This window comes from Peromyscus leucopus, chromosome 1 (genome assembly GCF_004664715.2).
Source record: "Peromyscus leucopus breed LL Stock chromosome 1, UCI_PerLeu_2.1, whole genome shotgun sequence".
Taxonomy (NCBI): domain Eukaryota; kingdom Metazoa; phylum Chordata; class Mammalia; order Rodentia; family Cricetidae; genus Peromyscus; species Peromyscus leucopus.
In genome coordinates this window covers 61,051,738-61,120,842 of record NC_051063.1, presented here as the reverse complement: position 1 = coordinate 61,120,842, position 69,105 = coordinate 61,051,738, and the positions used below count along the sequence as shown (strand labels likewise).

General features: G+C 53.2%; 3 protein-coding genes across 14 annotated transcripts; 1 reads left to right on the top strand and 2 right to left on the bottom strand.

Moving 5' to 3' along the window:
• Nucleotides 1–22,709: 22,709 nt before the first annotated feature.
• Cdkn1c (cyclin dependent kinase inhibitor 1C) lies at nt 22,710–25,442 on the bottom strand. 9 transcript variants are annotated; one of them, XM_028870955.2, is made up of 4 exons: nt 25,250–25,442; nt 24,165–25,113; nt 23,481–23,619; nt 22,710–23,392 (listed from the first exon to the last, which is right to left on the bottom strand). In XM_028870955.2, exons 2-3 carry the CDS (start codon nt 25,102–25,104, stop codon nt 23,486–23,488), a joined length of 1,074 nt encoding a protein of 357 aa, XP_028726788.1. In that variant the 5' UTR covers nt 25,105–25,113; nt 25,250–25,442; the 3' UTR covers nt 22,710–23,392; nt 23,481–23,485. The 9 variants fall into 9 exon arrangements, with proteins under 9 accessions (XP_028726788.1, XP_028726816.1, XP_028726825.1 ...); XM_028870983.2 differs by having other exon boundaries at nt 24,165–25,075; XM_028870992.2 differs by having other exon boundaries at nt 24,165–25,072.
• A 13,864-nt stretch (nt 25,443–39,306) lies between these two features.
• On the top strand, nt 39,307–65,462 carry Slc22a18 (solute carrier family 22 member 18). 4 transcript variants are annotated; one of them, XM_037208825.1, is made up of 12 exons: nt 40,824–40,923; nt 41,525–41,548; nt 41,625–41,778; nt 44,992–45,089; nt 45,396–45,556; nt 45,902–46,034; nt 56,790–56,902; nt 57,754–57,861; nt 58,859–58,959; nt 63,099–63,200; nt 63,464–63,584; nt 65,215–65,462. In XM_037208825.1, the coding sequence occupies exons 3-12, from the start codon at nt 41,659–41,661 to the stop codon at nt 65,400–65,402; spliced, it is 1,245 nt and encodes a 414-aa protein (XP_037064720.1). In that variant the 5' UTR covers nt 40,824–40,923; nt 41,525–41,548; nt 41,625–41,658; the 3' UTR covers nt 65,403–65,462. The 4 variants fall into 4 exon arrangements, with proteins under 4 accessions (XP_028726839.1, XP_037064718.1, XP_037064720.1 ...); XM_028871006.2 differs by lacking the exon at nt 40,824–40,923 and adding an exon at nt 39,307–39,386 and having other exon boundaries at nt 41,525–41,778; XM_037208823.1 differs by having other exon boundaries at nt 40,801–40,875; nt 41,525–41,778.
• Nucleotides 65,463–67,688: 2,226 nt separating this feature from the next.
• Nucleotides 67,689–68,893, bottom strand: Phlda2 (pleckstrin homology like domain family A member 2). The gene is made up of 2 exons (XM_028872407.2): nt 68,178–68,893; nt 67,689–67,951 (listed from the first exon to the last, which is right to left on the bottom strand). The coding sequence occupies exon 1, from the start codon at nt 68,616–68,618 to the stop codon at nt 68,199–68,201; it is 420 nt and encodes a 139-aa protein (XP_028728240.1). The 5' UTR covers nt 68,619–68,893; the 3' UTR covers nt 67,689–67,951; nt 68,178–68,198.
• Between the last annotated feature and the right edge of the window lie 212 nt (nt 68,894–69,105).

Sequence of the window (69,105 nt, the reverse complement as noted above, 5' to 3'; positions counted from 1 at the left end):
GGTCTATGTGCACATGCAGGACACCCCAGAATGTCATTCTTCACGTGCGTGTCCACCTTGTCTCCCATTGACCTGAAACTGGCAGATTAAGCTAGGCTGGTGGGGCCCAAGCATCTACCTGTTTTCACCTCTCCACAAGCCTGGCCTAGCTTTAAAAAAAAAAAGGGGGGGTAGGGGTAAGGGGCCCTGGGGATTGAACTCATATCTTTATGCAAATGAAATCATCGCCCCAACCCTTCAATGTGGCTTTTGTTTGCATTTCTGGCGACTGGTGAAACCAAACAATGCTTTGTGTGTTTCTTAGCCATTTGTAGCTCATTTTTTCAAGCACTAGCCCACATTCTGCTGGTCTGTTTATTGAGTAGTTTGATGCTTTAATGTTTAGCTTCTTGAGTTCTTTATACACTCTAGATAGCAATCCCCTCAAACAGGAGGTTATTTAAACCTTGGTGGTCACATTGTGCCAGGGACTGCCCCACAAGGCAGGTGACCACTGTCCCCATTGCTATCAATGCCTGCTGACCATGCCTAGCCTAGCCATCTCACCCATGTTGAGCAGGCCTGAAGGCGCTCGTCCCTTCTGGAGAACATCTTAGTGTTCTTAGAGTGCCACTTCCTCGACCCCTGACCCCAGGCTGCTCTCTCAGCTCCTGGAGGCCTACCCAGAGGTGGCAGGGCCTCCTCTGGTGTGTGCACAGGCTGAAATGCAAGGCTTGAGTGGAGACAGCCTTCTCCAAGGTCCCATCGCTCTGGGCCCAGCTTCTTTCCTCCACCTCACAGCCAGCAAGCCCCAGGAATCCACCTGTCCCCGACCTTCTCTGCAATGCTGAGGTTACAAATGTGTGTCACTGTGCTAGCTCCCCTCCCCCAAACATGGGTTCCAGAGATAGAATTCACATCTTCATACAAACTAAGCCATCTCCCCAGCCCCACAAACTGGCCTTTATTTGCATTTCTCTGATGGCTGATAAAACTGAACAGTTCTTCATGTCTATTGACCCACAGGTAGGGCTGAGCCCATATATAATGTCCCAGCCACTCAGCTGCATCACTGAGGAAGGGACCATGCCCTTTGGTATACCTGTGGTTCAATGCCAGGCTGTGCCAGGAACTGCCCCATGTCCATACCCTCACTTCTCTGAACACCCTTGTCTAATCTCTGAGGAAATGAGTTGGTCTTACTACAGTGTCAATGAAATTTTCAGCTTCCACCTTGGCTAGGTTTGCCCTTCTACTAATCCTTACTCCCAGCTTCTTCTTAGTGGTCACCCTGGCCCTACCTGCATCTCTCACTGTCTCAGGATGGAATCTGAGGTTCGAGAGGCCTGCTCTGCTCATCCCAGGATGGATCGTGAGCCTTCTTTCTCTTGTTGGACCCTTGCTTGAGAAACCTCACCACCTCTAGACAGGGTCACACATGGTCCTCACCCAGAAACAGCACTCCCAAACACTCCCATTTGTCCACCTTGTGAAACTGAGGCCCACAGGCAGATTCACACTGCTCCCCAGTCCAGTGGAGGTCATGAAATCTGCTGGAGAGGCCTATAAGAGACACAGGCCACTGACATACATCCAGAGTCCTGAGGGCTTGCAGTCCTGGCCTGCATTCTGAGGCATCCCGGAGTACCTGGCAACTCTAGCTTGCTGGGCCTCCTTGGTGCTGAAGGCAGAAGACTCCCGCCCTTATGGCTATGGGTTCAGAGACTGATCAATCCATGCAGGTGGTTACCTAAGGTGTCTCCAGCACCTCAACTTCCTGGGCTTGGGCAGGTATTGGAACACCTGCCACCTGAGGAACCCATGAGGCCAGACTGGGCCAAGGAGTCGGCTAGCCTCTGCTGGAGGCCACGGTGCAACCGCGGGTACAGGCGCCCTCATGGGGGTCACGGGCCTCGGGGTGCCGGGTCCGGCCTGGGCCGCCGGGGGCCACGGTGGGGGCGCAGGCCGGGGTCGGGGGTCCGGCGAGCTTTAATACGCAGACAAAGCCTCATTTGCAGGTCAATGCCGCGGCACACTCGCCTCTCCCCTCGCCCGGCGCCCTTTGTCCGGCCGCGCCCGCTCCTCGCGCCAGATGGCCGCGGAAATGCTAATTTCGGGCGCCCTCCCGCCCCCCGCGTTTAATTGCGCCTCCGCAGATGGGCCGCGAGTGTGCCGGCCATGTAGATGAGCGCGGCCGGGCCGGGACGCGGGGCTAAGGAGCTGCGGGACTGCAGGAGTGGGGGAGGGATTGCGGGGGAGGGGGAGGGAAGGGAAAGGAGAAGGGTGGGGAAGTGAAGGGGAGAGGAGGGGGAGAGGAGAGTGGAGGAAGGTGGGAAGGGGGTGGGGGGAGGGGAGGGAATGAGAGGGAGGATGGGGGAGGGGCACCGCCCCACCCCCCAGCGCGCCGCCGGGCACGGGCGAGCACCCAGCGGGCCGGGCGCGGGAAGCGGGCTTTTCTCTTTTCATTTCTCCAAAATGGGATCTTAAGTGACTCTGAATGAAAACAAATTGGCCCGCTTTCTTCTCCAAACAGACTGCGCGCGGGGCGGTGGGGGAGGCGGGCGGTGGGGACACGGGACCCCCTGCCGGGCAAGCCCTCGGCCTGCGCCCTTCCGCCCAGGCCTGGCTGCTTTGGCCGCAGATGTGGGTCTCCCATAACTGGGACCTCTGAGGCCTCACCTTGCAATTGAGCAGAAATTCTCTGCTGCCGCCCCCACCCCTACCCGCCCAAACTGTTTTCCAAGCTGGTTGGGTCAAGTGGGGAAAGGGGAAAGGGATGTCAGCCTCACCTCCTGCAGCCTTACCAGGGTGGAGGACAGCAAGACTGTTGGTTGGGCTGTCTGGACAGAATACACTTATGGATGGGTAGGTAGGTATAGGGATGGATAGTGAGTGTGTGGGTGGATAGATGACTAGAGAGATAGATGAGTGGGTTGATGGATAGGTGATGGGTGGATGGATACATGGATGAATGCATGGAAGGATAGATTAATATTGAGTGAAATGGATGGATGGATGGATGGATGGATGACAGGTAAAAGGATGGATAGAGGAATGGTGGATGGATAGTGGGTGAGATGAATGATGGATGGATGTATGTATGGATGGATGGATGGATGGATGGATGGATGGGTAAGTAAGTGAAAGGGACTAGCAAGTCCTACTGTGGTGTGCCCATTTGCTAGTATGATGTCAAACCAGCGTCAGAGCCCCATACAACCATGGTCTTCCGGGGTGAGACAGCACCACGCCCTTTCTCTGGGACACGTCACTTAGTCCTTCAGTGGGCTGTGTTTTTGTCATCTGTTCAGGATGGATCCTAATTTATGGCACTGGCCCTCTCTGAAGTCAGCTGACAAGGAAGATCTGGCCCAACTGCTCCCAGCATTCAGTTTGTCTTCCAAGGCCTTACTCCTCTGGCCTGGCACCTGACAGGCTGGCATCTGACAGGCTGTGGCTCCTGTCCTCCAGTCCATCCTACTGCAACCCGGGCTGGCTAAATCCCATCCAGCCCCAACATACCCTGCCCCTGTGAAGCTCCTCTCCTCCCGCACTTCCTCCCTGGGGTCCTTTGAGCATCCTGAACCTGATGCTCTTCCCTGGACTGGGGTCAGGGACCTCATTCTTTGTCATATCTACCTCCTTTTGCTCCTGCCTTGAGGAGAATCCTGCCCACACCCCCAAGGACTCTGCTGACCCTCAGTATGCACCCTGCCAGTTCCTGCCAGCAGTGACACTAGGTGGGTAGGGGATGCACATCATAGGAAATGCACATCCAGGAAACATCATGGAAGTTTCCAAGGCCAGGGATGGAACTGGTCTCCTGTTAATGTGGAATTCACAGACCTCCTTTGGCTTGCTTTCCAGTCCCTACAGTCCCATCTTCCTTTTGGGGGCCTACTCAGTAAAGCCAGTCCCCATCTCTGCTGCAAGTCTTCAGTGAGTTTGGGATGGACAGCCTGGCCTGGACCTTGATGGACGCTCTGCTGTAGCTGCTTTGCATATGGCCTGGGGTGGCTTCTGGGGAATGTTATCTTCTTCATCACACTTTCACTTCTCCACAGAAGCTTCTAAAGCCTGCCACCCGGAAGCTGACCTTTCCTAACACACTTCCGAGTGGTGGGCATCTTCAATTTTAGTCATTATTTAGGTGTGCAGTGTTAGGTGTGAGTGGATGTGAGTACACATGTATATAAAGGCCTTTGGGGACCAGAGGTTGTTGTCGGGCAGTTCCCTCTATCACACTCCACCTGTCTTTTAAATATATTTACTTAAAATAAGAAAAAAAAAAAAGAAAAATTCAAAACTAGGGTACTGCCTTCTTAAGATTTTCAGAGCATTAGGAATCAGGTATTTTTTTGTTTGTTTGTTTGTTTGTTTGTTTGTTTTTGTTTTTGTTTTTTACTACATAGTAGTGTTACTACCACAAGGGACTTGAAATCTCCAACATAAACTCATGAGATGAACTAGTGGAAACCAGAGAGGAGGAGGAACAGAGGTGGGAACACAGAACAGTGAGCAGATGCTTTGGCTGTAAGTCTCCAATAAGGGATGCTGAGCCTAGACTGGAGGTGGATATCTGGTCAACCATCTTGGCTTCAAGGGGAGAGAAGAAAACTTATAAGACGGAGGGATACCACTGCAGCCTCCATAGCAAGTCTCTACTCATTCCCAGAAGGATGTGTCCCCAGACTTCAACATGGTCTCTTCAGGAGGGTTTGCTGTCTGTGGTGAGGTGACAATCCAGGAAAGTTTAGTGTCTATGATGGAGACAATCCAAGACTCCCAGCAACCATTGTGGGCATTGTTTTTTGAAGGATCCTTGCTACCACCTCTTAGGATTCAGGTCATTTAAATGGACAACACTAATTGTAGTACGGCTTTGGCATTTCTCTGATATCAAGGGAGTGGTTGTGCCATCTTCAAGGTTTTCAGTTGCATCAGCACAAGCTTGTTCCAGCAGAACCTCTTTCACACCAAGATGACATAGACTCATCCGTTTCCTTGGCAGTTACACTCTGCCTCCTCCTCCAAGTGAAAGTAGGTAATGGGGGTGTTGGGGCTAGCCTCTGGATCTACCTTAGGGCCTGAAACCCACCTGACTTTTTAGAGGCAAAGGCCTCACAGAATTTGGAGCTCACTGATTGGCTAGACTATCTTACCAATGAGCTCCATGTATCTGTCTGTCTCCACAGGTCCCAGGGCTGCAGGAACATCCCAGCAGCTCTGCTAAATCTTGTATTCTAACAGACCACTGTATTACTAATACAGCACACTGTATTAAGCTGCATTTAATATGTTCTATTTGTAACATGCTCGTGTTCTGAGCCTCTTAAACATCTCATTATGGTTAAATATTTCCAATTTGAACAATTGCAGAGACCATGGAGATACATACCTGGAATCCCAGCCTTTGGGAGGCTGAGGCAAGATGGTCTCAAGCTAGAGACCACCCTGGTCTACATAGTGAGTTCCAGGTCAGTTTGCACAATATAACAAGACCTTCCCTCAAAGAGAAAAAAGAACCCAGCATTGGAGAGGTAGAAGTAGAAAGATCAGGTGCTCCAAGCCAGCCTGGTCTTCCTGAGACACTGGCTCAAGCCAAAAAAGGGAAGTATGCAGGTAATTCACACCTCCCACAGCATAGCTCATCCTGCAGTAGAAAGCACACTTTAAACTTTGAATCTATATGATTCCACTTTTATTTTCAATACAGTATTGAAGAAGTTGCGCGAGGTACCCCACACATTATTATTTATAAAAGAGAAAGCTTTGTAGGGGAGGTGCACTCCTGGAATCCAACACTCAGAAGGTGAAGGCAGGAAGATCAAGGAGTTGGGCCAGCCTTGAGCACATGGCAAATTTGAGGTCAGCCTATGCTACATAAGACCCTGTCTCAAGAAAGCACACAAAAGGGGCTTTATCAATGATTTTGCTGGACTGCAGGCTAACATTCTAAGCACCCCTTGCATAGATCAGGTGAGCTTAAGATGGACTGGGATGTTCTCGGTTCCAGACTTAGTCACTCCATTTTTGGCTTATGTTGTTTTTCAACTTATAATGAGTTTATTGGGACATGACCCTGTCAAAAATCAACGAGCCATCTCTGTGTGTACATGCATGCATATTCTAATGCTTAACTAAATACAGGATTTTTACTTCAAAAGTGAATATAGTTTTTCTTAATATGAGTGTACAGATCCCCAGACATCCAGTACTGGGCTATGGCAGAGATAAGACTCTACTGAGGGAAACAGCATCTTTCTGTATTTGATTTTTTTTAAAGCAGGCACACAGTTCTACAGTCAGAGAAATATATTTTTATTTGGGGTATTTTAAATATATATAAGAAACATCGCTGACTCACCAGCTGCATGACCTGGGATTGTAGCAACAATGCTCTAAGCTGGCCCCTGGAGGATGGGGATGCCTGGGCCCCAGCACATGGGAGAGTCCAGTGGCAGGACCACCTTACAAGAGGGCCTCCTCAGAATGCCTTCCTGGGGTGCAGCAGTAACTAGACCCCATTGGACAAAGGCCAGAGCAGACCACTTCATGCCAAATTCCACTCAAGCTTGCTCTCAGTTCCAGCAAAATTCCAAAGTATATTGTTGTTATTGTTATTATTTTGCAATTACGTGACATTTTTTAAATGCCTGGAGTGTTTTTTCAGCCATTTTCATTAGCTCCTTCTCACTTGTGCTGAAGAGGCAGTTCAGCATTTGGCTTGCTACCAAGTAATCCGGCCAAAGTTCAGAGAGGTCAACCTACCCACCTGGGTCACACAGCAACAGTGTGGCTGGTGCAAGAACAGAAGGTATCAGGCCCAGCCAGGCCATCCTGTTGGACTAAGAGGTTATCTGACTTCTCAGCCCCTGCTGGGCTCTCCTTTGGATTTAAGAAAGTGCTAAAGGCCAGAGCAGAAGGAGAAAGAAAGGAAGGGGGAGGGAGGGAGAGAGGGAGTTGGGAAAGAGGGAAAGGAAAGGAGCCAGAGGCAGATTCAAGAGACTAAAGCAAAAAGGAAAGGATATCTGGGGGAGCACAGGACCTGGCAGGATGGCATTGAAGGACCCCAGTGGGGAGCCAGCCTGCTCTGTCAGCTCTTCCTCCCTCACCTCTGGGTCAGAGCCAGCTTCCAAGAAGTCTCAGTCCTCAGTGAGGGTGGGTACCCCATACACAGCCTGCTTCTAGACTCATCCTCTGGGCAGGGGAGGGCTGAGGAAACACCGGGGTCTCCAAATGCCTCTCAGAGCAGCAGGAAGCCCTGAGACCCGTGTGAGTCGGGAACCTCACCCCCAGCCTCAGCTCCCACTGTTCTGCAGAGGGACACACGGTGCGAATCCAAACTGAAAGCCTAAAGTCATGTGCTGAGTCAAGTCCCCTCCACAAAACAAACAAACAAACAAACAACACACTTCTGTTGAGCCCTAATCTCAAAAAGTGACTGTATCTGAAAATGGGGTCTTTTTTTAAAATGAGGTCTGTAGTGGCCCTGCTTCACTCTGACTGGAATCCTTGTGGGAAAGGGAGATGGGGTATAGCTGTGCAGAGGGAAATCACATACCGAAGGAAGATGCAGTCTACAAGCTAAGGACAAGAGGCCTTGGGAGGGGCCAGCTCCTCGGCTTCTTGCTCTTCCTCTCCGACTTCCCGCCTCCGGACATGGAGCAGGGGACTGGACGACTGTTGAAGCCCCTGGCTGTGGTGTTTCCTGTGAAGACCCAGCCTCCATCCCATCAGCCCTCAAAGGAGACGCCTGCCCGCACAAAGAGGCACCAGCCTTGGCCTCCAGACCTAAGATAACAGCCACTGCCTCCTACCCCGGCCCAGAGACCTTTTGTGCAATTTTGCTAACGAGGCTCTAGCCAATGCCCGTTAGAAGTCTCATACTAACACCTAAGGACACATCATGAGAGTGCTCTCCCCCATGCCATCCTCACAGATCAAGACAGTCCATGTACAGTCACTGTGTCTCTTAATCTCTAAATGCTAACCGAGTCCAGTCTGAGGGTTAGAGATCTGTCATCCTAAAGTAAGAGCTGAAAAACTAAGTCCCGCCTCGGCTGTGAGGTTTCCCCAGCTGTGAGCATAGGCCAGTCCTCTCCACCTGGAGTCATTTGATCAGCTGCTCATGTCCCAGTGACAGGGGGCCTCCCCTCCTATCTGGGTTTTCACTCACACATGTTCTATTAAGTTTTGCTTTATGCCCGAGTGGTCTCTGATGTGAACTGTTTGGGGGGCCTCTGCATGTTTCTTCATGTCCTCTGGCCCAAAGTCAGTCCCCAAGTTTCAGAAAACACCCTCCTCTATTGGATGAGGTGGGGAAGAAGAGGAAAGAAAACTACAACACAAAACAAAAGCACAAGAAACAAAAGGGAGAGAGAGCTGGCTGCCCCTTCTGCAGAATCTTCCTGCAGGAGACAATTCATTTGGAGTGAACTGTTTCCTTTGTGCGGGGATTCGGGGAACATGCTGGTGGGGTTGGTTATAGATGTAAAGCCTGGTCTTTTCCTTTGATTCAAATATTTAAATTCTCAAATATATATTCTGTGACAATTGAATGGCAGCTGACCTCACTTATTTTCATAGAAAAAATTCAGAAGGCATAGGCCGCAGTTAATCTAGGCCCCCGCCTGCTCGCAGGGGCACAGTTGGTCCCGGGTGGGGGGACATAATCCTTTTATTCAGACATTTGGCTTAAAAGAATAACAAGGGGGGAAAGCTGGGATGTAATTACATTGCATGGAAAGCAGAAAGATCTCTCTCTGTGTTTCTGTGTGTCTGTCTCTTTCTGTCTTTCTCTGTCTCTCTGTCTCTGTCTGTCTCAGTCTCTCCCCCCCTCCCCTCTCCTCTCTCCCTTCTCTCCTCTCTCCTCTCTCGATTGTTCAAGTCTCCTTTTCCATCCTCACAGATTTGGAGGCTCAGGGCCAGAGGCTATTTTCTTGGTAAAGGAATCATGACTGTTTTCCTCGCTATTGTATGCACTCTGCCACCCCCACTCCCCAGGATTTTCATAGTTGGGTAGGCTGTCACTCATTCACCAAATCACTCATTCCCTCCACTCCAGGCAAAGACTTATTGTGTGCCAGGCTAGCCAAGCCCAGGCTAGACGAGTTTAACCAGACCCTACCAACACAGATCCCTACTAAAAGCCCCCTTAGGCGTAAAAGAAAAGGACTCTAAGCTCGCAATAGGATAGCCCTGAAGCCCTCATAGATGCCATAAATCTTAAGAGGCCTCTGGAACACCTGAGTCTACAGTAAAGGGGGCCCCTTCCCTGGGCCAGCCAAGCAAGATTCTGGCACAGCCGGTGGCCAAATCCTACTCCCAGGGCCCGGGTCCCAGAGGACCCTGGCCCAGTCCATCAGCAGTCTGGGCCTTTAATGTTTAAAGATCTCTCCCCTCGTTTCAAAAACTCCCTGACACAGTTTTCTGTGATGCGTGGGCTGTCGGGACATCTGTCTTCTATACCTAATAAAGTCGCCGGGACTCAGAATGAACTCCGCGTGGCTTTGAATCCGGGCTCACATATGGTTGGTAATTAGCTGGCTATCTCTTGGCGTTAAATGATTTTTTTTTTTTCTCGCCCGGTTCGCATCCATAATAGACATGAACAGAGTTGCGATTGTTCGCTGTTGCGGGACGTTCTGCGCCTGAATGAGCGGGGGGCTGCTGCGTCGACGCGGATTTGACATATGGTTGCGCGGAGCCTAGAAGAATGGGCCCCTGTGTGTTCGACCCGGACGCGGCGGCGCTGGCCGTGCCAGCCCGGCGGAGACCCGGGTGCCCGACGGCGCAGGAGGAGCGGGGCGCCGCAGCTGCGGGCGCACCGTCCGGGCGCGGGGTCCTCGAAGTCCAGTCGGGCCAGGCGGCATATGGGGTGGGATGCTGCGAGTGCAGCAGGGCCGCTGTGGGGGGGGGCAGTTTGGGGAGAGTATGCATGCGAGCATGGGTGCATGGGTGGAGGTGGGTGGATGCATGGAGGCACTGGATGGATGGGTGGTGGGTAGGTAGAAGGATGGAAAGACAGACGAGTGGATGGATGGAAGGACCGGGGGTCCGCTGCAAGAATGGAAGGATGGATGGACGGATCCCGGGCTCCTGCACCGCCCCGGGCCGGCCGTGGCGCCCGTGCAGGCCTCGAGGCGCGGCGGGGGAGGCTCTACGGCTGCCGCAGCCCCATTGTGAGAAGCGCGAGACAATGAGCGGCCCGAGGAGGCACCTGCTCGCCTGAAAGGCCCATAAATCGCCGCCGGGTCCAGCTGCCTTCCCGCCCCTCCCCGAGGACCGGCGGGCTGAGCGCGGCCGCGGCCGGGAGGGGGAGGCTCGGTCGTCGGTCCCGGCAGAGAGACCGGGGCCACCGCCACCGTGGCGCGCGCCTGCCCTTGTGCCTCAGCGCAGCTGCCTGCACCCCCAACTGAGCCGCCGCGGCCTACCCTGGCTCTGCCCAGGGGTGGCCTTGGGCAGCAGCCGCCCCTCCTGCAGAGAGATTTCTGACCTACCAGAATTGGGGTGTGACTAGGCAGCTCAGAAACGAATCCTTGAGTTTTTGAACCCCAAGTTGTTACAGATTCTAACATCCACATTGTTGGGAGCTTAAAAAAGTATGGGTTCCCTTGTTTCCCCCCCCCCCCAGAACCTGGGAAAAACAAGCCTCTCTGCCCTCCAGATTTCTGCCCACCTCATTTGGCTAAACTAGGACCCAACCCCACTTACATTAGTCTAACGCTACTTATTCGGGCAGGAAACAGGCTGAAGCCTTGCCCTGCTGGTCTGGGTCCACTTCCAACCAACTTCCCGGTCGAGCGGGGAAGTGGAGCAGGCTCAGAATGAGTTCAAAGCTTCCGGGAAGTTTTCTGTGCAAACAGCACCAACTTCCCCTCACAGTAAGGAAAGCTGTGGTCCCCTCCAGGGACCCTGCTCAGGGGAGGGAGTTAGTTAGGGTTTTCTAACGCACACACCCCTCAGAGAAGCCTTGGGAGGGGGGAGGGCTTTGACCAGAGCTGAGGTGGACAGGAAGCGGCAATTGTCCCCTGGAAAGCCCTGGCATTCTAAGGCTTCCCCTGGGATCTCCTCGGTTCATGGGAGAGGCTTCTGAGCACGACAGCCCCAGGAAGGGCAGGAGTGAGGATAGAAAACCCTTTTTATTCTCTTTGGTTGGTTTCGGTTTGGGTTGGTTTTGCCTTTTTGAAGCAGGGTCTCACTCTGTAGCCTAGACTGGCCTGGAGCTCAGGGAAGTCCTCCTGCCTCCGCCTCTGGATACTGAGATTATCAGCATAAGCGCCCCCCCACGCCCCAACCCCACCCGTGAAACTGGATTTCACACTCTTCCAGGTTGACCTGGAACTCATTGTATAGACCAGGATGGCCTCCAACTCGACAATCTTCCTGCTTTAGCCTCCTAAATTCTGGGATTACAAGCATTAGCCACCATGCCTGCCTAAAAGAGCCACATTTAAATGGCATAAGGGACAAGAGGGACCAGACTTAGCAGAGGGAGGCTGTGGCCCCTGGCTGTATCCAAGGCCAGCCACCATCCTCCCTCAACAGAAGCACCCTTTCTGTTGGACACTCCATCTCTGTTCAACGAGAGCAGGACTTGGCAGCTCTCTCCCTCTGGACTCTTCAGGAGCTGGCACATACCTACCAGGACTTTCTTCCAGGAAAAGGCATGTGTTCAGTCCCCAGGTCCTTGCCAGCACCAGCCCTAAGCTGGCTGCCTGTGTGCACCCCACTGAATGGCACCCCAGACACATTCTGGAGCCTAGAGGAGTTGGCATAGCTGAGCAGGGCCCCAGCAGGCCTCTCGATGGGACGAGGCGTATGTGTAACAACTCCCTCACAGGTGTCTAAGATCGAAGGTGTGACTGTTTCTGACACCCTGGTGTCATCTCTACCCTTCCCTCATGCCCTAATAAAAGGCCGGCATTCCTCCCCCATCCTTGCCTCCCTCACATATTAGAAGAATTTTTTCCATTTCCTTTGATGTTTTTTATAAGTTGCATCTCATTTCCTGCTTGGGCACTTCTAACCTCCTGTGACTCCAACTCAGGACACTTGCTGTGGCTGCCTGGTGGCTGTGTCTCCTTGACACCCCACCCAGTGACTAGTTTAAGAGGGTTAAATCTTCTGTGGGCCGTGGTTATCCACCTTCCCCTCCTTTCTTCCAGTGACTCCCCGAGAGGGATGGTCTTGTCCACGATGAAGGCAGCCTGCTTGCTACAAGACCCTATCTATGCCTCCCCTCCGGTCTCCAACCACGTGAATATTCATTTTTCCAATGCTATTCCATTCAGAGGGCCACAGGCTGATCTGGGCGGAGGGGGCTGACATTCTCAGCACCCTAAGAGACCAGCTTGGGTGGTGCTCAAAGCCTTCAAGGGGTGGAGCCAGGCAGGGTGGTGGGGAGATTGATGCTCAAGCCTGGCTCCACCAAGCCTAGAACACAGCTAGAAAAGTGCAGGAAACCTCTCGGAATTAAGCAACTGAGAGAGAACAAGACAAATCATCCATGTGAGGCGATTCAACTTCCTCCGCTCTTTCTTTCCTGTTTCCTTCTTCTCTTCATTTAAAAAAATAAATAAAAATTTTTTAAAAAAGCTTTTTATTATATTTCTATTTAGTGGGCCGGGGGGGTGCACCAAGGCCTGCATTAGTGGAAGCCAGAGGAGAGCTTGGAGAAATCAGTTCTCTGCTTTTACCATGTGGGGCCCCAGGGGACTCGGGTGGTCAAGCTTGGCAACAAGTGCCTATATCCACAGAGCTCTCACTTCTTCCCCTCCCCCAGCCTCCTCCTCTTGTCTTCTTTTTCTGTTGGTGCTGGGGATAGAACCCAGGAACTTGCACGTGCTAAGCAAGCACTCTACCCCTGAGCATATCTCCACTTCCCTTCTCTTCCCCCACCCCAAATTATCCTCTTCACCCCTCTTCCTCCCTCATTTATGCACCGGGCTCTGGCCTTGAAGCAAAGCACCATCAAAACCAATCTGAGTATCTAAGGGCAGCTCCTGAACTGAATGATATAACCCAGGAATTCGAAAAAGCAAAGCCCAAATTCCCTGACCCTTTGGGGTACCATAAACCAAAAAACAAACAAACAAACAAAACGGTCTGTGAGAGCAATAACCATGAATAGGAAGACAGGATACAGACCTCTAGCCAGAGACCAGAAAATGGGCACTGCCTATTGTAACCTCTAGCCAAGCCCCTGCCCACCTCACCATGTATCACAGCTCCCCACACATAGGTACCTAATGGCCTCTAGACCATCAGGAGCATCCACTTCCTGTGAACTGTGACTTTCTTTTCTTTTTAAATGGTTCTGGGGTTTGAACCTAGGGCCTTGCACATGCTAGGTGAGTGCTCTACCACTGGGCTATTTCCCCAGCCACCCAGTGCACTGTGAGCAAACACCAGACACTCTGCTGTTTATGCAAAGCTGAAAGGTATTTTTCTGACACTTTAGAAGCTGCAAGTCCAGTACAAGGCACCTATAGTTTAGCAACTGTCATGAGCTTCCAAGATGGTGGCTGGCACAAGGGATATGAGGGTGTTTGGGGCTTCATGATGGAATCACCTCTCCTAAGCCTTGACACTCAACATTATTATGAAGGCCTCCTGGACTCTGAGGTACCTTCACACCCTGGGTGTTAACAGCTTCACCTCTCAGGTCTACATTCACTATGTCTTTAAGGCTAAGTCCTTGTCATCCAAACCTTGGACTTCAAGATTGAAGGTGAAATACTGGGGTCAAAAGATAAGCCATGAGGCCATCAACATGAAAGATGCCCAAAACCTAGGAAACAGGGTTGGGACTCTTTTCTACTTCGACAGGCCAAGGAGTATCTCCCAGGCCTCACACCAGACAAGGCTTGGGATGGGATTGACATCATATGAGCCTTGGCATCTGGACAGATGGGAGCCTTTTGGGGGACTAAGTGAAGACCAGAGAAGGTTGACTACACCTTGAGGTCATTGATGCTGGACTCTCGATCACATGCTCTTCATCAGAAAGGGACAACTGAGGCCCATAAAAGGAAACAGGCTTCTTGTCTACCTTCTTCATGATCATGAAGCCAGAGCTGATAGAAAGGCAAGGGGAGTCAGACCATGGCAAGAAGAGGAGGTACAGAACAAGAAGAGTCCAGCATGGCCACAGCCTCCTGCTGCCCAAAGCCAGGCTGGATCCACCACACCCAAGGTGAGCTGGACAGCTACAAGCCCAATTCACATAGATACTGACCAAGGAGCTTAGCAAGCCCTAAACACCCAGACACCATCTTAACCCAAGGCCCTGCTCACAGTCCCCATTACCATGGATGTGGCCCTGGGGCAGCTCCCTGGGACAATGGGTAGTTTCAAGGGAAAGAACAAAATGTTAATTTTTTTTCAAAATTATTTATTTGCTTATTTATTTATTTATTTATTTATTTATTTATTTATTTTTATTTATTTAGAGACAAGGCGTTGTGTAGCCCAGCCTGGCCTTGAACTCACAAAGATGACCTTGAATTCCTGATCCTCCTGCTTCCATCTCTCAGCCTTTGCCATCATGCTTAGCTCAGAAGAGATGATTTCTAACTACATACAAACCCTTATGGTCCCAAAGGACAGCTCATGGTGGCTGAGGACCCCAGTCTGGTTTTCAGCTGATGAGTTCCTCAGCTTGCCAGGGTCCTTCAACCATTAGTGTCCCCATGTGTCACTCTCTTTTTAGTTGCTATTGGTCACCAAAAATAGATCAGTGTCTCAGAAGCTCAACAGAGCAGGGGCATAGGGACCAGTCAGGGCTCAGGGGTGAGTACACATGGATGCCCTCTTCCAGTGGGGAACCACCCGTCAGGGAAGCAGGACACTGGACACATGGTGGTACTGAGTACAAAATTACCCAGCATCTCCTAAGACTTGGCTAGAGAGTAGCCAACCACAGGCCTTACAGAGAACAACCAGTGCTAGATGGGCGGCACTGATGATGGCTCCTGGATTGGCATCGCTAAGGAAGGCTCCTCCAAGTAGAGAAGATTCGCCTGTGGGACAAGGCCAGTTGGGGACACAAACCCGGTGGGTATCTGCAGGAAGCAGAGCCTGGGATCAGTTTACTGCACTGCAGAGAAAACAAAAAGGAAATGGAAACAGAAACTTAAGAAGAGTAAAATGTAACCTCTGTTGAAAGGCAGAGGGGCGTTCTCTGTTAGTTTGTTGTTACATTACTTATTACTGTCTCTGTTTGCAAAGTTCCCTAAGAATCTTTCAGGAAGCGTAAGCAACACTATTTCAAGTTGCTGAGTAAATTCAACATCAGACACAAAGTTAACAAAAAAAGACACATTAGTGCCCAGATGGTTTTGCAGCCTATCATGACAACCTGAGTTCCATGCCTGGGACCCACATCATGGAAGAAGAGACCTGACTCTCCCAAGTGTCCTCTGACCTCCACACATACACTGCTGCATGTGTGTTCCTACACACACAAATAAATAAATAAATAAATAAATAAATAAATAAATAAATAAATAAATAAATACAAGACCCAAGAGATTCAAGGCTCATTGGGTAAAGGCAACTGCCACTAAGCATGATGACCTGAATCCACATGGTAGAAGAAAAGGGCCAACTCTCACAAGTTGCCTCTGACTTCCACATGTGTGCACATACATACATACACACACAAAAAATAAATTTAATAAAATAAATAAATGCAAAAATCAAATTTAAAAACAAATTAGATGTGTGTGTGCAAATATACACAAGGGCTATATGATAGGGCACATACACACACCCAATGTATTATGTATACACATATACACACACAACCCAGGAACAAAGGCAGAAAGGGCTGCTAGTGGGTGTCTTGGCTAAGTGTTTTGGTGGTGCCGTCTCAGTGGCTCCAGGATACAGTGTCCTTGCTCCTGCCTACATGCACATTTTCTTGATGTGGCATGCAGAAAGCCATTTGGGCGTGTCAAACAAAAGATTTTTTTTCTTTTATGACAGAGGGTCTCATGTAACCCAGGCTGCCCTTAAACTTGCTATGCAGCAAAGGTAACTTTCAACTTCTGATCTTCCTGTCTCCAATTCTGAGAGCTGGGGTCCCAGGCCTGAATCATCACAGCCCGTTATGTGGTGCTAGGGATGGAATCCAGGGCTTCCTGTATGCCAGGCAAACGTACAACCGACTGAGCAGCATCCCCAGCCCCAGGAAGTTTGTTTTTATAATCACATCGTACTTCTTGGATTTCTTTAAGGAGCCATTGTTGGCATTCATTAAAGACTGTGCATATTTAACATACTACATGAGTTCTCTATTTACTCGTTGCTGACTCTTACTGCTTTCTAAATTTGTTCTATTTTTGTTTTTTTCTTTTTCAGGTGTGGTGTACATGTGTGTGTGTACACATATGTGATATGCATGTATTTGCACACACATGTATGATGTACATGAGTGTGTTCTCACATGTGTGTGGTATGCATATATTTCAAATATGTGGATGCACACATGTATGCATATGTATATGGATACCTGAAGTTGACTTTGAGAGTTTTTAATTTCTCTCCATCTTATTCACTGAGGCAAAGTCTCTGAGCTGAACCCAGAGCTCACTGATGTGGCTAGTCTGACTAGCCAGCTTGCTCCAGGGATTCCCTGTCTCTATATTCTAAGTGCTGGCACTGGAAGCAAGCCATCGTGCCCACCTGGCACTTACATAGGCTCTGGGAGTCGGAAGTCCTCCTGTCCATGCTTATACGACAAACACATTAGCCACTGAACCATTCCTAAGCCCTAATTTATATTTCTGAAAATTTCATACATGTATATATTTTAATCATATCCATCCCCATTACCTTCCATTGCCCCCCACCAAGCTGAACTCAAGAAGTTTTCGATAATTTTTTTGTTGTTGTTTACTGCTGAGTATTTTTGCTCAGGTGATAAAAAATATTTGCTTTTGTTTGAAAGGCAGGTGGCAATTATGCCCTGAAGTCAACCCCACACTAAGGGCTGTTCTAGCCATGATGGCTGCAGATTCAGGATCAGAGGACTAGACTCTGCCTCCTGCTTCTTGAATCTGGAGGTCTCTGTGCTGAGACTCACATGCAGCAGAGGTGACAAGGTGCCACTTCTAGGGCCAGGACTGAGAGCTTGCTCAAGTCTGACCGGGTCTCCCCAAACACTAGTGCATGGCCTCTGACATGCATATGTGGAGGAAGCACAGACAGGTCTGAGGATGAGACTAAGTGCAAGGAACAGAGGACCTGCTGGCAGTTCCTTCCTGGATGAGGTAGGGGGTGAGCTGTGTTAGATGTTGATGTCAACCTCTGGTACATCACCCTCACTGCAGCCCCACAAAGCACAGCCCTCCCTAGACCCCCAACTTATAACCACATAGCACTGGATGGTTCTTGACTTGGCAAAAAACTTGGGATAAGTATTAGCTACAGAAGAGAAAATGCCAGTTGTGATCTGTACCCGACTCCATGCCATTGGTAATGTGTGGTGGAGATGCAGCCATGATGGGAGCTGGACAGCACGGGAATTGAGCCAATGCTGAAGCCACATGGACAGAGGAGAAAGATCATTCCCGGAGCTTCTAAGGACAGTAAAGATCAAAGCATTTCTTCCCAAGTCCATAAGGCTTGCTGAGCGAGGCCACTTCCCCTTTGTACTCCAGGTTTTATCTACATCACATATCCCAAGATACTCAGTGTCTCTACAGCTGGATTTGGTAATGTTGGGAACTGTCTATGACTCTCAGGAGTCTGTGAATCATTTCTGGACACATTCCCAGGTGTATTAGTTCATATTCTGTTACTATAACAAATTATATGATACTAGATACTCTATAAAATGAAAAGATTTGCTTAGCTCACAGTTCTGTAGGTTTGAGGAGACAACACCAGGATCTGCAAGCTTCTGGTGAGAGCTTCATGGCTGGTACATAGGAGAGGACAAATTACATCACAAAATGGGAAGCCAGAGAAAGACTGAGGATCCCACCATCCTTTCCAAGGGTATGCCCCCAGTCTACTAAGGACCTCCAACTATCTCCTCCATCAATTCACACCAACATTTTGGGGACAGAGCTTCCCTCTCATGAGCCATTGGGGGATACACTCAAACACTGTACAAAACATAGCACCAAGCCTCCAGAATGACAATACAGTGTCACCAGGCTCCTGGTGTCCTTCCTCCAGATGGTGATCTGGGAAGTGTATTGTCAACTTGGTTTTCACTATGCTGCCCAACAAACACACCCCACACCCTCAGTGGCTAACAGAAAGCAAGGCGCTTTCTCACTCTCTTTGACAACCAGACTTGTGGGCTGTGGCTGAACTCTGCTCTGACTTCTGGGAAGGAGCAGCCAGATTCAGATCTTGCCAGTCCCAAGGTAGAGACAAAATGGCAGAACACTGGCCCAGGCAGGCTCATTTCAGAAGGAACACAGGACAGTCACACTTCACTAGGCAGCAATAGTCACCTGTGCAGGTCTCATAGAACACAGGAGAGGTAGACCCGCCTGTAAGGAAGGGCAGCAGATATCTTGGCAATAATGCAAGGGCCCTCACAGCCAGTTAGAGGATGGGCCACAGCTCTGGTTCTTCATCCTGGGCCAGGTCAAAGAAGATGATGAACTGAGACAAAGTGGAGACCATCAGTGTCAATTTTTAATTGTGCTCTGCCATGCTGTGCACAGCTAAAAGGGTTTCTGTCATTCCTCCCCCACTTTTTTGAGATAGGGTCCCCACTTGCAACTCAGACTCACCTGGAACTCTCGAGCCACCAGACATGAGCCACATACAACTGATTCTAGGTTTGATTTTTTTTTTCTTTTGGTACTAAAGATTAAATATAGGGGTTTGGTTTTGTTTTGTTTTGGGGGGAATTGTTTTGGGGCATCATGTTTGGCCTAGGATGGCCTTAAAGTCATGACAATCCTCCTACCTCAGCCTCCCAAGTGTAGGGTGACAGGTGTGGACCATATCTTCAACTTGCTTTCTTTGTTTTTTATATTTATTTGTTTATTGAGACAGATTTCATGTAGCTCAGGCTACCCTCTGTCCTTAAACTCACTATATAACTGAGGATGACCTTGAACTTCTGACCCCCCTGCCAGCACCTCCTGAGTACTGGGATTACAGCTATGTACAACTGCACCCAGTTTATGCAGTGCTGGGGGATCAAACCCAGGGCTTCGTAAATGATAAGCATGCTTTCTAACAGCTAAGTCACATCCCCATTTCAGATTTTCTTTCTTTTCTTAATTGTAACACATTATTTGTTTGTTTGTTTGTGTGTGTGTGTGTGTGTGTGTGTGTGTGCGTGCGCGTGCTCAGTACACACAGTACAACTTGTAGGAGTTGGTTTTTGCTTTCCACCATGTGGATCCCAGGAATCAAACTCAGGCCATCAGCCATGGCGTCGGGTGCCTTCACTTGCTGAGTCATTTTCGAATCCTGGTTTCTGTTCTGATTCACCTGAATTGGTTGGTGGTAGATGTGGCACAGAGGAGAAGCCCTGGAAACCAGTCCTCGACAGGAACTCTCTCACTGCTGCTGGGATCAGAACACTGCAGCCCCTCCGGGAGGTTTGGTGGCTTCTCTCAAAACCAAACAGGCTCCTCCCACAGGACGCACCAACTGAACTCCTTGGTGTTTGCCCTAGTGAACTGAAAACTTGGATTGACACAGATGTTTTCAGGGACTTGAGTCAAACTTGCCCAAACCGAAAGCAGCCATGATGCCCTTCAGTGGATGGTGGGATAAACTAGTGTAGAGCACCCTACAGCTACTATATTGTGTGCTAAAAAGAAAGAGAAGCCATGGGAAGGCCACGGAAGCCCTTTTGCCTAGTCTAAAAAGGCTGCACACAGTCATTCAGAAAAGGCAGAACTATGGCAGCTGAAAAGATCAGGGTTGCTGGGGGTGGAGGAGGAGGGCAGATGGACTCCACTCCTTGATACTTCGATAGTGAACGCAGGACATCACACATTTGTCTAAACCCACAGATAGGACAACCCACCAAAAGTGAGCCCCCATGTAAACCGTGAACTTTCATTAAAAAACAATGTGTCAAAAACAAACACAAAAAGCAGGAGACCAAATCAGTGCTGTTGGCCCTGGGGACCAGTCAGGCTATGCATTGGCCAGTTCTCTCCTATGCTGAACCAGCATTGGTACTGGGCAAGCTAGCTTGCCTCTCAAAACTTCACTCCATACATGCAGCTGTGACATGGGTGCTCATACCTCACCCCAGGGCTGTTGAGATAATGAACATGCTCCAAGGCTCTCATGGCCTATCCAAAAAGGGAAATCAGGGTGGTGATGGCCTGGATTGCAACTTATATCTCAAAGCAGGGAGCTTGGCCCTTTCCCTTCCCTCATTCTGGCGATCTGCTCCCACCCCACACTTCACATCAACCCTAGCAACCTCAGGCCTTCCAGCTAAATACAACTCATAGCAGTCCCTAACCCTGCCCCCAGCTACTCTAACTCCCTATTCCGGGAATACCCCAGGGCCTCAGGGCCCAGACACGGCAAGTTTCCTCTGCTGATTCCACTGATCTTGTGCAGTCAGCATATGCTGGCAGCTAGAAACCCTACTGTGCCCTGTTTTAAGTAAAGATTGGGTGTTGCTCAGCAGTCTCCAACACTGGTCTCAGTGTACTGTGGTTCACTGGGTTTATCTTTGCCTCCCACACAGAGGGTCTTAGGGAGCCTGGAAGTGCCAACTTTCTTCTTCCCGAGTTCTCTGGCATCTCTCATTCCTTTGGAAGATGAGCCACCCAGCTTTTATAGCACAGCGCCCTCCTGTCGTACCTGCCTTCTTGCTGGCTCTCCTGCCCTCTGCTAGTAGTGGATCCCTTTGTGTCCATTCCTCACTGCCTTGCCCCAAATCCAACCTGCACCCTGTCAATCAGGCTCAAGAGACCAGGGCAGAAGGAGGCCCACCAGTCACACCCCAAAGCACACACTCACCCTCAATAACAACCCATATGGTGGTAGCCCAAGTCCCACCAAGGCCCCAGGCAGCCCCTGAGAGCCCGACAGCCCCAGAGTCTCTTTCTCCTCCTCCTCTGCTCCAGCACACCCTTCTTCCCTTTCCTCCCCCATGGTCCAGTCTATTCTGTTGAGGGGTCCTGGATCACCCCTATTTAGATACTCACCCACCCTTCCCAGGGTGACTCCCCCTACCATCATGTATCATTACCACTTGGGTGGTTAGTACAACAGACCTAGCAAGTGCCCTTCCATCTGGGCACAGGACAGGACAGTACCAGCGACATCCTGCATGCCCAGGGCAGCAGCCATAGGACATCAGACATTTCCCAGCTCAAATAGAGAAACTCACTCCCAAGGTCAAGAAGGCCTGGCTGGGACCACATGGGCTCCGAGTCACATGTGGGATGTTGCTTCCTAGGCCAGGCATCCTTCGGCTTCTACTGCACCCAAGAAATGATGGTGGCGTTGGCCTCTGTGTTCTCACACAGCCCTGGATGCTTTTGAGGAAGCCCCCCACCAGGTGTCATAGAATGTGGGGTTGCAGGTGGGCCCTAGGTTAGTGTTTGTGAGAATTATAGCAGGGAACTGAGGCCTGGCCAATCTGTACATGGAGGCCTCTCTGCACTGTGTGCACACCACATAGTCATGCAGGTCCTTGAGGCCCCATGGCTACCTGCCAGGCTTCTGGACCAGTGCTCTCCTAATGGTGAGGACCTAACCCACACCTCTGCTGCCCAGCACCCCAAGTACCATGGCCACCCTCAAGTCATGGAGAAAAGGGCTGCTCTGTCACAGGGGTAAATGCTGGGAGTTTCCCCCTCCACCCATAGGAGCACCTAGGAGCCTGCAAGCAGCTTTCCTTGCTGGGATCTAATTCCTGAGTCACCAACAAGGTGAGGAGCTGCTGCAGTCAGCAAGGCCTACCCTCTCACTGAGGTCTGCCCTCTCATTGGGGTGGGCACATTTCACCACAGCTGGACCTCTGAGGTATTCAGGAGAGGTTCTGTTAATGATACACCCCGAACATCTCTAAAATCTTGGTCAGGTCTTTACAGTCTGATACTGTCCACGAGTTCTCTCTTGGCCCAAGGAACTTGGCAAGGATTTCATGGGCTAATCAGTTTAATGTCACCTTTGCTTTTGAAATCCATCACTTTATAGGTTTATAGGCCAGGTATAAAGGACCCTTCCCTTTTTTTTTTTTTACTAAAAGGGGGCTCTTTGGAACCAGTGGGCTGTTGGGAAACAGGGCATGGAATGTAGGAGGCATAGCTCTGAATTCTTCCACAGAAGCTGGGTCAGGGCCCATCCCCACCCCACCTGCTCACAGGCACCCCACCTCTAGTATTTGTTCCTCACCCCCCTTCCCTGCTCCCTACCAAGCCATCACACTGCCCACTCTTGGAGATGCTCAGCCTTATGGAACCATGGAGTTTTCAGGGCTCCATCACATGGAGAACTCCTACAGATACATGTGAACTGTGTGTGTTGTACTAAGCCCTGCAAGTCCCCATCAGGGCCTGGCTGGAGTTAGGAGAAAAGCTGAGAGTCTGTTGTGGACAGACACTTGTTTCCCAAACCTCTGAGTAGCAGGTCAGTATGCCTGCTGAAAGCGCCCCCCACCCCCTTGTAAGCAGCCCACACCCTGTCAAGTGGTGAGTATGCTTGGTTGACTCCCCTCTTCGCCCCAGCTCTGGGACTACAAAGGTGTAAAAAGACAAACAGACGAAGAATCATTTTTGTTGGGCCTCTTTATTTAGAACCTGGCAGACAAGGAGCCCTGGGCAGTTGGTATGGGCATCACAGGAACCATTTCGACAGTCTGGTCACCAAGTTTAAGAACAATCTAATAAAGCAGGGGGAGACTGTAAGCTAACTGGAGATGAACGTGTGGGGGCTTTTAAACATCAACCATTTCCCTAGAGTCTAATATAAAAGTAGATTTACATTTGTGGGGTAATCTGAAGCTGGTGATTTCTAGTGCCTTTGGTAATAATCAATAACCCAGCAGTTGCGTGGCAGAGAGATCCACGCATGGATAAATACAAATATTAAGTTATCATAATTTTTTTTAACTTTTTGTACAAATATACATTTTTTCCTTTTTCTCGTCTTTTTCCTTCGTTCTACATTTTCTAGTTTCTCTTTTTTTTTGCACTGAGAGCGAGTAGAGATTAGACATTTTACATAAATGATTTAAAGCTTTACACCTTGGGACCAGCGTACTCCTTGCACATGGTACAGAGTGTTCTCAATACATTGCACAGTTTTCAGATTTCCACAAAACCGTGGGCTGCTTTGCGCAGCCATCTCCGGTTCCTGCTACATGAACGAAAGGTCCCAGCGAAGCCCAGAGTTCTTCCACCGTCCGCTGCCCAGATGCCCAGCAAGTTCTCTCTGGCCGTTAGGCTCTAAACTGCGAGGAAAAGGACTCAGGTGAGCAGGCATGGCGGGAACCCCCCGGGGGCGGCCCCTCCGCGACCCCCGGGGGACACCAGACTCACCTAACTCATCGCAGACGCTTGCGCGGGGTCTGCTCCACCGCGCCCACCCCAGGAGCCACGTTAGGAGAGGGACACCCCGCAGGGACGTCGTTCGACGCCTTGTTCTCCTGCGCAGTTCTCTTGCGCTTGGCGAAGAAGTCTGCGGGCGACAGCGCACGCCGGTCAGGGCGGGGCCGGCCCGGAGACCCGCGAGGGGGCCCGCGGAGTGCGCAGGGCGCGGGGCTGGGGTGGGGGCGCCATCCCCGCCCGCGCCGAGGTCCGCGGCGGGTCAGCTTTGTTTACGTCGCCGCGCAATGTGCTGTGTAAGCATTTCCCCTTGTCCCGCGGCCAAGCCCCCCGGGGCTGCTGCCGCACTTAACCCCCTCCTCGCCGCACACACGGCGCCCTAAGGGCTCCCGCGGCCCCAGCCAAAGACCGCGATCCAAGTGGGTCGCGGCCAGGCTCACCCTCCCATTGCACACTCGGGAGCCTTCGTGATGCACCCCCACCAGTAGGAGAGGGGTGCGGGCGCAACCGCGCCCTAAGCGCCGCGGGCCCTTTAATGCCACGGGAGGAGGCGGGGACCGGGCGAGGCCCCCGAGGGCGAGGGAGAGCCCGGCCGGCCGGACAAAGCGAGGCCGGGCCGGGGCGGGGCCGTGCGGGGCTCACCGGAGATGAGAGGCCCCGACAGCTTCTGGATCGCACCGTTCGCAGTGGCCGCAGCAGTCCCTGCCGCGGGACGTCCTGGAATCCCCGAGAGAGGCTGCTCCTTCAGCTCCCGGCCGCGCGGCTCCTGGTTCGCGTCCTGCTCCTCGACCGGCTCCGCGCCCTGCTCATCGACCGGCTCCTCCTCGTCCTGCTCCTCGACCGGCTCCGCGCCCTGCTCCTCGACCGGCTCCCCGTCCTTCTCCTCGATTGGCTCCGCGACCTGCTCCTCGCCCTGCTCAGAGCCCGACTCAGCACCCGGTTCCTCGCCCTGCTCAGGGACCTGCTCAGCACCCGGCTCCTCTCCCTGCTCAGGGACCTGCTCAGAGACCTGCTCAGGGACCTGTTCCTCGCCGTCCTGGGGCGCCACCTCCGGGTTCGCGTCCGGGATCGGGTCCGGAGTCGGGTCCGAGGTCGCGTCCGGGGTCACGTCCGGAATCTGGTCTGAGGCTGGATCTGCGGCCGGGGCCGGGGTCGCGGGTGGGGTGGGCTCCGCGACCACGGCCGAGGCTGGGGCGCTGGGCGGCTGCTCAGGCTCCTCCTCTAGGCCGTCGGGGGCCTCGCCAGCCGGCGGCCCAGAACGCGGGATGACAGCCACGGCCACCGGGGGAGGCCGGGGCCCCAACACCAGGCGACAGCGCCCCACCTGCACGGTCTCGCGGTAGAAGGCGGGCACAGACTCGCTGTCCACCTCCATCCACTGCAGACGACCAGGGCCTCGAAGAGGCACATCCTGCTGGAAGTTGAAGTCCCAGCGGTTCTGGTCCTCGGCATTCAGCTCCGCCAGGCGCATCCTCAGCTCGCGGCCCAGCTCCTCGTGGTCCACAGGCCCGAAGAGGCTGCGGCAGGCGCTGCTGCGCGCTATCGCTGGGAAGCTGTCGCTGGAAGCCAAGCGTTCCATCGCTGTTCTGCTGCGGAGGTACACGTCGGACATGCCCATGGTCGAAGGCTGTGCAAACGCGGGCGGCGAGAAAGAAGGGAGCGGGAGGAGAAGGAAGAGGGGAGAGGAGGAGGGCGGAGGCTGGGCTTGGGTGAGACCCCTTGCACAGCCCGCGTCCGCCTCTGCCTAGGGACGCGGCGGCTACCTGGCTGGTTGGTGGCGGAAGGCTCCTAGGTCTCGATCGCTTGTCCTGTCCAGCTTGGACCGCGCCCCCTCGGAGCTTGACTGCCTGTTCGTTTGCTCTCAGTCGGGCCTATTCGGCACCCCTCGAGCACAGCGCACTCGGCCTGTGAAACGCCCAGCCCGCTGCGCCCCTTTATACGCGCTGGCCCCACCCCCGCGCGCGCGGGCCTCCTCACGATTAGCATAATGTAGTATTTTCAGTTTCAACAACACCGCGGCGATTGGCCGACGCACCCCGCCCCGCCCACAGAGGCCCGGCCCCCTAGAGTCGCTCATTGGCTGCGCGCACACACCCCCGGGGCCGGGCGGGGCCGGCGACGGGCGTGCGCTGATTGGCGGCCGCGCAGCGAGCGGGCTGCGCGGGACAGGGGGCGGGGCTCGAGTTAAAGAGCTCTGCGGGCGGTAACGTGACACCGCGACGCCCCTCCCCCTCGCCCCATTTCCCCCCTCCCGCCCCCGCGGGCTCCTTTGTCTGCAGGCGGGGGCTTGCGCAGCCGCGACGCGCGCGCGCCCCCTCGGACCCTGGAGCTGGGCACAGCCCCTCGGCGATTCCGGCGTCGGTGCAAGTCCTTCGATCTCCACGGCCTTGTTCTCACTAGGGCTGCGCCAGCTGATAGGGCTTTAACCCACCACTACTAGCTGGGTCCTGGCCCTAGCAGGACCATGGCTGGAGTCACTCTCTGCACTCAGGCCTGTGTCCCTGCCTTCGAGGCATCTGCACACCTGCTGGCCCTAAGAGCCTCTATCAAGGAGATAGAGACAGGGGTCAGTCCCATTCTCTTCCAGAGGGACAATATTGTGGAGATCTTGAGGGCCTCAACCACGGTCTGTAGCCTGATCCATTGGCCCACCTACCCAGATGAGACACAAGCTGGCCCATTCTGGCCTGTACCTACATCACGATACCGATAGATGCCCAGGACCTCAGGTTTGTTGTCAGGCCATATCCAGCCCCCAGTTCTGCCTGCCTTGGTTGGCTGGAAGCAGTTGTGCAGGAAATAGGGAAGGACCCACCCCTCCTCCACAACTGTGCCTCTTGGTAGGGCCCTGGATACGCACACAAACACACCACGACTGTGGCTGGCCGACCCCCCGCCCCAACCTCCGCCGCCAAAAGGAGTCCATTATTTAGGGCAGAGAGTCCAGAAGGTGACTCCGGCATGTGCCAGGAGCAGGCCCCCTCCCCCGCCATGGGGAACCAGGACTTCCGGACATACTTGAAAGGCCCTGCAGAGCCCCTAAGCTCTCAGCTCCCAGCAGAGATGCCTCTGAGAATTCGGAGACAGAATTCTATTTGCAGTAGTTAGGTAGTTCGGAACAACCAGGAAGGCACGCGGTTGATAATAGGTCTTCAAACCCTGAAGCCAGGTGCCAGACTGAATAGGTCGTCCTGAAACAGGTAAGAGACAGGGTTTGGGAGCCGCTCTGGTGGAGAAACCAGCACCCATGACCTGTGAGGATTTATTTTTCTCAAGTACACCACATTACAAATCTCTCAGGACATTGGTATGTCACGGTATTTTTCTTGAGTAAAGTAAAACTAATGAAGGCTTCTGAGAGGCCCCGTGAACCCCTTACTAAAGGCTAAAACCAACTAGTCCAGGGTCAGAAGGAGTCAGGGCTTTGTTCTGTCCCTGGGTCTAGGCCGCAGGGGCCTCCCCAGAGACCCCTGGGCACAGGACCATGCTTGTTAGTGACCACCTGGCCCCTAGGGTCTCCCCGACAGTCCGAATGCCCAGTCTGCAGCTGTCAAGGATGGCAAGGACAGAGAAGGCCCACCCTGCTCACAACCCAGTCCAAAAGCTGCCATGAGACTGGACACACTCCCTGTGGTGCGGAGCTACCATGCCCTAGTTGTTGGGAGAAACAGTACAGAGACCCAGACGAGCTGTGCAGCCTGCCTCACTGGACATCAGCCTGGCTAGGACACCCCTGCCCGAGGTTACCCTCTTGTTTGCTTTCTACTTTTTTTAAAAAAGTTTTGTGAGACAGTTTCTCTTCGCTTTGCACAGAGATCCACCGGCCTCCCGAGTGCTCCGGCTAAAGGTATGCGGCACCGCTGCCCGGCTGCTTTCTATTTTGATATTACTGTTTCATCAGTTTATTTGTCCCACCTCATCACAGGAGAAAATGACCCCTCTGCAAGTCTGAGACAGGCGAAATCACGTCAAGGGTAGCATCCACAGACTTAAGCACACTGGTTCCAGGAGCAGGCTTGAGTCCTCACCTAGTCCTCCAGCCCAAGGGGTCTACAGGTAAGTAAACATCTATCTGGCTACAAGAATCACCTATTTTTGTCATTAAAAATACATCCAAAGGAAAAAGGAAATTTTTTTTTACTGTGTTGCTGCAGAGAGGTGGGGGGTGGGGTGCTGGTGGGGTGCTGCTCTGGTGTCAGGCTCATCAGGGACAATTTTCCTGGGCTTCTCTGGTAGGATAAAGGAGGTATAAGCTCTGGGACATGGTGAGTAGAGTGATGTTTCACTCCTGTAGTCTTCACCCACACCCTTGGGCAGTGTGTGTTCTTCACCTCTAGCTTCTCCGGAGCACCTGGAAAGGCCACACATCTAAATCCAGAGACCAGTTTCTGCCACAGATCTTTGGCAAAATTTCTATGTGCACCCGTTTATATGACAACCATGGAAGCTGGTTTTTGGGGTTTTTTTTTTTTCTTTGTGTGTGTGTGTGTGTGTGTGTGTGTGTGTGTGTGTGTGTACTCACTCCGCGGACCAAATAGAGAAAAGAGGGTCGTGGCAAGGCTCAGGCACAGCCACTCGGCCGGTGATTGGAGTAGGAGATAAAATTTGAAGAGCTGGGGGTGACTCAGTGGTAAGGCACTCGGGAAGTATGAACACCGGCTCTGGGTTCCATCCCCAGCACCGAAAATAAATGAATGAGTGAATGAATAAATAAATGCTGTGTCCTTCATCGCGAAAAGTTTGGAGCTGACTCTGCCGCGGCGCTGCTGACTGCAGCTAGAACACACAGCAGGCAAGCCGGCACTTCGGCACTGTGTTCCGAGGAGGAAACGGGCTAGCTAGATTAAACCCTTGCTGTGGCTCCTAGGTGATTAAGGCCAGCTTAACCCACACCCTCCAGCTCCTCAAACCAACTCCAAGATTTGATTAGTGAATTGTAACGCAGGAAAAATCCTGATCCCAGCCCTCCTGCACTTTCATTCTTAGAGGAGATTGGAGCAGCTAAGCCAGCTCAGTTTCCCGGAACGTCCCGGGGTCGCACTCACAACACCGGCATAGTTGCTCAGCTACAGGGACTCAGGCACCCTGAGGAAACCGGGTGCCGAGGGTCTTCCAGCCCCTAACTAGAACGAAGGCAGGGTCCAAGAAGCCTGTCCTTGGCTTCATGCTGCCCCCTGGTGGCCCACTAAGGCAGCACCGGCTTCCTGGCTGCCCCATGCCTCCCTTTCCTGCCTGCGTGGATGGCTCTCCCTGACATACACACCCGCTGACCCACAGCCCCAGGTTCTGGGGCCCTCCTGGGGTAACCAAATATAGGACTGTGATTTGTCACCCCACTGGTTCTTAGTCAAACCTGCCTGAAAGCCTTCTCAGATTCTAAGACCCTGAGCTGTCTTATCAGATAAATTAAGACCTTGAAGAATTTTCCATGAAGCCATGGCACATGTCACCCATCCATCAAGGAAGGTGGAGAATGCAGACCCAGGGTCAGAACTAGAGGGAGAAGGTCGAAGGGCTGGGTGACACACTTTGCTGCTTCTGGGGGCCCCTGGAGGGCCATTGACAGCAGTCTCCTCCCATAGTCCTTCTGGGGTCTCATCATCGGGGAGTGGGGCAGTTTCCAGCTGCCTCCCTGATAATGATGCACTTTCACGGAGGCCCAACGCGTCTCCATCTTGTGCCTACTCCGGTCTCTGACCTGCATCTGCTTTGGGCTCCTTTACTTCTTTAATTCAACACCCAAGAGAGAGGACAGACCAAAGACAAAGGCTCAGAGAGGTTCGGCATGCGGCCGGAGATCCCTCAGCAAGCAGGGGCAGCAGCCACTTCACTGGCCTTGATCTTAACGAACACTTGGACCAAGCCCTGGATGGAGTTTGAGCTGGCTGTTTGCGATGGCGGGAGCCCCTGGAATGTCCCCCACACGGCCCCCCAAGCCTCCAACTCCTGCCCCCATTGGTTGGGCTGGAGGCTCCGAGGGGTTTGCGCGGTTACAGACCAGCCCCGCCGCCCCCAAGCAGCGCCCTGTGCTCACTTGGCGGGGCCCCAGGCGGGCGCAGCGCGAACGCCCTCCCGCACCAGTTCCCGCGCTCGGCTCGCCCCGCCCCCAGGACGGGCTGTTCTTGGGGCCGCTGCCAGACACGTCCTCCGCAGGTGCCGGCCTCTCTCCGGTGACGCGGCCACATGCGGCCCAGGCTCCGATTACAGGGCCTGCCTTGTACTCGGGGTCCGGGCCGGGGGTCCTCACTCCCCAGCAATGGGTGGGAGGGGCAGGGCAGGCCCTGCAGAGGGAGACTACGAACAAGGAACAGCCGCAGGCAGGAGCCGCCCCCAGACACGTGCGGCGGCCGCCTAGCCGCCGCCGCGGTTTGGAGGCGGGGAGCCTGCGCCCAGCTGCATGACTTGACTGGGCCCAGGACCCACTCAAGTTCTAGAAGTTCAGAACCACTGGGCACCCCAGGATCCTGACGCCCCTCTCTCGGGGATGAGGAGGTCTAAAGCGCTGGTAGGAGCTGAAGTCAAACACTAGACCAGCCCAAAGCCCCCAGCATTCCCTCTTTCCACAGACTACGTGCAAGGCTGGGTTCCCAGGCCAAGGGGCCCGCTTTGCCAAGGAAATTACATTGTAGATCTTGTGCTCCTGGCTTCCCTCCCCCCACATCCCCTTTCTTGTTGGTACTAGCAGGATTCACAATCAGAACTTCCTGCCCACGAGGTGTACCCAGGACCCCTAGGTCCCTCCATGCCACCTACCTTTGGCCTAGCTTCCAATAGCTACAGTGTCAGAAGAGCCCAGGATCTGCTGGAGAGGCTAGGGGAGGGAGCAACCCCCTAGAGAGGAGGGTGAGGATCCTCTCTGTACCCCAAGTATTTCTCCACTGCAGGGAGATGTAGCCCACCCACCACCACAGACACACTCAGATCCCCAGACAGAACCTCAGGGGTGAAAGGAGTTGCCGAAAGATACTTTCTTTTATTATATTTTGAGACACAGTCTTCCAGTGGACCCGGCTGGCTTCAGACTCAATATGCAGCCAAGGATGACCTTGTCGTTCTGATGCTCCTGCCTCCACCTCCTAAGTGCCGGGATTTCAGGTACACACCGTAGCGCTGGGGATGTGTGTGCTAGGCAAGAACTCTTAACAACTGAGCTGTGTCCTCAGACCACAGGACTTGTAGGCATTGTTTTGTGAGACCTCACTTAATCCTGTAACCTCCCTGTGAAGGAACCAAGGCCAGAGAGGTAGATTCACTGCTCAGGATCCCGCTGTAAATGGAGTTTGAAAGAATAAGGCTCATCTGGGACCTGGATGGTCAGGGCAGGGGGGCGGGGGGCCAGGGGAGGGGGCTTCCTCACTTCCTTCATTAACCCTCTCTGGCTTGTGTCTTAAAGAGAGAAGTTAACCAGGCTGGAAGTTGGAACGTCAGGGCCTGGGACAGCTCCCAAGGTGGCAGTCCATCTTTACAGTGTCTCCTCCAGGAGCCCATGCTGAGGTGAGCAGGTTCTTCCCCAGCTGGGCGACTCAAGGCTGAGGCAAAAGTGGCAAAGACAAGCTACAGCAGATGCCTCCTGCAGCCTCAAGACCAAGGCTGGACTCCTGCTGCCCCCTGGTGTTCAGTAGCCACATTACAGCAGGAGTGCGTCACCTGGGATGTGAAAGCTGGTCCTGCCCACAACTGTGCCTCCCACCTGAAGGTGACCTAGCAGGGATCTCGCTGTTCTGAGGCCGCATGCCCTCAAGATTATGGTTTTGCCCAATGTGTCCAGTGAGAACTGTTAAAAGCCAAAGCCCAGATACTTGGGGAGCCAGGGCCATGACTCACGCCTTAGGCAAATTGGCCATTAGCCTGTGGGTCTGTCCTGTTCCCCAAGGCTGGTAAGTAAAAGGACAAAGGGAAGGAAGGCCAGAGGCAGGGACAAAGTGCCTGCTCTAAAGACTGAAGGTGCCCTGTGTGGTGACACAAGTCTTTAAGCCACTTGTGAGGCAGAAGCAGGCAGATTTCTGTGAGTTCTGTTTTATATAGTGAGTTCTAGGGCTACATAGTGAGACCCTGTCTCAAAAAACAAAAACAAGACAAACAAACAAACAAAAAGAGCCAAGACTAAAAGAGGCACAAACCAAAAAGGAGGGAGAGAGCAAGCCCCAAGGGAAGTGAGGTCTCTCTTCCACCATTCCTCTCCTCCTCTCCTCCTCCCCTCCTCCCCTCTGCCCTCCTTCCTAGCACCCACCTGCTCTCTCACCTGCTTCCAGTACCTTCTGCCTTGTTTCCCTCCCCTGAAACTGCTGCACAAAGCCCCAGGCCTCAGAGCTCCAAAGCCAGCTGTGCTGGCTAGGAGACATGTCCCCTGGCCCTTCTTGGGCCTAGGTGACCATGTGAGTGGATATGCGCATGCTTTAAGGTACAAGGCACACCAGTGGCGGGTCAGAAGCTCTCAGTCAGAAGTTCTTCACAGGAGGGTGGCTACGGGCAGAACCCCAGGTCTGCGAGCACCCCAGCCTTCTCAGAGGGTTGTAGCAGAGAATGAGAGTAAGACGCTGAAGAGACCACTGGAGCCAGGTGGAGGTGGGGGGGGACTGAGGTCCCATCCCTGAAGGCTGGCCCACCCCACTCACTCCGTGGATGGGGGCAAGTGCAGAAGGACCAGGCAGAGGCCCACCCTCTTACTGGCTGTGTCCTTGGGCAAGTGTATGACCCTCTCTGCGCGTTGGCCTTCTCATCTCGTAAACGGCATGTGAACTGTCCAAACAGGCCTTCCTCGAAGGTGCCTTACTACCTTCTTCCCTTGGTCGCCCCTAACAACGCTGGGAGGAAGGCTCAGACCCTTCCGGGTGACCCCCCTCCCTCTGCGCTGCAAAGAAAACTGGACATTTCCTTTGATCCCAGGGGTGGGGGGTGGTGCTAAGGGAGACTCAGACCACAACAAAAGCACTTGCAAAAAATAGTCACGTGGGGTCCCCTAATCCGCAGCCTAATTACCAGCTCTGACAGCACCACCCCTCCCCCAGCAAGTCGGCAGTGGTCCATTCCTCCAGTCTCTGCACACACGTGCAGACTCAGTAGCGGCTCCCCTCTGGGTACCAATCCACTGCATCCGGCATGTCGCCCTCTCTATCCCAAGGTTCCCAGTATCTATATGGTTCACAGAGAGCGGGGTTCACAGCCACATCCCAGATGGGGAAAGTGAGGCTGGATGGGGGCAAGAGCCTTCTCTAAGCCTGGTCAGTCATCACTGTTGACCACAGAGCCCCATGTGAATGCTCCCATGCACACTAGCAGTGAGTCCCTCTGCCGAGCTCCAACTTCCTCTGTTCCCTCCTTGTATTACCCTAGACTTTTATTTTGAATTGGATTTTTTTTTTTTTTAGAAAGGATCTCCTGTATAGCCTAGGCTGGCCTCAGACTCACAACTGTCCTGTCTCAGCTTCCTGAGTCCTGATCACAAGCAGCACAGCATGCTCAGCTTCCACCAGACCTTGGTTGGCAGCAGACAGCAGATCAGGCCATTGCTGAGCCTTAGCTACAACTGGATTTCAGCCTTGGTGCCCTGGGCACAAAAGAGGACATGGAGTCTCTGGGCCTGGGCCCGGTTATCCCCAGCCAATACTCTCCCCTGCGTGTTTAACCAGCACGCAGAATAGGACCATCTGCTTTGGAGTAAGTATGCCTAGAAGCTGAGCCCTCAGGCGCTTCCAAGCAGGAGGGAGGCCCAGCAAGTAGGGAGAGAAGGCCCAGGCCCAGCAAGACTAGAGACAAACGGGATTTCAAGATGTTAACCCGTGCCACACTCACCGATGGAAGAGATCGGCCAGCAGCTGGACAAGGGATAGACCCACCTGGAGATGCCATGTATGATCATGGCAGGCCGAACCCAGGGGATAACCCATGGCAGGCTCTGATAGGCGGCCCTAGTTTGGCATATTTATTTCAGAACAGTGGGGACAGAGAGACTTGGGTCTTCACTGGCCACTCCCTGGGTTGAATGGTTGTAACTGAGGCCCTAGAGTGGGGACCTTACCCAGCTAGCCAAGTGTGGTGATGCACATCTTTAATCTCAGTACTCCAGAGGCAGTAAACACATCTCTGGGAGTCCAAGGCCCGTCTGGTCTACAGAGTGAGTTTCAGCCCAGTCAGGGCTTCACAGTGAGACCCTATCTCAAAAGAGCAAAGGTGTGTGTGTGTGTGTGGGAGTGGGGGGCAAAGCAGTGAAAACTTCTCACACCTGTAACCCTAAACTCAGGAGGCAGGGCCAGGAGAATTGACTTGTCTTGTCTTGACTAGTCTACAGAGTGAGCCCCTGGCCCAAAAAAATAAAATACAAGGGCTGGAGAAATGGATCAGTGGTTTAGAGCACATACCTCAGTGGTTTAGAGCACATACCGCTCTTCCAAAGGACTACAGGTTGATTCCCAGCACCTACCTTATGCAGCTCACATCATACACATCACCTACATCATACAGCTCACACCTACATAAAACCCAGCAGCCAATGACTCTGGCCTCTACAGGCACCTGCACATGTGAATATGTACTCACATGTACACACATGCACATACAAACACACACACACAAAGAGAGAGAGAGAGAGAGAAAGAGAGAGAGAGAGAGAGAGAGAGAGAGAGAGAGAGAGAGAGAGAGAGAGAAACACACACACACAAACCCATTTTAAAAAATTAAATATTTTAAAAATACAAAAAACAAACCCTGATCCCTTCACTGGGGTGCAGGGGCAACCACTGCAAGGGAAGCTACAGGGCCCCCCAACACTGTGGTCTGATCTGATCAGGAAGCCAGCTGGGATACCACAGTGGTCTGTGTGGCTTTCAAAGATCAGAGAGGGGAGGGCCCTCCATCCCAATCAAGCCAAGTACTCCCGAGACAACTACAGGCTTCACTAGATCCTACCCTAATCTCTGGTCATCTGGCCTGGGTTGGAGAGACAGGGCCAGGCTCTGCACATTGCAAATTCTCACTCAGAAGCTCAGTAGACACTTTTATAGACTTCTGGGAAAGCCTTCATCAGTCTCCATTATCACTATCAGCCTGGACTGTGTAAACTCCCAGGGAACAGACCCACAGTGGAGCTTAGTGGATGATGGGAAGCTGTCTGCCCAGCCTGGATCCCACGCTCTGATGTCTCAAGACAGTCCACAGGCTGTTACCTGGCATCGACACCAAGAGAGGCTACCTGAGACGTTGCTGCTTTCTGGGAACAGAGGAGAGAGCTATGGACCTGGGCGCCGCCTGCTGGCCAAGGTCTGAAACTTCACCCGCTTCGGCGGAGAAGGAACCTGGGACAGGCTGAGACCTGGAAAGCCTGAGCAGGGCTGTTACTGCATTGAATCCTGACCCCTGCTCTGTCCCCGGCCCCAGTCAAAGCCCTGTTATTCCTGAAGTACCACAGAGGTGGTTCTAAAGCTTCTGGAATGAATTGTTTGGACTGAACTGTTGGCTACACTGGAAAATGCTCATGTCAGGCCACAGGAGATAGAGCACACACCTAACTGCACACAAGAACCTGAGTTCTAGCTCAACAGTCATAAGCAGACTCAGGCACAACCCCACACTGCCCACTGCCTTGCTGCCTGCTCACAGTCCCCTCTGCTGACGGGCCCGGAGCCCTCATCCTTCTGTAAAACTCCTGATCGGCTCAACTCAGGGCAGCTCCATGCAGCAGAACTGGAGATGGGGTTAGCTCTCTGGATTGTTACCCAAGGTCTCAGGTCAACTCTTCTCTCCATAGATGTGTAGGTCCACTGTTCAAGGCTCCTATCAGACCTAAGACCCACAGCCTTATCCCCTGCCTGTGCTGGCTGTCTCTCAGCTCCTCAGTGGCTCTTCAGTCAGGCTATTCCTCTGCAAGTCTACAGCAGGTCAGACCAGAAGCCCAATGCTACCAGTCAGAGCATGGCTTCCATGTTGTGGTAGTTGGAAGGAGATGTTCCCACAGTCTCGGGCATTTGGGTACTTGGTCCCCAGCTGGTGATGCTGTTTGTGGGAGGCTTAGGAGGTCTTGGAGGAGCTGTGTCACTGAAGGCAAGCTTTAAGAGTTTAAAGATTCACACCATTTTTAATTCACTCTCTCTGCTTCCTGTTTGCAATTCTAGACGTGATTTCTCAGTTTCCAGCTCCAGGCGTCCTGCCATCATGGACTTATATCCATGGAAACATAAGCCCAGATGACCTCTTCCTTATATAAGTTGTCTTCCTTGTGGTGTTTTATCACAGCTTAGAAAAGTAACTGATGGGCTGGAGAGATGGCTCAGAGGTTAAGAGCACTGGCTGCTCTTCCAGAGGTCCTGAGTTCAATTCTCAGCAACCACATGATGGGTCACAACCATCTATAGTGAGATCTGGTGCCCTCTTCTGGCCTGCAGGCACACATGCAGACAAAACACTGTATACATAATAAATAAATCTTTAAAAAAAAAAAAAAAGTAACTGATACAGAAGTTGGTACCAGGAGTAGGGCATTGATATGACAGGCCTATTCATTCTGGGTTTGCAGAAGACATTGGGATTAAAAACAACAACAACAACAACAACAGTTCAATGTGATAAGCAGAGCTTAATGAACCATCTTAGTAGCCTGGAAGACTACTAAGTGCCAAGAGAAATGCAGATTGTGGAGGCTCAACTCAAGAGATTTCAGAAAGAAATAATATTAGCAACTAGGCTACAGACTGTTCCTGGGGTATTCTGGCCAAAAGAATGCATTTGCTGTCTGCCTTTGACCTAAGAGCTTGCCTAATGCTGTTTAAGAGTAACAGGCTAATTTCACTGACAGAAGCAATCTCAAGACAGCCTAATATTGACTCTGTGGAGTGTTTACTGGTAATCACTCTTATACAGGTCTAGAGTGAAAAAGAGCAAGTGGAGCAGAAAGAAACACGTGCAGTTTAGAGAGCTAAAGGACACTGGCCAGATGAGCGCTGCCGGCGAGGCTGGTGATGGAGGGAGGCTGCCGCGGAGATTGGCACCATTACGGAGAGGCCTGGCATGCACTGGGATAAAGCTAAGCCTCCAATCTGTGAGAGAGAGCATAAGGCACTTTCTGTTCCCAGAATGACTGCAGTCAAAGCCGCCACTGGTGTGTTTTCAAGGGGAGAGGGTCTGCCCGAGCTGGCCGCCAAACTTTGCGATGCTGTCTGTGTGGTGCTGGCTCTAAAGTCATGAAAGAGAAGGGGTCATGGGCTCCTTCTCCACAGTTTCAGAAAGCCACCAAGGCTAGGCAACATGTGGCAAGAGAGTCCCTACTTGAAAGCCCTGGGAGGGCAAGAGGCCTTAAGAGGCCGTTTCGTGAGATGGAAGGGAAGCTTCAATTTTACTGAAGACCACAAGATGCTGGGAGGGCCAGCGCCATGGTATATCAGTCAGGGAGAGCTGCATACAGGGAGTGGAACCAGCCCAAGAGAGAAAAGTGTGTTGCAGGCAGCAAGTCTAGAAAAGTGGGGCCCTCTGAGCCCTCTGACATGAGACACGGAGTTACACATTTTGGAGTTCACCTTGCTGGGTTTTGATCTTGCTTTGGCCCAAAACTCACACTATTTCCTCACTGTGCCCCCATTCCTCCTTTTTGGCATGGTAAGGTATATTCTGCATCACTGTGTGTTGGCAGTATGTAATTTGCTTTTTTATTTTGCAGGGGGTTACAGTTAGGAGGTTTGAGGACTTGAGTCTCAGAAGACACTTTGGACTTCAGGACAGTGTTGAGACTGACTGTGGGGACTTTTGTAGCTAGACAAAATGCGTTTTGCATTACAATATGACCAAAAAGCCTATCGGGGTGTCACAGAGTGGTGGTTTAAATGAGATGTCCCCCATAGTCTTGGGCATTTGAATATTTGGTTCCCAGTTGCTGATACTGTTTTAGGAAAGCTTAGGAGATGCGGCCTTGTTGGAGAAGTTTGTCGTGGAGGCAGGCTTGGGGGAGTTTAAAGTTTAAACACCATTTCAAGTTTGTTCTCTCTGCTTCCTGCTTACCCTTCAAAATATGCACTCTCAGCTTCCAGCTCCAGCTGCCAGGCCTCTGCTCCGCCCGCCATCATGGGCTCTCATCCCTCTGGAAACATAAACCCAAAGAATCTCCTTCTTCTGTAAATTGCCTTGTTCATGGTGCTTTATCGCAGCAACAGAAAAGTAAACAATACACGTATTGTCACAGCTGAGATTTTGTCTGGCGCCCTCAGTACGTGTACTATCAGCATTCCAGTAAAGGATATAGAGGGCCGAGGAGAGTGCTTTCCCAGAGCGGCTCCATATCCCAGTGCTGTGGAGATAGGCAGAGACTGATAAGCCCTGGGGTCCCGGGGACAGTGGATGGCTGCTGTGGAATAAGTAACACCCGACATTGACCTCTGGCCTTTACGGGAACTTACACACATGAATATACATAAAAAGAAAGAATGCAGACCCATTGCTGAACATATATAGAATACAGGACTTAGAGAAATCCAGCTGGAACTGATCTGAAAGCTTCTTCCCTGCTGGCTGGCTTTCATAGTATTGAAAGTCACTTTGCAGGCCACAGGGAGGGAGAAGCCATGCCTGGTCTCACCCGGCAGCAAACCCTGCATGCTACAATACTAACCCACCAAGCAAAATGTGTCCACTGGCTCAGTAGTGGCTTGAAAGCTGTGGGGGTAACTAACCACTCTTGGCTAGGACCTGCTCCGCTGGAGGGAATTCAGCCCTGGTATTGTAAGCTCAGTCAAAAGCACATGGCTCGGGTGGTCACAGGCCCTAGGAAGGAATTTACTACTGTTGCCTTGCTAAATGGATGTTCTCAAACTACCTTCTCCATGTTCATTTATACACATAAATTAATGCTGTTCTTAATCTTAGCCAGAGAGTCTTCCCTAGCAGTGAGCAGCAGTTGATGAGGATACGCTGAGCCCTGAATGGGACATCTGTGTCAACCTGACCTCCAAGGCTCAGGGGACATCCAGGAATAGGGAACAACAAATGTAAGCGCCAGCGGATGGAGAGGACTGCTGGGAAATGCTGTCTCCTGGACATGACACGGTCATTGTACCCACGAAGTCACTGGTTACCTGCACACGATCAAGACAACAGGCTCAGTCAACAGGCAGTACTAACTGGCCTCAGTAAGGAGAGAGAGAATATGAAAGCGGGGAGATGTGTTGGAGGTTATGAGAGGGAGAATGGGAAGAATTAGGTGTGCATATGATCAAGATACATTGTCTCCTTGCATAAAATTGCCAAAGAATAAATAAATGATATTCTCTTCCTTTAAACAGTTACAGCCTGCACACAGTAGGTGCTCAATAGTTATGGCAAGTTCCTGCTTCACAGCCACATCATTAAGCCCAGGAAATCACATAGGCAGTATCTCTCTCTCCTCAGGGAAGCTCTGGTGTGTCCTGAGCACGCAGCAGTCACAGTGACTTTCTCTGCACATGTGACCATGTACCTGCCCCTCTATTTCTGCCCCTAACCCCACTGAACCCCTTAAGTCCAGGCCCCATCAGGTGTTCTCAGTTGCCTGCACTTGCCTCTGAGCCCCATCATACTCTTCCCACTGCCTGACATACCCTTCCTACACCTGCTACGTCTGTGTTCCTCAGGACCCTGACGAATAGTCACCTCTTCTGAAAAGCTGCCTCCCAGCCCTGCCCCAGAAAGGAATCAGCCCCTTCCTGCAGCTGTCTGGATTAGTCTCCTTGGCAGAACAGTGGCCATGTGAGTAATACTGGGCACCATAGAAAGCTACTTCCTCTTCGGAAGGAGATCCCTGTTCCTCTCTAGCCAGAAGGGCAATTTTCCCACACTCCCTCACAACCAGGAAGTGCCCCGCCCCTCCAAGCCTGTTTAGAACATGTACAAAAGCTAGGCTCATTCCGCCCGCCTGTTCCCCCAAACGGCAAGCTCTATTTGTGGGTGAGTAGCCTGTCCCTTCTTGCTTATCATGAACACCAGAGGATCCTTAGCCTCCCCCAACTGTCCGGAGGCAATCTTACTCAACCTCTAAACTCTGCCCCTAGGACCCTGGAATCAGTAAAGATGTCGGGTGTCTGCTGGGAAAGAATTAACCCAATCAGGGGACTGACCTGACAGGAACTATGCCTCACTTCTACCTGATGGAGCTCAGAAGAACCTGGACTCCTGTCTTTCCCTGAGATCTGAGATTCCTGACCCCCAAGTCCTCTCCTTTCCATATCAGGCTTGGTCTCATCCTTCCTGGAAGCCCTGGCTGACTGGTCTCCTCCTCCAACCCTCAGAGAGCGGTGGTGGGTTCCTACAGCCTCTTAGCAGAGGACCTTGGCTTGGATCCACACTTGTACACATCTCCTATCCCAATCCTCAATCTAGAATCTACCCCAAACACACTGCACACACCTGGAAACAGAGCCCTGGGCCTGATCCATCGGTTCGAACTCCCACGGCCCTGCCCCTGACTGTGGGCTTTGAGGCATGTTCTCACTGGGCTTCCCTGGGCACCCCATGGCTGCCCCATCCTGTCACTGCTCCTCCTGTTTCTGATCTGCTGAGCTGGAGTGAGCACACAGCAAAGGAGATGCTGATTTTGACGCTGTGGCCTGACCACTACCCGGCTGCAAGGTAGAAAGTGGGGTGGGCGCCTGAAGGAGCATCTGGTTTCAGAGCAATGATCGACCTGTCTGGAGGGGAATGAGTCAGGATAGGAATGGACCTGGTTCAAGCTAGATCAGAATCGTGTCTTCCTGGGGTTTCCTCGGCACCATCAGGAGGACTGAAGTGCTGTGTACCTGTGTACCAGGCATCTCTGCCCCTCCAGGAGTGTGGGAACAGGGCAGGCAGGGTGACATGGGGGAAAGAAGGCATTTCTGTAGGTTCCAGAAACCTCGTGGTCTGTGGAGAGAGATCCGGGGCTCAAGAGCTGCCCAGACAAGTGTGGTATCTGTGAGCCTCCCCAGGTTTCTGCTTTCCCTTTTTCTCCTGAACCTGGATCCCAGGGCCAGCCTCTCTCCTTCCTCTCCTCTTCCTCCTCCTTCTCCTCATCTTCCCTCCCCATCCCGAAATGGACACCCTGTGCCGCTTGAGTGGTCAGGATCCCAGCCTTCTCCCGACCAGGGTAGGGTCCAAGGCAGGACAGAAGCACACCCTTGGAATCTCTCAAGCCCTGCTGGGGCAGACGGTGGGAAGGGGGACTCGGGAGGCGTGCCTCGTTTGGCCAATGAATGCTCAGAGGCTGCTTTGCCAGCTTGCCCTGATCCCAGGGCGGGTGGAGCGAGCTGCCAGGCAGGCGGGCCAGCCCTGGTGTAGTGGGAGGACCCAGGCTATTGGAGGGCGGGACCTTCCCGGGTCACTGCGGAAGGGCAGGTGTCACAAAACAAGTGGGAGGGTTCACCCACCAGGAATGAAGCCCACGCTCTCCCGGTGAAGACAGGTATCCGAGGTCACCTGTTGAGCTTCCAGAGCCCAGGATAACCACCTGGTATCAAGGCCCTTGGGATCTCGGGTGAAGGCTGTCCTGGGGCCCTAATGGTAGAGTCAGGCAAAACTTTGAAAGGGGCTTGGCCTGGCCGTAAAATCAGGTTCCCACCCGTGGTAGAGGTTGGGGGGGGGGAGGAAAGCCCCATTGTGAGACTGAGCTGCCCTGAAAGGGTAGGACCTGAAGAGCTGAGCTGTTCGCCAGTCTCTACTCCACTGCAACTCCAGAAGCCCCTGGAGCTGCAGGCAGGTCCCAGAAGAAGGAAGGTTCTCAGTGGAGCCAAGAAGGCCCCTGCATAATGACTTACATCTACTCCATACCCGCCAAAAGCAACAGCCAGAAACCACACCTGCCCGCATGTCCCTCTAGAAATAAGGCATGAGGTCTTCCTGTGGAGGGCACCTGGGGGCTCAGCCAGATGCCCCTTTCAGGTGGGGGTGCCCCATGAAGTATGGGATGCCCCTGTCTTCTCCTCTATGGAGGCTATGCCCTAGACCAGGAGCTGGCAGATGGGGAGGGTACCTGACCAATCCTTGAAGGTGGAAGTAGCTGGGGAGCCCTAGGGAGCCCTACAGTCCACCACTCTCTTCTCCCTCTCCTGCAGGCACAGGCCACCCCTTCCAACCTGGTGAGTCAGCACCCAGCCAGAATCAACAGGACTTTTGCCCCTTGCCTGCTGCAAGGCTTACCCTGCTCTGGCTCAGGTCCCTGCAGGGCTCCGGAAACTGCCTGCCCGTGATGTCTGGCCAGCTCCCTGGCAGCATGGGTGCTCTGCGACGGCGAGGGATCATCATACTCACCTATGTGCTGGCTGCCATGGAGCTAACTTGTCTCTTCATGCAGTTCTCCATTATACCAGTGAGTAGCACCCACACCCACACCAGAGGCCCCACACTGCCTTCCTGGTGGGCAGTGGCCCGGAGCACAGTGGGGCTTGACGCTGTTGGACCCCTCCTGCCGGATAAGTTAAGGAGCCTTGGAACTGGACCCATTGACACACCCCCCAGCCTCTCTGCCCTTCTTTTTTTTTTTTTTTTTTTTTTTTTTTGGTTTTTCGAGACAGGGTTTCTCTGTGTAGCTTTGCGCCTTTCCTGGAACTCACTTGGCAGCCCAGGCTGGCCTCGAACTCACAGAGATCCGCCTGCCTCTGCCTCCCGAGTGCTGGGATTAAAGGCGTGCGCCACCACCGCCCGGCCTCTCTGCCCTTCTTGAGGCAGTACCCTCCTCCTGTAACCACCCTCATTTGCTGCCCACTGCCCTTGTTCCTCCCCCGGAAGCCCATACTGGACACCTACTCAGCTCCTGTCCCAAAGGGCTGTATGAAGTCCTAGTCTTTCCTGACCTTTGTGACCTTTTTGTCCCTTTGTCCTGCTAGGCGTCCCCTCTGTTTCCTTGTGTCCACACTTCAACCCTATTCCATGTTACCCATGTCACTGGTTTCTCTCCTACACACCAAAATATGAGGACAGGGACTTGAACCCACAGCCTGGCTGAATCTACCTGAATCAGGGCAGAATAGTCACTATTGGCTACAGGGTACCTACCTACAACCTCACTTTTCACTGTTTAGTCACTCAACAAATCTGGATGGAGCTGGCCCACGGGCTTCCACGGTGTATGGGCAGCAGCATCTGGGAGAACTCAGGGGTCGACTATCCATCTCCTTTTTCTGTCCATCCTGGGGGGCGGGTGGTTCATGACATTGGCCACAGACCACCTTTCAATGCTCCCTTGGAGGGTCTCAAGGCCAGGCTGGCTGGAGCATTGGGTTGAGGTGGGCTCTGTGCTAGGCTTGGGCCCCACTCACTATATGGTCAGCAGGCCAGGCTAGGCAGAGGTGAGACGCCTAGGCACACAGGAATTTTGATTGAAGCCAGAACCCTCCTCACATTGTATCCAAAAGTCCAAGGTTCAGGAACACAAAGAGCAGAGTCAGATAGGATCAAGATGTGAAGTCTGAGCCTTGGCTGTCCTGGCCCTGCCTGCCTGCAGCTGGGGATCTGGGTTAGAGGCAGCCCTGGCCTTTGTGGCTGTTCTGGGAGTGGCAGACACTTCCAGCTCTGGACCCCACCCTCCATCAACCCTTCTAAGTTGAGCTCTGCTCGCTCACACCGGGACCCCACCCCAAGCCTCCTTCCTGAAACGCGGGAGCCTGGACAGGAGCCTTACCTTCCTCCTCATAAAAGGGGAGTGGGCACGGGGAGGAGAATATATTTCAGCCTCAGAACAGCCTGCAGAGATCTCCAGTGGCTCCCAGACAGAGGCTCTGGTTGGCCAGCCTACCCCCACTAAGTCCTGTGAACAGACACTGGACTGTGACACAGCAGAGTGCAAAGGACCAGAGAGCTCCCCCATCCCCCATCCCCCCACCCCCCCGAGCTGGCAGCTGACAGTGTTTCAGTGGTGATGGTATAATAATTACACTGTGCAGTGAAGGAAGAAGAAGAAGTGGTCGGGAGTCAGAAAGGGTGAGGCCCCCGAGAGTCTAAGGGCACATGGCAGATTTGGGGTCAGGAAACTTTGGCTGAGAAGGCAACATAAGAGCAAAGGGGTGAAGGCAGCCAGAGAAGCATTGCCAGTGCAAAGGCCCGGGGGTGGTGCGGAGCCTGCTGCTAGAGGGGGCCTTGAGGTCCCAGGACCACACCCATCAGGTGCTGAAGAGATTCCAGGACGGTTAGGGAGAACTGTGGAGAGGTGAGAGGGGGCCGATCTAGGGCTAGTGGATTGGCTGCGGTGAGAGAAAGGAGTTCAGGGACGACACTGGGACTTTGGACCCAATCCTGGGAGGACGGAGAATGCTGCGTGCAGTGAAGAAGCAATATTAGGGGGCTCTGCAGCCAAGAGCACTGGGTTTGATTCCCAGCACCCACATGGAGGCTCACAACCGCCTGTAACTGTCGTCCCGGGGGATCTGCTGCCCTCTGCAGGCTCTACACATACATAGTGCACAGGCTATATGCAGGCAAAGCAGTCACACACATAAATAAAATGAAAAAAAAAATCAAATCAAAGAAACAATAGTCAAGGACCAGTGGGTCTCGAGGAGGACAAGTGCCCAGTTCCCGCCTTGCTGTGCCGGAGATGATTTCAGACACGGTACGGAGTAGAGGAGGAGGAGCATGCCGGCAGGGGGACAGAGGCGTGGGGCTCTACATGGTAGAGATGGCCGCAGCAGGCTCTCCAAGTGTGAAAGGAGGCTGGTAGAGACTACTGATGAGGTAGGAGACCCAGCACAGTCTCGAGCACAGGGTCACAGAGGAGGAAGCAAGCCGATGAGGCAGATGCCAATCAGACCTGCTGGAGCGTCCCTGAGCGGACTGCTGGAGGGGGGGGGGGGGGGGGGAGGCAACTGCTTCAGGTGAGGCAGGAGACACCTGGAACACCTGGACCAGGACCCAAGGCTGTAGGGACTGGAGGAGAAGGCACTAGGAAGAGTCCTAATAGAGGGCCACTGTCGGAATGGAGGCCCCCAGGAAGGCCTCAAGAGAAGAGAGGGGAGTTTATGAAGTGTTATCCTTAGGACAGATGCCTTTAGGGTTGCGGACTCAATTAAGACAGGTGGGCCAGGAAAGGAGGAAGGAGGAGGCAGAGGTCTGGAGGGAGACAGCGGCTCAAGTGGGGTGTAGTTCAGGTGGGGAGGATGAGATCCTGGGGTCCCAGGACTGCTTGGGGACTCTATTGGGATACCGACACCTCCCTTCTCCTGTCAGTCTATCAGATAGAGAGGCCGAGTCCTAAGGAACTCACAGAGCAGACTGTCTTGCTGGGCAATGGGCCATATCTCAGAGGTTATTAGGGAGTTTGGGGGCAGTTGCTGGCTGGCCAGGACAATGCTATAAAGCTTTGAAGACAAAATATTGAGGATGGATGTCTTTCTGTGGCCCACTTGAAGTGTGTTCTGCAGAGGGGGTGGGGCCAGAAGTCTTTGGCTTGGGACTCCGACAGGGTCCACCTGAGGGAGGAGGAAGAGGGTCCCCAGGGAAGGCCTCCTCTCCCAGGACTCTGCCCTCTGCTCCCTCCCACCCTTACCTGTCTGAGGTGGTCTGACTACAGACCCTTCTTGTGTTTCAGTATCTGTCTCGGACACTGGGCCTAGATTCTGTCGCCTTTGGCTACCTGCAGACAACCTTTGGTCTGCTTTCGCTGCTGGGTGGGCCTGTGTTTGGCAGGTATGGTGTGTGGGGGATGCAGAACCCACAAGACCCATGTCAACCCCTCAGAGTCTGGTCCCTGGCATGCCTGCCTGTTCAATGGGCGCAGGAGAGGTCCAACCCCTGGCCGGTTTCCAAGCATCCTTGGCGCCCCATTAGTGATACCCTGAACTCCAGCTGGGGGCCTACAGACGATATCCTTGGTGGAAGCCCATATACCCACACATGCCCTGGGTGGTCCTTCACCAGCCTCCCAGCAGCCCCAAGTGGGGAGGGAAGGGGAGGGCCCTGACTGCTGGGGACTGACTGGCCCTGCTGCCCCAGGTTCGCAGACCAGTGCGGGGCTCGGGCAGCCCTCTCACTCTCCTTCCTGGCGGCCTCGGCTCTGTACCTGCTCCTGGCGGCCTCCTGTAGCCCAGCCCTGCCCGGTGTCTTCCTGCTCTTCGCCTCGCGCTTACCCGCAGCACTCATGCACACTCTTCCAGGTAGAGACTGGTGGGTAGGCCTAGCTGAAAGGGGGTAGAGGGGAGAGATGAGGGCGTGGCTTCAGGTAGGGGGCAGGGGGCAGATGAGTGAGATGGCAAGAGTGATGGCCTCCGAATGGAGAGACAGACGGTACGTGGTCTGGGACAGACCAGATAGAGTGGAGAGGGTTGTAGAGGCATGGCCTGGGTGGAGGGCTCTGTGGAGGGGCTGTGGGGGGATACAATTTGGGTGGAGGGGCTGCGAGGTGTGGCCTAGTTGGAGGAGATTGGGGGCTTGGCCTGGACCCCTCAGGGGGCTCTCCGCGGTGAGGGATCGGGTCCAGCTCAGCTCCCTTCCACCTGCAGCTGCCCAGATGGTCATCACAGATCTGACGGCGCCCGCAGAACGGCCCGCAGCCCTGGGCCGACTGGGTCTCTGCTTCGGCGTTGGAATGATCTTCGGCTCTCTGCTTGGCGGGACCCTTAGCACCAAGTATGGGTAAGTGGCCTGGCAAGGACCCAGGTGGGGAACCGGGGAGGCACTGAGCAGCCTGCTCACCCTCAGACCATCGACCCAGAAGCACCACCTCTCTGAGACTTGGTTTCTCCACCTAAATGCCGAGCATTTGGGGACCACCAACACGCAAGATGGGTGGGGGCCTTGGGGTGGCGTCGCCACCAGGGGGCGCTACGATAACGTCCAAGATCGTAAAAGTACCGCATTGGGAACACCTGTCCTGTCCAGAAGGAGGGGCTGGGAAAGTACCTCGGGCATTCACGTGTAAACTGGGAGTCCTGACATTCTTTCTTACTGCAGTCAGTCCCATTCAAGCTGTTTCTAGAGGTGCCTGTACTCTCGGGAGGGGGCTGTGGCCGGGATCCCTTTCGAAGAAGAGGGAGGAAGGGATACCCAGGTGTGCTGCCCGCCTGGTGTGCCTGACTTCTCCTCCCTAAAAGTTAGTTCTGACAGACTTGAGGAGATCCACTGAGTTAGGCTTCTACCAAGTTCCCAGCTCTCTGCCCTAGAGCGCTTCACCTGGTCCTGTCCTGGGGCCTCAGTTCCTTTCCCCCACAGAAAGGCCCCCCAGTACATGGTTCTAGGGTGGTAGGCTCTCTTGTCTGTTCCCTGCGGTGGTGACAGACCCAGCTATTTTTAAGCAGGTGAGGGTCTCTTAGGAGAAAAGCCTCACCTTGGACTTAGCATGTTCCCTGGCTCCTTGCCCCAAACCTCCTGCACCCATCCCAGGGAGATCCTAAGAGTCAGCCTGCAGCTGCTGTCATTGAGACCAGAAGCTCTCCTGAAGTCAGCTGAGGTGCTGGGACAGGTGCCTCATCTGGCCCAGGTGTGTGCTCCTTCTCAGATGAGCCTGTGTCCTCAAGACCCACACAGCTCTCTGTAGGCTGTCTCCTGGACAGAACCTTCCTAGTGCCTAAACCCTTGTGATTTAGAGGTGATATCTGAGGGACTCTTTGGTCACAACCACACTCTCTCATCTTGGATGAACAACGCCAGTCCTAGGTTCTCAGGGCTTGACTTCCTCCTCAAGCCAGGCCCTCTCGAGGGCCTGTAGCCTAGGCTCCCCAAATTTCTTCAGACCAACCCAATGACAGTAGAGGCAGCTGGGCAATGGCTGAGCTTAGAGTTCCAGGTATGGGCTGACACCGTGGGCCCCACCACAGCATTGTTCTAGGATGGTCTGTGGTGGGCTCTCTTGTCTGTCCCCTGCAGTAGAGACAGACCCAGCTTGGCAGGAAGGTCCCCAGTGAACCATGGCGGGGCTCATTGATGAGGCCCTGAGTGTCCTCTCAACATGTGAATGGCAGTCTGAGCTTGTCTGCTCACTAGTGTTAATTGAATATCTAATAAGTTCCTCCAGGGCTCTAGATTCTGGGGAGCAATGGGGAGTAAAACAGTCCAAGTCTCTAGGGTGTGTTAGAAATGGGTCTGGGGTCCTAGGAAAATGGCCACCGAGGCAAAGAAAATGACCCACAGGGTGAAAGGTTTCACTTCTGCAGAAGGGGACAGGCACACCAGTGGGGGTAGCTAGGTATTTACTCCGGAGGCAAAGGGTCCTTTGCCTCACCCTGAGTGGTCAGAGGTTGGTCTGGTGTTTACGTGCACCTTTGTGTTCTTACAAGATCTGCTGATTTTAAACCGATAAGCAGAATGCAGTTCTGAGCAGAGTTCCCGACCTTGAGCGGCTTTGATTCTAAGAACTGATGACCCTGGAGGAATTTGAGTTTCGGCCAAGCAGCTTTTTTTTTTTTTTTTTTTTTATCTTTTCCTTCTTTCTTTCTTTCTTTTTTTTTTTCTTAAACAAAAAAACAGGATCTCATTATGTAGAGCCCTGACTGGCCTGGAACTTGCTAGAACTTGCTATGTAGACCAGGCTGACTTCAACCTCACAGAAATCTGTCTGTTTCTGCTTCCCAAGTGCTGGGATTAAAGGCATGCACTGCCACATCCAGCTCTTTTATATTTTTTAATGAACTTTTGTCTTATTTGACTGGTTGATAGAAAAGACAGTACATTTCCCTCAGATGTTATAAAGTTGGATTGAAGTCAGGCAGTGGTGACAAATGCCTTTAATCCCAGCACTCAAGGAGGCCAGCCTGGTCACAGAGGGAGTTCCAGAGACAGCCAGGGCCACACAGAAAAACCCTGTCTCAAAAAAAAAAACTAATGATAATAATAATTATGATGATGATGATATGATGATGATGATATGATGATGATGATGATGTTGGATTGAACTATGTGAGACATGGAAAGAAGAAACTAGGATGGGGATGGATAGGTGATGATCAGGATTTCTGAACAGGTAAATTTTAAGTAGACACCCAATGCAGTATAAGATGGAGACAAATAACCAGAATGTTCACAGACCCTGGGTGGCCAGGGAAGTGAGGAGGCCAAGTGGCTACAGGAGCCAAGGAATGGGAAGAGCCAAGCCACAGAGCTGAGAAGTAGGGGATGAGTACACAGCAGGGAGACGAGGGTGGGGCCTCTGCACCATCCAAGTGGGTAAGGACAGTGACTGGACCAGAGATGGCCATTGGGGTCTGGACAGAGAACAGAGTCTTGGCTGTTTCTTCCCCTGGGTGGGAGGGGAATACAAACTGGAGCCACAACACCAATGTGCAGTCCAAAGTCCAATTTGGGCTCTCCCCAATTAGGGGGTCTGGGCACCATGAAGATCCCCTGGAGACGGCTGAGCTAAAGGACTTTGGAGCAGATATACAGCTGAGCACCCCTGCCAGCGGAGGATAGCCATTGCTGCATCCTCCAGAGTGCCATGGATGCTCCTGGCCTTTCGAGTTTAGGATGCAGAGGAGCTGTGTGGCTTGCAGAGGGCAGGGACCTGAGCTGCAATAGCAAGGTGACTCAGGCCCAGCAAGGGTTTTTCCCTGTGGCCTCCGCTTTGCAGTCCCTGGATGGATCACAGGAAAGAAGGAGAGAACAAAGGGGTCAGCATCAGCAGACTGTGGCTGTGCAGGGAAGAAGAGGCGGTCTAGCGGAGCCTTCTTCGGGATGCAGGCACCCAGGGAAAGGCAACTTTCAGGGGGACACCCAAGGCCACCCTCCTGCTGCCAGGGACAGGGGTGCATCCCCTTACCTCTACAGGTTTTCTCACCTGTGATGTAGGTCCATGGGTTCTCCGAGCGCCCCCAGTGCTGCGGGGTGACCTAACTAACCCTCAGGTACTGAGCAACCCAGATGGTGCACAGTCACTGCCGTCCACACAGTTTCCACCAGCAGTGTGCCCCAGCCAGCCCCTCCGAGAGCCCCTTTGTCCTCACCTGCATTGTCTGCATCCAACTGCGGACTCAGAAGACACCACTCACTCCCCTTTTCTTCCCAGCAGCCCCCCCCAAAATGACCTGCTCCTCTGCCACACCTTCCAGAATATTCTATCAGCTTCACTACCTCCTCTTATCCCAAGATCTGAGACCCTTTATAACCATGACATTTATATTATGTATAAAGAGGCCAACCTCAACATCTCATTTACTGAATGGGGGACCTGAGATGCAAATGAGGAGGCAGTCCAGTGCCCAGACCTGCGGACAGTGTACAGTGAGAATGGGGACTTCTTTAAGTTGTCACACATAAGACATCTGAAGGAACCTTCATGCGCAAAACTGACCTCACATTGTCCAAATTTGTGGGAGGTGCATGGGAAGTTCTTTCTTGATGGCTTATAGCTGAGGGGTCTGTCTTTGTCCCACCAGATGTGACTAGCCAGATCCATAGCCAGGCAACCCTCTGGGATTCACACAGCTGTGAGTGTGATTGTCCCCCCACATGTTTGTGAGGGCATGGAGGCCCGAGTATTTAAGCCATTTGTATGTAGTCACTTCTCATTCCCATAGAGCCCCAGGACCCAGGTGTCCTACAGTGAGGGCTTCTACCCCCACAGGCAACCTGAACACCCCCCAACTCCCCACCTCCAACTCCCACCTGCACCTATGAGCCACCCATACTTTACCCTCCCCCTCCTTAATGCAAATCAAGATCACGGGGGGGGGGGCTCTCTGTCCCCTGTCTCTCTGCCCACCCCTGAGAGCTTGTCTCCCTAGAAGGTCCCAACCATGCCCATCTTTGAAGCCTGGGGCAGCAAGTGGGAGGAGGAAGTGGACTTGGCACTGGAGCCTGCAGGGGTGGGCACTGGTGTAACTGGTTTGGGCCAGCCTAGTGCTCAGATCCAGGAGGCTGAGCTGCCCAAGGAGGGCCCTGAGCCCAGAGCCACTATGCACACATCCGCAGGTAGGGGTGGTCCTGTAACTTATCACCCTGAACCCTAACATCTCACAACCTGGGGTTGGACCTTGGGAAGGGTCCTGAGCCATTGGCCCTCAGGACCTGGTTCAAGTATTAAGAGTCAGCCTCTAGTCTGAGAACAGCCAGGGTCATGACATGGGACCAGAGAGGAGCCCTGCCTATGGGTGGGCAGCAGCATTTGTGAGTGTAGGTGCCTGTCAATGGAGGCACAGTCCCATAGACAAGATACCCTGGTTATTTGAAAAGATCCAAGGGGTGAGAGTGACCAGAGCCAGGAAAATGGGGCAAGGTCCAAAAGGGCATTTGGGGGTGGTGAGGATACCACCTTCACATGGTCTCAGGGACCACCATTGCTACTGAGCACAAGACCTATGGAGCCCCTAGTGGCCATATAGTAAGTCCTTGCTGTTGGGATATTGGCCCTTTGGAGGCAGATAGGCAGTGAGTGCCCTAAGTGGTTAAGGCCCAGGGAGGGGGGAGGACTTCCCAAGAGATCAGGTCTTCATTCTTTTGAAGGTGGAGCCCTCAGGTTTACTGATGGGTATTAGGAGACCTGTAGGGTTTAAGACAACATGGGATATCCAAGTTCAATCCTGGGAGCTGTGGAAGTGACCCCAGTGATCAAGATCTGGGGTATGAACCGGTGACTGGCAAACTAGGCAGGCTGCCCTGTAAGCCAGTGGTTCTCAGCCTTCCTAAGGCTGGGACCCACTAATACAGTTCCTAATGTGGTGGTGACCCCCAACCTTAAGGTTATTTTGTTGCTACTTTGTAACTAATTTTACTACTGTTATGAGTCATAATGTAAATATCTGATACACAGAATATCTGATATGTAGCCCCTGTGAAAAGCTCCTTCAGCCCCCAAAGGGGTTGAGAACCACTACTGTAAGTAAAGCTGAGGTGATAGCCAGCCTCAACTGTACCACTCTTCAGATCCAAGCTTGCAGGGTTCAGACCAGGATGTCCGGGAAGACAGAGCTACTGAGGAATCCTGCAAACCCAGGAACAAGTGACCCAGGGCCCCAGCAAACTGGGACTTCCTTCTCCCATCCCAGTGAGGGCCGGCTCAGCTACAGCCGTCCAGCATGTTGTTGGCCCAGCTTGACCTGTAGCCTAGGAGCCTGGACTGTCACCCACAAAGAGCAGGAATTTGAACAGACGCCACCAAGTCTGATGGGACGTTAAGAACTGAGCTAGGGCGTATCTAGCCACAGACACTGAGGGTCAGGTTCCCCCGAGATAACAGTGGCCACCTGCAAACCCTCCTGGATACCAAGTGGCCCTTGTGACCCCTGCTCAGAGTCATACCTAGGACTGTGCATTGATTGCAAATCTTATCTGGTCTCTGAGGCCTTAGAGAATGGGCCTCTCAAAGCCAGGGAGGCGGAGGGGTGGTGGTGTTCCTCACCCCTCAAGTCTTCAAAGGCTCCAGACAAGAAGAAACTGGTCATTTGGTGAGAGTCCTGGGTCACAATGAAGAGGCGGGAAGAGGAGCTTGGAGGGAGCTCCAGGCTAGTAAGCACTCGGTAAAGGGGATTCAAAACTTGGTTGGGGGTTCTAGGAGCACTCCACCTGCAGGGCTTTGGTTTTCAGATTCCTCTTAGCCATAGGGCTTGCTAGGTCAGGCACATAGAGGGCAGGTGATGCAGGTGGTTTGTGACTAAGCCCCAGGCTGGGTGTTCAATGGTGCTCTGGAGTCCCCTGCCCCCAGCTCTTGTGAAAGCGATCATATGCACCCTGTCTTCCAAGTTATGGGAGAGAATATGTCACCAGAGGCTCTAAGCCACATCTGCACGTTAGCACCTGGCATCAAGGACCTTGGCTCGACCTCCCTCTCAGGGCTTTGGAGACTTTGGGCAGGGGTCCAGAGTGGTAAGGAAGGAATTGTCATCCTGGAACACAGCAGGGGCCCAGATAGGGTTGGGCAGAGTCTAGGTCAGGCAGAGGGCCACCCTCAGCATTACAAACAGGCCCTGGAAACAAGGGGAAAAGAGCTGTGAGTGTTTGCTGAGCTATGACTGCAGTGCCAGAAGCCTCCTTGAGGCTGGCAGATAGGATGTGGGTAGCCAGGCTCCAGGACGGCCAGAAGCACCGTGGTGAGGAGACAGACAGCTGTAGTCCAGCCCTCATTTGCCACTGGGGAAATGCAGTCAGGGAAGATGGGCACAATGTCTATGGAGGACCCCTCATCTGTGACAGCTGTCCATGAGCCCACCTATCCAGGTTCCATTCATCAGTGGATGAGAAGAAGGTGATGGGAAGGGCAGTGAGAGGCTGAACTGATCTCATTGAAGTCTTGGCTCAATTTACCAAAAAAAAAGGTATAAATAAAATGTACCAGGTGTGGCTGGGCAGTGGTGGCGCACGCCTTTAATCCCAGCACTCAGGAGGCAGAGACAGGCGGATCTATGTGAGTTCAAGTTCAGCCTGGTCTACAGAGTGAGATCCAGGAAAGGCGCAAAGCTACACAGAGAAACCCTGTCTCGAAAAACAAAAAACAAAACAAACAAACAAAAAAAAAATACCAGGTGTGGTGGCGCATGCCTTTTTGTTGTTGTTGAGGGGTTTTTTTTTTTTGGGGGGGGGGTTGTTGGTTGTTTTTGAGACAGTCTATGTAGCCTTGGCTGTTTTTGAATTCACTATGTAGACCAGGCTGTCCTTGCACTCACAGAGCTCCACCTGTCTCTGCCTTTGTACCACTATGCCAGGCTGGCAAATACCTTTAATCCCAACACTTGGGAAGTAGAAGCAGGCAGATGTCTGTGAGTTCTAGGCCAGCCAGGGCTACATAGTGAGACTATGTCTCAAAAGAAAAGAAAAAGCAAGAGAGAGAGAGGAGGGGGGGAGGAAGAAGGAAGGAAGGAAGGAAGGAAGGAAGGAAGAGGAAGGGAGAGGGAGGGAGGGAGGAAGGAAGGAAGAAAGAGAGAGAAAGAGAGAGAGAGAGAGAGAGAGAGAGAGAGAGAGAGAGAGAGAGAAAGGAAGGAAGGAAGGAAGGAAGGAAGGAAGGAAGGAAGGAAGGAAGGAAGAAAGAAAGAAAGAAAGAAAGAAAGAAAGAAAGAAAAGGAAGAAAGAAAGAAAGAAAGGAAAGAAAGAAAGAGAAAGACAGCTGTAGTCCAGCCCTCATTTGCCACTGGGGAAATGCAGTCAGGTAGCCAGGGAAGATGGGCACAATGTCTATGGAGGACCCCTCATCTGTGACAGCTGTCCATGTGCCCACCTATCCAGGTTCCACTTATCAGTGGATGGGAAGAAGGTGATGGGGAGGTTCAATTCCCAGCACCCACATGGCAGCTCACAACTGTCTGTAACTCCAGTTCCAGGGGACCCAGACACCCTCACACAGACATGTAGGCAGGCAAAACACCAGTGCACATGAAATAAAAATGAATTAATCATTTTTAAAAAGAAAGAAAGAAAGAAAAGAAAAAGTAGAAAATGAGGCACGGGGGGGGGGGGTGTTTTGAGAACCTGTCCAGCATGGGCTTGCACCTGTGCAAGCCACAGAGGCGGGACCCTGAGGGGCAGCTTGTTGGAGAGAACTTGCTGGGGTGCGATAACGCGGAGGCCTGGAGGTATGTCACACTATCTCACAAGCTTGAAAGCCTTAGGGGTTATCTGCCCTACAATTTTACCTTTTTTTCTAAAGAAAAAAATTTTAAAGATGTAATTTTCGCCAGGCAAGGCAGTGCACGTCTTAAAGTCTTAAAGGAGGTGAAAGGCAGAAGCAGGTGGTCCTCTAGGAGTCTGGGGCCAGCTGGCCTGACGCAGCAAGTATCACACCAGCCAAGGCTACGGAGTGAGACCCTTACTAAAAAGACAAAGATATATTCTTTTTTAGGGTTTTTTTGTTTGTTTGTTTTGTGATTTGTTTGTTTGTTTGCTTTTTTGAGACAGGGTTTCTCCGTGTAGCCCTGGCTGTCCTAAAACTTGCTATGTAGACCAGGCTGGCCTGGAACTTAGAGATCTGCCTGCCTCTGCCTCCTGAGTGCTGGAATTAAAGGTGTGTGCCATCACTGCCCGGCAATTATTTATTTTTATTTATGTATGGGTGCCATGTGTGAGTGTGAGGCCCGAGAAGTCTGAGAAGCCTGTCATGTTCCTTGGAGCTGGAGTTTCAGGCAGTTGTGAGCTACCTGATCTGGGTGCCCAGAATTAAACTTGGGTCTTCTGAAAGTAAGGGCTCTTTCCGCTGAGCCATCTCTCCAGACCCCGAATTTGTGTTGCATCGTGTGTGTGTGTGTGTGTGTGTGTGTGTGTGTGAGAGAGAGAGAGAGAGAGAGAGAGAGAGAGAGAGAGAGAGAGAGAGAGAGAGAGAATAGGAGGGAGCGTGAGCCATGGTGTGGTTCTAGAGGTCTTAGGACAATGTGCAAGTCAGTTCTCTCCTACTGTGTGGGTTCTAGGGCTTAAACTCAGGTCAGCAGGCTTGATGACAGGTACCTTTACTTTCTGAACCACCTCACTGACCCAGAGTTTCACTCCTCACCCCCCAGGACTGGGAAATGATTGAACGCCTTGCAAACACCAGAGAAGACTATCAGCACTGAGCCACATGTCCCCACCCCCACCACTGACTTTCCTTCTTGCCTGTTTTTCCTTTCAGTGTTTTGTTTTTGGGGAGTTGTGAGTTCGAAGTGAGTGGCAACCCAGTTTTCACAGGCAGCGACCACTTGTGGGCTCAGGTTCTCCTGGGAGCCTGCAGAGTATCCCAGCCCCAGGACCTGCATTCCCAGGGCAGTACTGGCCTTTGATTTGCTGGTCACCACTCAGAAGACAGACAAGATCCAAGAAGGGACCTAGGGCCCTACCACCCACCCTCACTTGTCACCAGTTTGCTAAAATAGCATCATAGGTGGCCACCTCTGCTCCTGAGTGCTTCTGGAGCTTCTCATGAAAAAAACGGGTTTCGTCCCCACCTGGCCAGGCCTCACGCAGTGATGTTGGGGCTTCAGAGGCCGGAAACCGAAAGAAAGGCCTCTGAGGCCAGCCACTGGAAAGGGTGTCCCTCTCTGTGTCACCCATCATTTCCTGCCAGTCCCTTGGGGCCTGAAGAGGTCTCATTCTGGGGTCCAGAGTTATGTTCCCTGATATTGGCCAAGGAAGGGGTCCATTGAGGGAGCCATAGCCGCCGGAACTAGATGCCCAGTTGCTCTGGAGGATAGGGAAATAGTAAGAATGATGTGCCAGCCCCACACTGGGGAGAGCTGTTGAGGTCTGCTCTCTAGTAGTGGCCCTGCTGGTTTCCTTGATACCCCCTGCCTGCAGGTGTATGTCAGAGTTCTAGCAAAGGTGCCTGCACATGCGTATGTGATTGTATCTGTTGTCCCTCCGAATGAGAGAGATACTCTGTATTGGTGAGCTTGTCTGTGCATGCATGTACATGACGGGAAGGGATGCAGGCAGCTTAAACTGGTTTTGTTTGGCGGCTTGGGGGTTCTCCCAAGACCCTGACTCTCATTCATGTCTGTCCAGGAGCCAGAACAGGGCAAGTGTGGGATGCTGCTGAGGTCTGGGGCAGTACCTTAACAGTCCATGTGAACAGCTGGTCACATTTACCTGCTGAATTGTCAATGCCAAGGGCCAGCTTAGGTCTATCTGTTCATAGGGTCCAGATTTCTAAGCATATGGTAAAAAGCACCCTGCTGAGGCCAGGGCCTGGCTTGGGGGAGGGGCAGCATGCTGAGTATGTAGGAGTTCTCGGATCTGTGGAGGGAAGGGTGTACCAGCCTCAGGTCCTTGGCTAGCTCAGAGAAATTCCCTACTCAGAGGAAGTGTTGGGCTTAGCACTGAAGAAGACTATGAGATCTAAAGACCAGTCCCAGGTGCCTGTTTTTTAGAGGGACAGGCTGTACTGGAAGTATTGGGCTGTATGGCTCCCAGGGGACAGGGAGTCTCTGGCAGGCAGGAGGATTCCCTACAGAATCATGCATCAAGGGCCTGAGACACAGAACCCAAACTCACCAGCCCTGGCAGGTCCTGCCGCCCCCCACCCCCACCCCCACCCTGGGAGTGGAAAAGGGTCTTTTGAAGGAAGAAAGGTGATTTCTTAGAGACCACTTAGTGCCCAGCCTGCCATCACTGGTGAGAGGACCCTGCACCTGGTCTCAGGTCTCTAAAGCTGTCCTCAGGGACACCCACAAGTCTGTCAGTCCCCGAGGAACCTGGGAACCAACTGTACCCTGAGCAAGGCCACTCGACCTCGTGCTGCAACCCTCTAGACTCACACACTGTCCCAGACTCCACCCCACACCCCACCCCTCCACCCACCCACCCCCCTACCTCCCAGAGGCTGCAGGGCCTGCATGTTGGGGCAACTGTTATCTGATAACATACTTTAAGGGACCGAGTGTCTGGAACTGTGCACCTTTAGCAGGTGAGGTCTTAATGGGGCCAAAGGACAAGGCGGGGTGGGGGTTGCTTCAGAATGTATCCCTGCAGCAGCACACTGTATGACCCAGGCTGTGCCCCCAGGATCCAGTGTCCTGCCATCGTGGCACTTGTGGTCACACTCCTAGGAGCTGTCCTCAGCTTTACCTGTGTCCCTGTCACCACCAAGGAGGCCAGTGTCCAGTCAGCCCAGCAGGGTAAGCCCCACCTGCCCACAACTGGTCCAATGCATACCACTTTGCCCCAGAAGTCAGCACCCTGTGCCTCTACTGGGAATAGGAAGACCTTCCAGTCAAGAGGTTTAGGGGGCACATAGGGGAGGTGAAGTCTCCTCTCCACTTCTTGCTGCTGATTCCTTGTACGTCAAGCTGGACACAGTTATAGGAGTCAGGCAAGCCAAGGCCCCGAGCAGGGGGGCTCTAGAGGCAAGTCTAGAAAAGCCAGGGAATCCTCGGGGGACACAGAGAGTGTGGGGGTGGCTGCTAGTCTCTGAGTGCTGAGTGTCCAGAGCTATGTGAAGTTGCTGGTTCAGTGGGTGATCCCACTGAGGTGGAGGCAAATATGGGTCAGGCCGGCTCTTCAGAAGGGTACCTCTGTGTCTCTGCCCAGCAACTGAGAGGGAGACTAACCTGGGAGACTCCTGGGGACTAGAGGCTGATACAAGAAGCAGGAGCAGGGCCCCAGGGATCACTTAGGCATAGACCGGAGGCCGGTGGCTGAGAGTGTCCTGGGTGTGAAGGCATGCCTCTCTGGCCGTTCTTGCCTTCTGGCTGGACTGGGAGCAACTGCCCTTGTCAAGAAGGCTGAATATAGAGAAATGTTCTAGCAGAGCTAACTGATGCCAGGTGCATCTTCTCCTGAACACCTTTCCCCCATTCACCTGGGAGGCAGGGGTCCTGAGTTGGTCAAAGTGTGATGAGTGGCCCAATACCCCCCAGAGGCTGTGGGAGGAGGCTGCCAAGAGAACTGTCAGCTCTAAGCCTGGGGGACAAGGCTGGCAGCTAGACCCCCACCACCAGTGTTTTTGACTGATGTCCCGGGTGGCCAGGTGGAACCAAGGCTAGTGTGTTTGACCTGAAGGCCATCACCCGCCTGCTGCTGCTGCCTAGTGTGTTGCCTGTATTCCTGGTCAAGGTGATCTCTGGCTTCCCTTCAGGTGAGTCTCACTGCCCATCTCCACTCGTGTCCAGGGTCTGGGGTGGCTGAGAACCCAAGCCCTGGAGATCCAGGTCTAGGTGATGCTTTGTTCTGCCTCTGAGTCCTTATTGTCCAGTTATATCTGTGGGGGCTTCCAGCACACACTGTGGGTGCAGACTCAAGTTATGTGCTAGCACAAAGGGAGGATAAGGGCGTCAGTGTCCTCCCTGCCCTGCTCTGGATCCTCTTATAGGTCGCCACCTCAGGGCCTGGCCCACAGCCCACAGATTCTTAATAACCTTTATGTCTCACCACCCAGACCTGGCTTCCAGAAGTACCATATAGGCCTGAGAGGTGGCCAAACTCTGGAGCCTCTTGCTCTAGCCATCTGGTGAAGGATCACAGGACTCTTTACCCAGTGCGCCCTGCTTTGAACATACAATAGTGACCCTGTCATTCAGAGACCGCCACAGTCTGAAGGTTTTTTTTTTTTTTTTTTTTTTATGCTGGGAATAGAACCCAGAGCCTCACAAAAGCCAGGCAGGGGTCCTACCACTGATCCCACTCTGGGCTCAGAGGTATTAAAACCTGAAAGGTTCAACTCTTTCCTGACCCAGAAGCTCTGTGGCTGTACAACACCAAACTGAAACCCTTGGCAGGGATGCTGGGGGACACAAGGAAGCTGTCCCACCTGCCAGCTGGGACCAGGCCCACCCATCTAGGCTGGATGTTTCAGCTACAGTGACTGGGACCTGAAACCACCTCTCCCCCTCACACACACACACATAAGTGGCGGGGGCCTCTGAGGATTCCCATGACACCCTGGGTTCCCATCCTGGCACCTTGTAGCTCACAGGGACTACTAAACAGCAGTCCCCCAGGGAGTCAACTTCTACAGAATCCCAGATGGTGTTAAATGCCCTCCCTGGCCAGGTAAGTCCCCTGCCTAGGACACAGGAGGGAGGTGTGTACTGTAGTGGGACCCGACACCATGGCTGACCTGCTCTTCTACCTAGGACTCTTCCTGGTGATGTTCTCCATCATCTCCATGGACTTCTTCCAGCTAGAGGCTGCACAGGCTGGATACCTCATGTCCTTCTTCGGAGTCCTCCAGATGGTGAGTGAGGCATGTGTAGAGAATGCTACAGGGCCGAGAGGACTCAGTTTCCCAGCATTAGTCTCTGGGAGACCTGCCTCCAGGATGACTGAGTGGCCATCCTGGCTCCCTTCTCTCCCACCTAGGGGTCCTCTCTTAGGGAGTGTCTGAGGAGGCCTGGGGTGGCTGAGAACCCAAGCCCTGTGTGACTCAGTGCTGGGCAGCACACAGGTCTGGGAGGGACGGAAGACACCAGAGGTGGTCGTGTTGTGGTGGGGCTCTGACTGGAGTCAGGGTCTGTTCCCCCTAACTGTGTAATGTAGCAAATTTTCAGACTCCATTTCCTTTCTTAGTTGAGTGATGCTAACCATGATGCATGTCCCGTGGGGTGTCTGGGGGTGTCATGAGAAAGATCCTAGGCACTCCGGGACCTCTTTAAGAGCAAGGCATAGTCATCTAGTATGCTGCCCTTATAGGGAGTCAGGGGTACCCTTGGAGGTCAGGGGTGCCCTTGGGCATGTTTGAGGTACAAGTGGAGCATCCTCTCAGCTAGCCCCTCGGGGTCCAAACCCAAGGCCAGCATCGTCAAAGCCTGCTACCCCCTCCCTGGTTCCTACTGGCATTTGACCAGACCCTGGGTGGCAGGCGGGGGCTGACGCGCTACCGTGGCCCAGGATGACTGCCTGTTGGTCGGGGCACAGGAGTGGCTAGTCTGAGACTAGCAGTGGAGGGGTCCAGATCATTCTGGAAGCTTGGTGGCATTGCTGGCACCTCTGAACCATCTGCTCCCTGAGCTTCCAGGCTCAGAGTTGGCCTACTCCCTGGTCAGCCCCACTCCCAAGGACAAGGAAAGCCTCTAATCTGACCAGTAAGAAGGGCCCCCCTGGGTTGGGGATGTAGCTCAGTGGTGGAGCGCTTGCATAGCAAGCACAAGGCCCTGGGTTCGAGCCTCAGCTCAAAAATAAATAAATAATAGCAAAAAATAAAAATTAAAAAATTAAAAAAAAAAAAGAAGGGACACCCTGGTGGGAATAAAAGAAAGAAAGAAAACCACCAATACTGCCCCATGGGTAAGCAGAGCTTCATTCTAAATGGATTGCTTGCTGGGAATGTAGCTCAGCTAGGAGAGTGCTTGCCTAGCACACATACAAAGCCTGGGTCCATCCCCAGAACCACATAAAGCAGGCCTGATGGTGCTCGCCTGTAATCCCAACACTCAGGAGGTGGAGGTAGGAAGATTAGACGTTCAAGGTCATCCTTGACTACATAGTGATTTTTAGTCTAGACTGACACCCTTTCCCAAAAAATGAATGAATATGAATGAACAAATGAATGAATGAATGATCTGCTTGCCATTTGCTTGCTGCCAGGCCACACCAGCCTGTACTCAGCTGAAGTCCAGGCCCTTGGAGACAGATGCTTCTGGGGTCTATAGTTATAGTCACGTGGAGCTGTGGTGACAGGCAAGTTAGAGTAGTAATTTGGGATTATTGCAGAGGCTTAGAAAGAGGGATCTGGCATAGGGACCTAGCTCAGGGGAGAGCGGGAAAGGGAGGGCAAGAGAGCAGGTGTGGTAGAGCTCTGGGCCCCAAGACCAGCCAGGAGTGGGTAGACTTGTGCCCTTGGACAGAGGGTAAGGCTGAGGTCCGCCTGGCATGTCCCAACCACATCAGGGTGGGAGTGATCACCCAAAGTTCTCAAGAAGAAGAAAGTTCCCATGCAAGCCATGTCCTGCCACTCTTATGCTCCTGCAGGTTCCCAGGGGATGGGGGCACTGGGACACTGGGGAGCAGTATGCAGGGAGTCCTGAAGTATGGGATCAGGGTCATGGCTCCATCAGGCTTGCAGACCATCTCTACCTACCTATCTATCTATCTATCCATCTATCTATCTATCTATCTATCCATCCATCTATCTGTCCATTTATCTTATTTTGTTGTTGTTTGAGGTTTTTTGTTTTTTGGGTTTTTTTTTTTTTTTTGAGACAGAGTTTCTCTGTGGGTAGCCCTGGCTATCCTAGAACTCACTCTATAGACCAGGCTGGCCTCAAACTCAGCCTACCTCTGCCTCCCGAGTGCTGGGATTAAAAGCATGAGGCACCACCATCCAGCTAGCAGACCATGTCTCATAAGGAGCCCTCAAGAAAGACTCCTGTGGTAGCCCTGATGCCTGACTGTCACCCAGAGCTGTTCTAGAATGCTAGCCATTCCGCCCGGCACTGAGGTAGGAGTCGCATAGAGCTCCTAGGGTAGCAAGTAAGATTCTGAGTAAGAGGGAGAGACGCTGTAAAAGGAGCGTGATAGCAGAAGGAAATAGCGAGGACCGAGGAGGGGCTGGGGTTGGACAAAGACCAGGCATTGGTGACATTTACAGGGAAGGGTGGCCTGCTGGTTTCTGGGGAGTGATAAGGAGTCTGAGTAAAAGGAGGGAGGCTTAGGCTTTAACTGCTAGGTGGAGGGACAGCAGCAGGGTTAGTTGATGGTGTGAGAAGGCAGAGGGAAAGTGGCCCTCTTGGCTGGTTGACTAACCTCACTGTTTTGTCAGATAACGGTGAGGCTTGCATGGCGTCTGGAAGCTTATTTTCAACTTAATGGGGAAGTCGAGGCTGGGGCGGGTCGCCAGGATGGAGGTCCAAGTGGCTGAGGCCAGCATTAAATGCTTCCATAAAACCATCCAGAGAGGGTTTGTTTTTCTAAGACATTGATGGTTCTGTAGGAAGCAACAGGGTTCTGCCAGGCCTGGTGGAGGTTGTGGCTGAACCGGTTTGGTTACAAGCCTGGATCCAACCCCCACGAACCCTGACAAGCACCGGCTCCAGCAGTCTGACAGCTCTGACTCTGCTCAGTCCTGGTCTTTGGTCTCACAACAACACTTCCTTCCTAGTAGAGACGGGCACTTCCTATCTGATGATGAGATAGGGAGCCTCACCCTAGGCTGCCTGGCCTGCTGAGTCATGTCTCTGGTGTCCCTGGGTATCCCTGGCATGGATTCTCTTTCCCTTTTTCTTGAGAGGAGCCATTGCCCTATGACCTTGTAGCTTTCTAGGAACCACGTGACTCAGGTGTCTGCTCTGGTTGCAATCCCTGCTGGGGGTGGAGGTCCTCTCAAGGAATGCAAATAGTTGAGAGGACCCTAGCCACCAGTCCAGAGGTCCCCTTGCCTTGAAGGTATTTCCGGAATTGTCAGGGTCAGAGTTTAGGTCCTGGAGCCCTAACAACCTTGGTTCAACCACTTCTCAATAGGTCAGCTAAAGAGACAGGGAGCAGTGAAAAGCAAACAGAAGAGTCATTTAGTGCTACCATATCAGGAAGATGGGCAAAGAGGTCCAGAGACTCCCAAGTCTGTCCTCAGGGTCCAGATATGAGGTTGAGGCTTAAACAGGGGGCAGGAGGTGTGCATTCCTAAGCAGTCCTGGTCAAGGTGTGGTACTGCCCGTCACTGACCCATCACTGTCAGCTCCAGTCTCTCCTGCAAGGTGGTCTGACAAGTTCTCAGAACTCTGTGAGATCTCTCTGGGAGGCAAGCTCCCCCTCTGGCCGGCACCAGGATTCAACCTTTCCCTTCCCCTGTGTGAGACTCCTGGGAAAATTCCAATGCCTTAGGGTCTATTGTTTCAAAATTCTGATGGCCAGAGAGAGGCTCACAAGTGTCTTTTTAGAATACCTTCTCTCCTGACAGAACCCTTTCAAAAGGGCAGAAGTACAGGCCGTGGTCTAGACCAATAGTTCTCAACCTTCCTAATGCTGAAATCCTTTAATACAGTTCCTTAACCAAAAAAAAAAAAAAAAAAGGCTGGGCAGAAGTGGCCTACACCTTTAATCCCACCACAGACAGACCAGCCTGGTCCACAGAGCAAATCCCAGGACAGGACAGTGAGGGCTACACAGAGAAACCCTGTCTCAAAAAACTAAAAAAAAAAAAAAAAAATACGGTTCCTTATATTGTGGTGACCCCCAACCAACCATAAATTATTTTTGTTGCTACTTCGTAACTGTAATTTTGTTACTGTTATGAATCATAATGTAAATATCTGTGTTTTCCAATAGTCTTAGGCAACCCCTCCCTGTGAAGGTCATTTGACCCCCCCAAAGGGTCGAGACCCACAAGTTGAGAACTGCTGGTTTAGACTGTCTTCTCCTCCCCCTTGCCATCCTTCCTAGGTGATCCAAGGCCTGGTCATTGGGAGACTGAGCAACCGTTTCCCAGAGGAAGCCCTGCTGCGATCCAGTGTGCTGGTCTTTGCTGCTGTGGGACTGGGCATGGTGAGAGCACACACACACACACACACACACACACACACACACACACACACCTGCCCTGTGAAGCAGGTCTCGGGCCATCCTCCATCCATCCATGTCTTGGGTGTGCCTAAGTCGCTGGCCTGCCTCAGGCCACATTGCACTCTCTCTCCTCCCCAAGCGAGGCATCTTCCGTGGTGGAGCATTATGCGTGGGACCTCAGGGTGGGCTGCCACCTGGCTTTGCAACTTCCCTGCTCAGCATGGCCCTGCTCATTGCTCCGCCAGGCGCTGATGTCCAATGTTCTCCACTTCTGCTTTCTGATGCCCGCCCTGGTATTCAGTCTCTGTACCCTCAACGTGGTCACCGACAGCATGCTGACCAAGGCCGTGTCCGCTTCAGACACAGGTGAGCTGTACATAGGGTCCCAAGAGTCAGGGTTCCTCCCAGGGGCCTGGGCCAGAATAGGTGGGGGTGACAAGAAAGAAGAGCCCAGGTAAAGATCCTGCCCTTTCCTAGCCCTACTGACAAGTACAGGGTCAGGCAAGGGCATAGGTGGAGGGCTTCCTGGAAGAGGCATTTGGCTTGGCTCTGATCCATGTTAAAATTTTACTAAAAAGAAGAGAGACCAGAGACTTTGTCTAGGCAGAGGCCAGAGGAGCAAAGAAGTGAACCTTTGAGGGCTTACAGGGCCACTTAGGGAAACAGCTGGTGGCTGGAGAGGTAATGAGGCCAGAGAGGGAGAAGAGCATGGGGGACTTCCCTGTCCTTGACACCAAAGTGCTCAGAGCTTCCTGAATGGAGGGTTTGAATCCACAGAACAAGGGAAACCTTCCGGGCCTGGCCTCCAAGGCTGTCTAGGGTGGCCACTCCATGCTGCCAAGATAATAGCTTCAAAGGGCTGGGCCAGGAACTCTCTCTGAAAGGACCAAAGGAGGTGTTAAGGCCAGGCAAGTGGAGGGTGGGGCTGGCCAGGAGGAGCAGGCCAAGCCACCCAGGCCACGTCACGCCTGTGGTACCACCCCTTAGCTTGGAAAGGGAAGAGCCTGGTTTGCCTGGGAAACAGGAGCCTGCAGAGGAGGCGGTAATTGCCCGATGTCAGTTAGTGTCTGCAGGCCTGTGGGCAGTGAGAGAGGCTGCATCTGAGTTTCCCCAGAGCAGGCCCTGAGTGTGGGTGGGGCCTTGCAGGCCCTTGTCTTGGCCCAGTTAAAAGGCTGGTCTCAGAAGACCCCGACCAGTGAGCAGCAAAGCTTGGTGGGTCGGTCGATCCGTCACCTTCTGGAGCAGAATGGGGGCAGAGTGTGACTCCCACCTGGGGAAGGCAGGTAGGATGGGTACTGCGTTAGTGAGTCCTGGTGTCCACTGACAGTCACTTTAACAAGGTCCTGTACAGGCGTGTCCACACTGAGACAGCTGACCAGAGACATGGAGATATGAGCTCACGCACTCAGGCGAGGACACTGGTAACCCTCGTAGTGTCCTCCATTGGACGCTGAGATCCACTGAAGCTAGAGGAGGGTGTGGGGGGGGAACAAGAGGAAGGGCCATATGAGAGGCACCAGGGACACCATGCCCAACCAGAATGCCAGCCCTTGAACCCTACGGTGCCTCAGGGGACCAGACCCTCCCCAGCCGAATCCACACTGGCCATCTCAGTCACCATTAGGAGAGAGTGTGAAAGCCAGCACCCCGGATGTCCTGGGTGGAGCCCAGCCTATGCAAATTACATCTACACTGACAGGTCTGGGAGGGTGTGGCCTACTTCTGACCTGTGACCCCTTTCCCAGACTCCTCCCTTGCTTGGGAAATTTGTGGGGCACACAGGGAAACTGACCCTCTGAGTGGAGGGTGTTGTGCTTAATTGGGGGGGGGGGGTAAGGGATTGCTGGGGGTGAGGGGCGTATGTGAGGAAGATGGACAGGTACTCTGAAAATTGTCTCCAGCCATCCATGAACAGAAGACTGGACTATGGCCAGAAGGTAGGCAGCCTATCCAGAGACCTGCCCGGGGTCTGACTGCTATTTCCCCTTTCTCCCAGGGACCATGCTGGGACTCTGCGCATCTGTGCATCCACTGACCCGAACTCTAGGACCCACCCTGGGGGGCCTGCTTTACCGCAGCTATGGCGTCTCCATCTTTGGCCATGTGCAGTTCATGGTGAATTTGCTTGTCCTGTTGGTCCTCTGGAGGAAGCCGTTGTCCCAGAAGAGAGACAAAGCCCAGTGACCACAGAGCCCAGTGACCTGGCCCAGTCAGGCAATAAACTTCTGAACCTCTTCCTCCTGAGTTCTTTGGGCTTCGCCTAGATCTGTGGGTAGAAAGCCTAGGAGTCAAGAATGGAGGCAAGCCAGAGGGCTTTCTGGGGGAGGAACTACAGCTGGGCCCAAGGCGCTAGAGAGCACAAACTTGCCTGAGTCAGTTCCAGGTCATTAATCCAGCCCTTGAGTCCACTAACACAACCACTGGGGAATCCTCCAGACAGCTCTAGCAAAGCTCAGACACTCCGAAAGGTGTGAGCCTTCCCTGGCTCACAGGGTCACCCTCCTGGGATCTGAAGCAGGTTGGTTTAAAAGACAGGAGCCAGTTGTGGTGGTGGCGCATGCCTTTAATCCAGAATCCAGGAGGCAGAGGTAGACAGATCTCTGAGTTCAAGGTCAGCCTGGTAGCTAGTTCCAGGTCAGCTAAGGCTATATCATGAGACCTCATCTCTAAAAAGAGGAGGAGGAAGCGGGGAACTAGGCTTGGGAGGGGAAAACTGGGGCCAAGCACCTAGCCCCAGCCTCCTCAGCCTTAGAGCTGCGCCAAGGACACTGGCCTGTCCCGTCTCCCCACAGACCTCACCAGTGGCTGGAACTAGGTTCTCCTCCTGAGACCAAGCAGCCAACTCCTGTAGACTTCTTCGAAAGAAGCTGCTAAAACTTGGAATCTGGGCTGAGGAGATGGCTCAGCACGTAGGAGCTCTTGCCCTTGCAGAGGATCCAATTCAATTCATAGCCTCCACATGAAGGCAAACAGCCATCTATTACTCTAGTTCCAAGGGATCTGCTGCTCTTTTCTGAGTTCCATGGGCTCCAGGCACACATGTGGTACACATACATACATGCAGGGGAAAAACAAAAAACCTTAGCCGGGCATGGTGATATAGGCCTTTAATCACAGCAGGTGGAGTTCGAGGCTAGCCCGTTCTACAAAGTGAATCCAACACAGCCAGGGATACACAGAGAAATCCTGTCTCAAAACAAACAAATAAACAAAAAACAAACAACAAAACAAGGCTTAGAATCCTTAAACCTCAGAATTCCAGTCTGCCCACATGCCACCTACCACCTCAGGACACAGTGTCCACTTAAACCCTACCAGGAACAAGGGGGTCATCCCCTGAGGTTGGTTGTTTGACTATGTAAGGATCTGTGGGAGGAGGTCTTTGAAATGGGGCAGAAGAGTCCTGGGACCCTGCTGATCACTTCTGCTTTTAGGAAAACTTCTCCCCCTCCCCCCCACCGCGCGCGCGCGCGCGCGCGCGCGCACACACACACACACACACACACACACACACACACACACACACACACACCTGTTTGCTTTAAGAGAAAACTCCTTGTAAGGAAAAACAACGCTAGCCCCCAAGACTTCCTAAGGAGAGAGGGGAACTCCTCCTGGTCCTGGCTTCTCAGGCCTAGCTGGAAGGTATGTGGCACCTCTATCTTCCCGGCATTCCCATAGCCAGAGAGGCCTAGGAACGATGGTACTTCAGTGTCTGTCACTCTGCCTTTTTAGGTATGTCCTCCAGCAAAACCTTTGGGGAAGGGTTACACCTCTGTCTCAGGCCCTAGCACCTGGCTACCTCCCTACCTGACACAGACTTTGAGCCCCTTACAGAGAACACAGGCAGGTGGGGGGTCGGAGTTGACACCTGGCAGATGACTCAGGGAGTGGCGTAGAAGTAGGACAGGTGTCTGATGAGCTCCCAGGCTTCATACCAACACCACAGCTCTGGGCTCTGCTGCTCCAGCACTCGAGACAGCCAGGCCTGCCTCCCATGTGTGACAAAAGACACACACAGTGCGCTAGCCCTATGGCTAGACACTGGACGGGAGGGCTGGACCGTCAAGCCTCTGTGGCCCAGTGATGGGGGTTGTGGAGGCGCCAACAGTCAACCATGCCGACAGATGGTATACGGGTGGGAGGGGACAATGGAGGCAGCCACCTCAGCGGACAGAGCAACTGCTCAGGTGTCCAGGAGGTGCCGGTGAGTGAGTGAACTCTGAGCAAGCATGGCCACCAGCCCTATCCTTCCCAAGCCACACCCAGGAGCAAAAGGTAGCCAAGCCACACCCAGAGTACTTCCTGACCTGCAGAGGCTGTGAACCCCACTGGCAGGTGACAGTTCATTCAAAGGCAGTTTGAATGGTTCCTGGGACGCGGAGAGGGAATGATATTGGATGGGAGACCCTTTCACTCCCGCCCTCCCACACACATACCCCAGCCCAGGAACTATACGGACCACACAAGTTAAAAAAGATAAATGGCAATGTTTATTTGGAATGAAAATACTGTATAAAAAAATATTAAAACGGAACGGTGGGTTGACAGTTGAAGACCATCAAGATAAATACAGTCCAATAAGTTAGCGCACCCGCACAGCGGGGCGAGGCTCAGCAAGCACGGGAAAATCTTCGGCGAAGAGCAGTAGCCGCGTCGCCCGGGGCATCTCCTGGGCTCCTGGGATCCTGTTTGACGCGGCCGCGTGGGCTGGTTCCCGGCTCGACTGGTCTCTGTGGGAAGAGGACTGAGTCAGGAGCTGTCCTAGAGCAGGTCGGGGTGCAGCCTATAAGCCTCCAAGAGGGGCGAGAGATTCCCGCCTTGCGTCCCAGGTCCCCTCTCCAACGCGTCTCCAAGGAGCTAGGCTCCCCGTACGCTCCCCCGTAGCTTTCGGAATCTAAGTTTTCCCCCAGTGGGCGGCATGACCCCCATCTACACACTCCCATACCCTGTACTCACCAGTGCGGACGAAGGCGGCACTCACCACGGACTCGGGGAGCGCGGCTCTTCGGACTCCTCCTGCTCTTCATACGCGATGGGCTGGAGACGGTGGCGGCGGAAGCCTTCCAACGCCCGACGGTTCTGGTACTCGATCAACGCCAGGGTGATGAACGCGTTCCAGCAGCTCTCTTCGGTGCAGCGGAAGTCGATCTCCTTATAGTCGATGGTGACGATGGTGAAGTACACATGCTTGCGGGTGTGCTCCACGCAGTCCACCTTGAGGATGGAGTGGAAGCGCAGCTCCTTAGCTCGCTCGCTGGTCCGGGAGAAGAGGCGCAGGCGGTCGTCGGTGAGCACGCCGCGCTTCTTCTTCCAGAGCTGCAACAGGCTGTCGCTTCGCTTCTCCAGCTGCCCCTCGCGAAGAATCTCGCCGGGGGTCGTCGTGAGTTTCGAAGCCATTGGGGAAGGATGGATGTATCAAAACGAGCTCGTTCTGCGGCCGGCCCGCCGCGGCATGGGCCTTATAAGGACTCCGCCCCACGTCCCAGCCACGCCCCGCAGCTGGGCACTCTCCTACCCAGGCAAGCTCCGGGGGCTGCCCCCCACCGACCGCTCCTGGCTGCCCCTTACCCACTGCCTGGGGCTGCAGCTTATCGGAGGCTGAAGGGGGTGGGGTTGGGGGGGGCTGCTCGGCGCCTCTCTGACGGGTCCCAGAGCTTTCCCTCCAGCCCCAACCTCCCAGCTGCCTGTTGGAGTGACTCGCGGTCCCCTCCCCTCCCCTCCCGGGTGCCGGCCCGGCCTGCTTAGGAATGCGCGGCCTCGGCCCCTGCTCGCAACTCACAGGCGGGAAAGACCTAGGGAGCACCCCAACCCCTAGACGGGACCACAGTGCCCAGAATCCCACTCACTGAGAGACCCAGAGCTCCTGGTTCACGAGAGTCACGGA

What these genes read in the sequence shown, in the direction of transcription:
- Cdkn1c (XM_028870947.2), bottom strand. Translation starts at nt 25,104, where the DNA reads ATGGGCATGTCCGACGTGTACCTCCGCAGCAGAACAGCGATGGAACGC. An exon ending in GTCGGGGCCTCTCATCTCCG is followed by an intron (nt 23,620 to 24,128) that starts GTGAGCCCCGCA and finishes TGTCGCCCGCAG; the next exon opens with ACTTCTTCGCCAAGCGCAAG.
- Phlda2 (XM_028872407.2), bottom strand. Translation starts at nt 68,618, where the DNA reads ATGGCTTCGAAACTCACGACGACCCCCGGCGAGATTCTTCGCGAGGGG.
- Slc22a18 (XM_028871006.2), top strand. Translation starts at nt 41,659, where the DNA reads ATGTCTGGCCAGCTCCCTGGCAGCATGGGTGCTCTGCGACGGCGAGGG. An exon ending in GGTGGGCCTGTGTTTGGCAG is followed by an intron (nt 45,090 to 45,395) that starts GTATGGTGTGTG and finishes CTGCTGCCCCAG; the next exon opens with GTTCGCAGACCAGTGCGGGG. An exon ending in GATCTCTGGCTTCCCTTCAG is followed by an intron (nt 57,862 to 58,858) that starts GTGAGTCTCACT and finishes TCTTCTACCTAG; the next exon opens with GACTCTTCCTGGTGATGTTC.